The sequence below is a fragment of the Lycium barbarum genome, chromosome 9, assembly GCF_019175385.1.
Source record: "Lycium barbarum isolate Lr01 chromosome 9, ASM1917538v2, whole genome shotgun sequence".
NCBI lineage: Eukaryota > Viridiplantae > Streptophyta > Magnoliopsida > Solanales > Solanaceae > Lycium > Lycium barbarum.
This window is the reverse complement of record NC_083345.1, coordinates 31,302,912-31,363,859: the sequence shown is the minus strand read 5'-3', so window position 1 is coordinate 31,363,859 and position 60,948 is coordinate 31,302,912. Positions and strand designations below refer to the sequence as shown.

The 60,948-nt window shown below is 34.5% G+C and overlaps 3 protein-coding genes and 1 pseudogene across 6 annotated transcripts; 1 reads left to right on the top strand and 3 right to left on the bottom strand.

Moving 5' to 3' along the window:
* Positions 1-1,144: 1,144 nt before the first annotated feature.
* On the bottom strand, positions 1,145-7,013 carry LOC132611037 (transcription factor bHLH7-like). Of its 4 annotated transcripts, none has more exons than XM_060325450.1 (8): positions 6,853-7,013; positions 5,560-5,880; positions 5,313-5,381; positions 5,086-5,205; positions 3,257-3,322; positions 2,889-2,954; positions 1,694-1,753; positions 1,145-1,579 (listed from the first exon to the last, which is right to left on the bottom strand). In XM_060325450.1, exons 2-8 carry the CDS (start codon positions 5,854-5,856, stop codon positions 1,415-1,417), a joined length of 843 nt encoding a protein of 280 aa, XP_060181433.1. In that variant the 5' UTR covers positions 5,857-5,880; positions 6,853-7,013; the 3' UTR covers positions 1,145-1,414. The 4 variants fall into 4 exon arrangements, with proteins under 4 accessions (XP_060181433.1, XP_060181435.1, XP_060181434.1 ...); XM_060325452.1 differs by having other exon boundaries at positions 5,313-5,378; positions 6,853-7,012; XM_060325451.1 differs by lacking the exon at positions 6,853-7,013 and adding an exon at positions 6,806-6,828.
* Positions 7,014-21,839: 14,826 nt separating this feature from the next.
* LOC132611832 (uncharacterized) lies at positions 21,840-25,276 on the bottom strand. The gene is made up of 2 exons (XM_060326199.1): positions 25,126-25,276; positions 21,840-22,102 (listed from the first exon to the last, which is right to left on the bottom strand). The coding sequence occupies exons 1-2, from the start codon at positions 25,274-25,276 to the stop codon at positions 21,840-21,842; spliced, it is 414 nt and encodes a 137-aa protein (XP_060182182.1).
* Positions 25,277-56,906: 31,630 nt separating this feature from the next.
* LOC132611831 (protein CLAVATA 3-like) lies at positions 56,907-57,994 on the top strand (annotated as a pseudogene).
* Positions 57,995-58,062: 68 nt separating this feature from the next.
* Positions 58,063-60,029, bottom strand: LOC132611035 (pentatricopeptide repeat-containing protein At1g05750, chloroplastic). Its single transcript, XM_060325447.1, has one exon. It carries the CDS (start codon positions 59,768-59,770, stop codon positions 58,280-58,282), a length of 1,491 nt encoding a protein of 496 aa, XP_060181430.1. The 5' UTR covers positions 59,771-60,029; the 3' UTR covers positions 58,063-58,279.
* Between the last annotated feature and the right edge of the window lie 919 nt (positions 60,030-60,948).

Here is a 60,948-nt window from a genome sequence, read left to right as displayed (position 1 = left end):
TTCACTTTTTACACTTTATCCCCCAAAGTTGCCCATCTTTTTCTGGTTACAGAAGGGATGATAACATCTGTTCCTATTACTGGAAAATCATGTATATCAATCAATAAAAGCCATAATCCAAAAAAATAGTTGGATGCCAAACAAGAAATGAATTAAAAGAAAGCGTCTCCAAATAAGACGTTTTTTCTTCACTATGCGACTAGGAAACTGGAGCATCCCATTTAGTATTCCTTGGCACTTTCAGGAGGGGTTCAATAAGATCGATGGCCTAAAGCCAACTTTCACGGGAGGCCTTATTTTTTCTGCTCAATTTTTATTAAAAGAAAAATTAACCTATAAATCTCTTGTAGGTAAATATTAGGCCTCATCCTTCCTTAACTAAAGGTCTTGGGTTCGAGCCTCAGAACAAAAAAACTTCCTAGAGAGTGCTTCCCTCTTTAACCGGCCCTTGTGTGTCTCGAAATTAAATTAATCGGGAAATTCAATATAGGTACCGAACACCGGATGAAAAAAATGAGCCCCCAAAATTTTAGGGTCTAAAGCCCCCACTTTGCCCTGGCCATTTTCCACTGTGAGGGGCCCGCTAATACCTACCACACGTTAAGGACAGGAGGAAGATACATGGAGGGAGCCTGAAGCACCCCAACCGTGCCGCTTCCCTATGGTTAAACAAGTTCACAAGTCGTTTTGCTTTGTAGGTTTCAACAATGATCCTTATCAACATGTCACTCGTTGTAGACAGCATTCATAGACAGTATTGTCTTACGTTGTATAAACTAATCTCAATTTAATACACTAAGCTCTAAAGTCTAACACAAATCAAGTTGGCATCTGGAGTTGTTTCATGTCCACGGGTGCCTGTGGGCAGGAGGTGCAGCCTCCGGGAGAGTAGCAAAGAGTTGACAGGAGTGGGGTACGTCAGTGGAATGCCAAAGCTAAGAGAGGAAGGAGAAGAAGTGATAGTAAAGAAAGCCTATATCAGCCATCTCTTTTCTTGGCTCTCGAAATAAAACAATTTCACTATATCCTAATTCAGAGGGTTAAAATTGCTCACTTTGGATGAGAAAGGTCAAGGAGTACAACTACAAGGGCTGAAAAGAGAGGGGGTGGCGATTTACGGAGTAATGTACCAAAGGCAAAGGGATAGAGGTTTAACAAATTTAATTGAACCTTTTCCAAATTCAATTATTCTTTACGTTTGATAACTGAAACAAATAAAGCAGATAATGAGCACCTATTTGATAGTGAAAGTTGGAGCTAGAGTCCAGCCAGAGAGCAGAACTGTACAAAGACAAATCTTCTTGAGCTTTGCTTGTACAAAATTATACTATAGTTTTCTTGCCTGATTACCACTTCAGAATTCTCCGCCATAAGATTGCGTGAAAAGTTGTAAGTAGACCTGTTATTTCCGTTTCTACTCATGATGATGCAGTCCTTCTGCCAGAGCCATGGGCATCACAAATAGGCCTTTACTCTCCAGCAATTGGGTTGCCATTGAGGGATTCACTTCCAGCAACTTGCCCATTGTCTCTTCCAGAGGTTCAATCTGTTGTTCATCAAGAATGTAATGGCCACACCCCTGCAAATCAGTCAGAACCTATTACGTTCTCCAATAATTATTTTTTTGTATAAACAGAGTCTAAGAGTTTGATTAGTAATGTAATTGTTATATTGGAATCATGGACGGTGGTACCTCAAGGAATACAAATGGTATAGAAGTAGGTTCACCACCCAATCTGCTCCTACTGAGATCCTGCACAACCAGGATTAAGTTACCATAAGTCTCCAGTAGGATTAGTTAATTACAGGATGCTGTTAAGACAAAGTAAAACATGATGCAAAGACAACCACAATAAGGAAATACGAAACTAAATTGAATAATGACCTGAAAGATGATACAAGGTAAAGAGCAATAGAAGCAAAAAGGCAGTTATTCAACTGTGTTGCCTCAAGATTTAATAGCACCAACATTAACATGACAATTAATCACCTCGAGGCACTGAATAGGTAACCAGTTAAACCATTTATCCAAATAATTGAACTACTGGGTTCAAGAACTATACTGAAACAGTAAGCAACCATAAACTCCTGAAGAAAAACAGAACTGTCACAACTTACAAAAAATACTAAAACTAATTTAGAGAATGTACAACTATACAAGAAACACACTCAACATAGGCTTATACATTTAGGAGCAACAAGTATAGCATCAAGTGAATGATTATTTATGTTTGCTTAAGAAACAAAGCATTTTAGGAGCCTAACATGTTCAAAGTTGAATGACAATGATGATAATGGCAGTGGAGTTAAGTTCTATTGAATGCTTAGGAACGATCTGGTGAAGAAGAGGTTATCCACATTTAGCTGCAAGACAAATAGAATATACACAACAGTTTCCAATCGAAGGAAAGTTATGGGCTAGCACAGGCACAATTTTTTTTTCTTTTCGAGTAAGAATTGCCTGCTTTCCTCTAGACCGCCTGGCTTGATGGTTACCAGAGACAATGCAATCCATAGATGGTATTGGGCAATCCATAGATGGTATTGGGCAATCCTCCCCTCATGAGCTAGCTTTTGGGGTTGAGTTAGGCCCAAGATTCTTTCTTTACAAACATATAGAAGAGTGGCATAAAAATTACATGGTATGGCTATTTGCCGCTTAATTTGCAATTTCGCCTATGGCTCGTTAAAGTCCTTGTCATGCAGACAGGCACCATCAACCTCAAACACATGACAAAATTGTTGTTGCATTAATATGTTTTATTAGCCAAATTCAAAATGCTCAGGCATTCAGATGTTAGATCATTTGAAGAACAGAAAACTTCTGTATCCATAGCGTATGCAGGCTTATTTTACACCAAGGACATTATATAAGAAAGCATATGTACCTTCATCTGAAACTGTAGATATTTGACGTTGTCAATGATTTCATCCATTAGAGATGCTGTTCCAACCTGCAAAACACCACTTCTCTATTCTTTTAATTCATTGCAACAATCATGACATTCTTTTTCTGTTTTCTTATTTATAAGCATGGAGCAAATTAGCATGAAATCAGAACATAAAACCACTGCTTCACCTATTCTTTAGGAAACAAAAAACCCTATAATGCATAGATGATGCCAATAACTAGTTCTTTGTATTCTCCTACTTTTTGTGTTCCACCTTCGCGTGCACAACTTCTACAACATCTGAATATGCATTTTGAATAGCTAAGCAATACACATAGAGGTTAAATGCTAATAGGATGTATTACCTGTTTAGAGCATGAAAATAATTCTCCCAATGCATCTATTCTTTCAGCGATTCTCATCCTGCGACGCTGAATCCAGAACCAGCTATAATTAGGTATCAGCTAAATGATATTACCATGTGAGGACTGTAAAGTTTAAGCTTCCAAAATTATGAGAATCTCATAAACGCAGAGGGGGAAAGCAGAATATTATCTTGGGGGGGCCAGATCTGAAGAAGTATCAACCTTACAAACTTAGGTAGTCGTATTACACTCTCTGATCCTATATTCTGTATACTAAGGATTGTATAGATCGGAAACAGCCTCTCTACCCCACAAAGGTCTGTGTACACCCAGTCTCCCCGGACCCCACTTGTGGGAATATACTGGGTATGTTGTTGCTGTTGTTGTTGTATTAAAGATTGTATAGAACATACTAAAAATAAAAGACACTTAACACTCATAATGTAGGCCTCTCCTCTAGTATTGCTACTAAGTGGACTTTCCTTCTTGTTTGAAAAATACCTAGGACCTCTTCTCGACTTTGGTGTTTCATTACCACCTTGCTTGCAATAAACATCCAACAGTAAGACCGTTAAGTAGCTGTGATATCAGCACAAAAATCGTATCTGTTATAATTTTACCGTCAACATAGTGTAGGCAAAGATTTGCTTCACACCATTCTCACAACCACCAAGCTCCACCATCACAACTCCTTCCCTCCCCTCCCCTGCCTAGCTGGGCCAGCCCTTCGCCCCTACCGCCCTCTCCACACCCTCCTCTCCCCTATCCAGTCCCACCGCTCTATCCCCATCATCATAGCCCTCCCTTCCAGTGCTGTCCCCTATCCAGCTTCTAGACCTTCCTGTTTTTTACATATCCCACCCCACAATTTCCTCTTTTTCCTACCCCAACCCCTTGTCACTCCCATTGTTCGACCCTCTTTTGCCCAATCACTAATTATCCCCAACACGCCCGAACCCTATATTAACCCCCACCCACTCACTACCATGGTCATCTCATCAATCTATTCAAGCATTGCTTCTTTCTTCTGGGTTACTTTTGGGAATAGTTTAAGCTTTACAAACCCACAACACATAACTATATATACACATGAATACATTCATACATATACATATCGCACTGCACATAATTACTCTGTTGTGTTACGCATATGTAACATAGCAGGATGTTAGCAACAAAATTGCCTCTTAGGCTGTTTCTCAGGGGAGGTTAAACTAATTCACCCAAAGTAACAAGAAAATCCGGAAAATTCATAATCAAAGACAGAGCATCTAAACTTCCAAGTAAAGACTCCAAAATGCAAAATGGGATACAAGACTAATATTTTGACAAATAAATACTCCATAAGCAAAAGGGCTGAAGCTCTTTATTGACTTACCCCCGCCATACAAAGTAGAAAATGTTAATTACAACTCCTGATGACGAACATCTGCAGTTTACTAATTGTAAAATCTTTATAAAATTTGCACTAACTACTACAAAACCCTACAGAACACATCTTAATAAAATTTTCTCGAAGACCTCATAATCATGAATATGTACAAATAAAAAGGATTTAAATATCCGTTTACCCTGAACTGAAGAGAAAAGAACAAGTAACGACTGTACTAGACTAGTCATCGAACGGCGGCGGATAGAGCCGTCAGTATATACAAGCTGCGATAAAATAATCAATTCCCTTATGTTTGCATACAGCAAGAGACAAAGGAGGACTGGGGCATGGTCCTTGTCAACCCCCCAATTCTGTTCATGTGTAAATAGATAGCCATAGAAAGGTGGGGTTGACCCTAGGTACTACTTAAATGTGTATTTGAAGGATTAAGGCTTACCTTATCAGACAATGCAGCTCTTGAATTTCTAGAACTTTTGGAAGGATTAGATGATCCAGCAGCTGATGCTTCAGAGCAAGGTCCAGAAGCATGCCTGACATCTCCTCTTGGCTTCCGTGTCTGCCACCGACAGACGCAAGGTTATTTGCATGAAATAGTCACAAATCCGTTTTTCCAAAGTTGGAAGTACAGAGGAAATAATCTAAAAATTACCACAAAGCACCTACTTGATGTTTTGAGCCAATTGAACAGTTGAGTGGCAGCCCTTCATAATAAGGCCTTGAATATCTTATCTGCTGAAAACAGGTGTTAGAATTCCAACTCTCTCATTAGAGATGAATTTAAACAGTTACCATAGTGATACAAGAATCTTGCTTGATAACAAAATATAGCTCCCGAAAACTTTAATCTCATATCTGGTAAACCACTTGATTGTCAGTTTTATTGGTAAAGCTTGCAGATAAAAGATCATACCTCCTGGGAAATCATGTCAGCTGAGCCATCAACTAATCTGAAACCAGAAGCTTCTGCTGAAGCATCCACTTGAACCTCAGAGACGACATTCTCTGCAAGATATTCTACATAATTTTGTGGTGTTTGCTTGTCATGGATCCACTGAGGTGAAGGCACAGGAACATAATGGATCCCATCAATTCCAACTCCAGCCGTGTACTGCTTGTTAAGTTCATGGCCCTGTAGATAACAAGAATCACTTGTACTTCCAAGAAATGCCCATTGTGCTAGGGCATTTGGCTGATTCTCCTCTCCCATGATACCAGAGAATGGACCACTAAGCTGAAAGCAAAACAGAAACTGTTATTTTGGTAAAAAAACATAATCTTCCTAATAAAGATGGAAGTCAAATTTGCATGGTTAAGAGGGGAATAAGCTAGCGGTTGGCCATAGATTTTGGATCAGATTTTTGAAAAATTATTTTCCAAGTATTTTCAAGTTCAATTACAAAACTTCAAATTTTTTCCAAGTAAAATGCATGTCCAAACACAACTTCAAAAACTCAAAATCTATGGCCATACGGGATATGAGAAAGGTACATACTACTTCAGCTGGAATAGACATTCATTTTCAAATGAAGAGCCACATTTAAAAAAAGGTCCAACTCTATCAACAAGTATATAAGGACTTCAAAAGAATGAGCTTAAACTTTTGCATTTCCTTTTCCTCTATCAAGTTTAAGGAATGGGCAACAGAGCAAATGCTTAGCATTAAAAAACCTAAGAACATCAATTAATAACAAGCTGACATGATCATTCCAAATACAACACAATAGCACTTGGATGGTTAAATTTAGCTATCCAAACTGTTAATCCTTCTTTTTTCCCTTTTTAATTGGGTAAACCCCAACCCCAACTTCCCCACTTGGGCACCTCGACTAATTCCTGCCACCTCCCAACAGCAACAGGTATCAGCTAACTCTGTCCACCACCAAGGTTAGGGTGAAGAAATCACCAAGTGTTTTGTCTCTGCCGAGAATTCAACTCACCAGGCCATACCCAACCCCTTGGTCGCGTGTTTTTGTTCCTCCTATTCAAATTTTCTTTTGTTACATTTCCAATGTTCATTTGTCAGTTCAAAATTCTTACACAAAGTAAATGGCGTAAGAGGCTTCGGAAACACAAATAGTATATTTCATTTTCTTTATGAACACTGACAATAAAAGCACCAAATAAATCAAAAATGCATACGCGTGAAAGAAACTCACCAACTAATTTAATCAAAGAATATGAAAAAAAAAAAAAAAAGTTGTACCTGAATTTTATGTAAAGAAATGCTAAATGTTGGAAAGATGATGGAATATTAGGGTTCTCTAGGCTGGTAGCTAAAATGCGCTCTATGGAATTGGTACGTACATATCCACAGTATGCAAAATTACCATTTTTTTCAATTAATTTTAAAATTAAAAGAGAAAGAAGGGAAAATCCTTCTAACTGTTATAAAATATATATATGAATGTCCATAGAGTCTAGATTTTCCACATGTCCTAAAAGAAATAGGTACATGTACATTTGATGGCATGTATGAAATGAAGAAATGAAGCAACACAAGTTTGATTTTAACTCTTGGTGTTGTCATTGATGACTTCATCAAGAGATTTACCATCTCTATAAATAGATGGTTAAGTTCTCAATTTGTAAGGGATATCAACAAGAAGTGAAATACAATCTCTCCCTCCTTTCTACAAAGTTATTAGTTTGCTTCTCTTGTTTATTTCAATTATGTAGTTTTATAACACGTTATCAGCACGAGACTCTACCACTATTAATTGGATTCCAATAGATTGACGAGTTGCTCTTTTGATTGGGGTATGATACTGATCCGAACACTCTGTCTACGAAAACCTTTTGATGAGGAAGTTTTGCACTTTGAATTCGTAGCTTTATTACTCAACCTCAAAGGAAAGTAATTGAGATGTAAGTATTTTTCTGTCACGTAAAATTATGGCTACATATACCTCAAATAAGTCTGGTAGATTTATTGATTATGTTATTATAGATGTCAATGACTTCAATATTTTCTTATTACAATAAGTTGCACAAATGCTTTTTGAATATAGCTACTATCTGTATCTATTCTTGTTAATCATGGAATTTTAACTACTGGACAACACGGAAGTTTAGTTTGTAATGATCCAGATATGTAATATTTAAATTATCTTAATCATGTTTTTTATGATAATTTTTAATTTATGCCTATGTCACATAAAGTGATAATATTATCATAAGCATGTTGTGATTACAATTGAAGATATGTTAGAGAAAAATACTCTACGTTATGTGGATACCTTGATTTGCTCCTGAAGTAGCAACATCTTAAAAGAGGTATTAAGCTATCATAATTTGATATGCTCAGAACACGTAGAGATGATTTTGTTCTATTCCTGAAGAATGAGAACTTTTGATAAATGTTACAAATACATATCCATTCCCTGAAGTGAATGTGATAATATGTAGCAAAGCTTATAAATATAAACGTGCATTTGATTATTATGTGTTTGAGCTTAGATACAAAATACTCAGTTAATGATGAATCTCCCTGAAAGAGATGTTTGAAATATTGAAGTTTAGAATTCAATGTTTATTTCGTGACACAAGTAGTGTTAAAATTTGCTTTCATGGTACCAGAAGTATTTAAGAAATATTTGGTAATAGAAATTAATGATCAAAGGCTCCACAAGAGCTAATTATTTATTTACAAGTATCATGACACTAGCAATGTCCAAATAATATCTGATTATGATAAATAAATTGAAGTCTCTTGAAGATGTTATATATGATAATACCATTCATCGTAGACCGTAATTGGTACGATCGGAACACTGTAGTAGACCTGAAGTTTACTAACAATAAAAATGGTTATCATATTGAGACTACAAATGATCGGAATATTAAATATCTTCAAGTTACTATGGTTAAGAAATACACAAGTGAAATGTTACCCGAGCATGATGAGATCACATACCACAATAAACCAGAAGTTTATTGATATACAATTTCATGCAATAGTAAACCAGAAGTTTATCAAAAGAAATAGCACTCGTCATGGTAAACTTGAAGTTTACGGGTACAGATAATTTTATCAGTTGACAAGACCATTTTGATCGTCCTGATTTAAATCTGATGTGCTAATTGAGTATTAAAAACATATTGAAGAACTAGAAGATTCTTCAAGAATTTGTTTGTGTTGCTTGTTCTCATGATAAGTTGATTACACCAGCTAATATTGGGACTGAATCCCCAAAATTCTGAAAAATATAAAAGGTGAATGTGGGCCCCTTCACCTGTAATGTGATGTCTTAAATAGATGCATCTATGAGACGGTCACATGTATGTTTATTGTCAACTGGCAGTTTGACATTTATGAAGTTGCTTGCTCAAAATGATTGAGTTGGAAGCACAATTTTCAGAATATGTAATCAAGACAATCATCTTGATAATGCTGGTTTATATCTAAGTTGGTTTGGCATTAGATGCCTCCATAATACAGCTAAACCATTGCTTATGAGAACAGAGTTTCAGATGTTAGTCTGAGATATGATATATTGCATACAACAGCACTTGTATGCTTCAGATCAATAAATTTTGATAAATTCTCCCCTCATATTTGGTTCAGGGTCAGGAACTAGATATTTTCATCTTTTAGCATTTGATGTGTGGTACATGATTAATGGATATACCATGATACACACAGATGAATTTTCCCAAAGAAAATGGGGACATATGTCACTAAAATAAGGGGGAGAGAATAAGCAGCTAAGAAATATGTTGTGAATTATCATCAGTATGATCCTCAGATAATTCAAGTCAAATGCTGGAAGCATTTGCTGACCCAACTATTTCATATTTCATCTGCAAAATGCTCCTAATGTCCCTGAAGGACAGAGTCTACAACATGCATGGAGCATGGTAGACCAATCGATTCCAAATATAATAATCCTTGAAAAAAAAGGAGGAGCAAATGATCATAATAAGGAGGCAAAGTGCTCTTGAAGAGCCGACGACATAACACTTCATGAAACCTTATGCGAGGTTCAGGTACCTGAAAATAATGAAGTGATGAGATCTCAGTAAGTTATGTCGAATTGCGAACCGATACAACATGATATCTTGTCGACAATATTTTGATACAATATAGCGCAATATTGTAGAAGATTGTGAGGATCTAAATTCTACGTCTATTAAAGCATGCTGACTTAGAAATTATTATCAAGTGAAATGACGCATCTTGGTAAGCATAAAGCTTATTTGACCTGTTGTCCAGACACCAGAAGATGTCATATCATTTAAATAGAAATAGATGTTTTCACATCCTATATGAATTACTTGACAAAATTTATATGAAAATTTCTGAAGGATTCAAAATGCCTGAAGCATATACAAATTCTTGGGAAACTTGTTTATAAATCCTTAAATGGATTAAATGAATCAAGGCTGATGTACTGAAATCGCCTTAATGAATATTTATTGACGAAGGGTACCAATAAGATCATGTTTACCCTTGTCTCTATATGATAATCATAACCTTTCATATTATTATGCAAGTTGATGACTTGAATATTATTGGAGCTCTTGAAGAGTTTCCAAAAGCACTTGATTATATCTGCTGAAATGAGAAAATTGAAATGATCCTGAAGTACCATATATTTATGCAGTTGATGCATTTATATATCTTGCTATAACTACAGGCATGATATAATTTACTCCAACATGGAGTTATTGAAATAGATCAACTGCATATTGCAAATGAAAGCCCTAACATGAATGTATTTGTCCTAACCAATACTGTCAAGTGTTTTAGACATACAGGGCATTCATCTTATCGACATAAGAATTCAATCCAGATGTGTTATCTATTTCCATAAAGGATTATTGTCATGACAGTTAAATTATAGAAAGACAACAACAGATTATGAAGCAAGTCATGGTGTACTTGTCCTGATTGCAACAATATTATACGGCGATGATGCAATTCTATCTGAGAAAGGAAGATGCAGATCATCAACCAGTTCGTCAAATGATCATTTGACAGCTCTGATAAAAGCTCTGTCAATCTCAAGATATGATAAGTTGGTATACAAGATTTGTCACATCATTGTCAAGAATTATGTGATGCTTTAATCAGGGGGAGCAAATACGCATTGTACTCTTTTTCCCTTGACCAGGGTTTTGTCCCATTTGGGTTTTCCTGGCAAGGTTTTTAATGAGGCAGCTCTCAAAGAGTATTACTAGATATATGTACTCTTTTTCCTTCATTAGGACTTTTTTCCACGAGGTTTTTTCCTAATAAGGTTTTAACGAGGCACGTCATCTATTAATGGTTTGAAGCAATCCGGGCGCATGTGGTATAACCGCCTTAGTGAATATTTGTTAAAGGAAGGCTATACAAATGATGCAATTTGCCCATGTGTTTTTATAAAGAAAGTAAGATCGGAGTTTGTTGTACTTGCTGTATATGTTGACGACATAAACCTTATTGGAACTCCTGCAGGGTTAAAAAAGGCAATTGATTGTTTAAAGAAGGAATTTGAGATGAAAGATCTTGGAAAGACAAAATTATACCTTGGTTTGCAAATTGAACATTTGACAAATGACATTTTTGTCCATCAATCTGCCTATACAGAGAAAGTGTTGAAACGATTTTATATGGATGAAGCACATCCATTAAGTACTCTGATGGTTGTTCGATCACTTGATGCGAATAAAGATCCGTTCCGACCTCAAGAAAAGAATGAGGAAATTCTTGGTCCAGAAGAACCATATCTTAGTGCAATTGGTGCACTAATGTATCTTGCCAATACCACAAGGCCTGACATAGCATTTTCAGTTAATGTGTTAGCGAGACATAGTTGTGCTCCTACAAAGAGACACTGGAACGGAATTAAACACATATTGAGGTATCTAAAGAGAACTATCGATTTGGGCTTATTTTATTCTAGCAATTGCAGTCCCGATCTTGTTGGTTATGCCGATGCAGGGTATTTATCTGACCCACACAAAGCTAAATCTCAAACAGGCTATGTATTTATTTGTGGGGGCGCTGCCATATCTTGGCGATCTACAAAGCAGTCTATTGTGGATACCTCATCAAATTATACTGAGATAATAGCTATTCATGAAGCGAGTCGTGAAGTTGTGTGGCTGAGGTCAATGATACATCTCATTCGAGAAATGTGTGGTTTGAAATGTGATAAAATACCCATAATCTTATATGAAGATAATACAGCATGCATTGCCCAATTGAAAGGAGGATTCATAAAATAAGATAGGACAAAACACATTTCACCAAAGTTGTTCTTCACACACGAGCTCCAAAAGAATAGTGATATCAACGTGCAACAGATTCGTTCAAGTGATAATATGGCTGATTTGTTCACCAAGTCTCTACCAACCGCAACTTTCGAGAAGATGGTGCACAAGATTGAAATGCGAAAACTCAAATATTTGGCCTGAAGTTCTCATCAGGGGGAGTTAATACATGTTGTACTCTTTTTTCCATACAAGGTTTTGTCCCACTGGGTTTTCCTTGTAAGGTTTTTAATGAGGCAACCAAAACGTATACTATTAGAAATATGTACTCTTTTTCCTTCACTAGAATTTTTCCCACTGGGTTTTCCTTGTAAGGTTTTTAATGAGGCAACCAAAACGTATACTATTAGAAATATGTACTCTTTTTCCTTCACTAGAATTTTTCGCACTGGGTTTTTTGTAGTAAGGTTTTAACGAGGCATATTATCTATCAATGGACATCCAAAGGGGAGTGTTATAAAATATATATATGAATGTCCATAGAGTCTAGATTTTCCACATGTCCTAAAAGGAATAGGTACATGTATATTGGTGGCATGTATGAAATGAAGAAATGAAGCAACACAAGTTTGATTTTAACTCTTGGTGTTGTCATTGATGACTTCATCAAGAGATTTACCATCTCTATAAATAGATGGTTAAGTTCTCAATTTGTAAGGGATATCAACAAGAAGTGAAATACAATCTCTCCCTCCTTTCTACAAAGTTATTAGTTTGCTTCTCTTGTTTATTTCAATTATGTAGTTTTATAACACTAACACAATAGTTTTACACTAATCCTCTGTTTTGCTTTGTTTGACTGTTTTTAGTTTGTTTAAAAATATTGAGTTTTTTTATATATTTGAAATTCTTAAACTTTTGACTCTACATTTTACCGTAATGACATGCTTTTATAGTTGTAGAAATATGAGGATATTTAATCGATCTTAAGTCTTGAATTAAAACTCGTGCAAATTTGCTCGGCAGATTTGCAAAATTTTGCCTTGCGATTTTTTTTTTTAACTGAGCTGATGTTCGAACTCACAACCTTGGGGTGTTAGGCGAGGGGTAAAATTTAAAGACCACCAATTTGAAGGGCAAAAATTAAAGACCACCCCAAATAAAGGCCAATCCGCGCCAAAAAAAAAAAAACACTAATTTAATCAATTAAATGTCTAACACTTAAGCCTAATTCCCCAAAGTTTCCAAAATTATCTATTCTAGGTGATTCGATGTTCAATCGCCTTAAATTATCCTAACAATGGCGTTACTACACTTCTTTGAGTTATTAAACTTTATTCCTTCCGGATAAAAAAAGTGTTTATTTAGCTATTTGCATACCCCTTAAGCAAATATTAACTCCTACACAAAAATAGGTGATTTGACTAAAATATCTCTAATTAAATAGGTATTGGGATTTGATCACATAACACTTAATAGAAGCAAATCTGAAAAAATAAGGTTAATTCTTTCTTGATTTGATAAGTGCACACTTTTTTTCGCCTAAAAAAAAAACTAAGTGGACTTTTTTTTTTTTTTATCAGGAGGAAGTACCATTAAAGACCTATTACTATTCATCATCTTCGTCACGTGCCCAGCAAACTTCTTTAATTACAATTCTAGATTTTGCATTTATAGCCTCCAATCACCAACTACTTACTTCTATCAAACATTTATTCTATCATAAAAACTCATAAACAATCTATGATAATCATTGGTATGAATTTAAAAGTACATCTTCAAAGAAATCCTAAACTTTCCCTCTTCTATTATTTTTGAATGATTTCTTGAAATAAGTCAATGTTGAAGACCAATGATAGTGCTTAATGTAAAATATATACTCATATTATTAATATCTCAAATAAGAATAAGAATCGTCTTTGAAATTTTTATAATATCTACTATTAATTTGATCCAAAGCAAATTTAATTATATGTTTTGTGAGCCTTGATGGTAGCCTTCATAATGAAGGAAACCGTTTTTGAATTGTTTTTATGGCCTTCATTTAGATTGTCTTTGTGGCTACAGTTACTCTTGAAGTTTCAAAAAAAATTGCGGACAAAAGCTAAATATTTTGCTATATATATGACCGTATGGGATCATATTTGCGCAGAGCAAAAAAAGACAAAGCCTAATTCTTTCTTCTTCTCCTTCTCCTCTTTTTGGGTAATTGTACTTGTGCAAATTTCAAACTTTCAACTAGGGGTGTATATGGACCGGGTTGGTTTGAAATTTTTAAATACCAAACCAAATCAATTGCTTCGGGTTTTTAAATTTATAAACCAAACCAAATCAATAAAATTCGGGTTTTTCAACTTCGGATTTTTTCGGGTTATTTGATTTTTTTCGGGTTTTTTCCCGAAAAAGTCTTCATACAAAACATATGACTTTTACTTCAAATATTTCTTTAGTCCTAATAAGATACAACTATTTAACTAAGGTGTTTCTTAAGAAAATAACACAAAATGTGAGATGGGTGATGACATCGTATTAAAATGTTCAACAAAAAAGATAATAAAATCGGTTAAAATAAGTATTGCTAATTAATAAGCCATAAAGAAAATGACTTTAATCTAAATAATAAGTTATGCTAAAATAAGTACGGCTAATAAGTATTAATTACATGACAAAGAAAAAAATTAAGTTATATATTTTTACGCTTTAAACCAATTATGCAAAACTAAAGAATAGATATCCAACATTACTGTCAATCTTAGTATTAGAATTGAATATCTTTTGTTAGCATTAGTGTTGAGTTGGTTTTGATTTGGACTTTGTTTGAGTTACTAACATCCATGAGATATAAAACTTATTGGCATTCAAAATTCTAAGTTTAAGGATATAATCAAAAGACAAAAAACTATGAAAAAATTTAAGAAATATTTACAAATTACATTACAAATAAATATTTTTATGTATAAAATATTTTTAAAATCGAATACACGTAATGTCGGGTCGTTTTGGTTCGGTTTGACTTTTTTTAGCTAAAACCAAACCAAATCAATTATAGCCGGGTTTTATTTCAACACCAAACCAAGTCAAACCAAACCACTAGTCGGGTTTTTTTCTCAATTTGACTCGGTTTGTCGGTTTGCCTTGTACACCCCTACTTCCAACCACTAGTGCAAGTGTTTGGAAGTGTTGTAGAACCTTGGGGAGCGACCGGACTAAATGCTTGCATCACAGTCACTCCGAGATCACTTTCAAGGTAGTGGCTTGTCACGACGCAGCGTTCATCCGATAAGTTGATTCTATCATTTTGTTCATTTTTACTAATTCAACATTGTTAATATTTCCAACAATTTGAAAGCAATCTATTTTATACAATATTGATTAGCAGGATATGAAGAGGTAAAATAATTCTCTATATATTATGGTGATGAAACGTAAAATACTTTTATTTCCTCTCTAAGAATGTGGTCTTGAAAAAAAAAAGATGAGAAATCTTTTTTGTCTAAAAAAGTGAGAAATTTGGCATGAATAAATTTGGGTAATCGGCTGATATAATTATTGTGGTTATTTCTCAAGTGAATCTTGTGGCTAATGCAATAGATTGAGGGTTAGACTCTTGTATTACTAAGCAGATTTGTGCTAACAAAGTTAATTTTGTGTCACCCAAGTTAAAGAAGAAGAATGATTTATTTATGTTGGTGATTCAAAAACTACTCAAATTCTTGAAAACAGAAAGTTCTTTTTAAACTTGTATTTGAAAAAAAAAAAAAAGAGAATTTTGGCAATTGTTCTAATATTTATTTCAAAACGTTTGTTGTTTATCATGATAATGAAAGTTGATTGGATGTGTGTTATATATTTTTAAAGGAACTCATGTATATGATGGAGCATGATATTTTAATATTAAATTATAATATTAAACTAATGTACATTATTTTAGTGGGTATGAATTGGCAAGAAAGAGGTTAATTATTCCCGATTTATCAAAGTTGTGAGCTTTTGATTGAAGGAAAATATTGGCTTTGTTCATACACTGCTCTTGTTCATGAAGTAATTTTATTATTGAGATGTTTACTTGGAGATCGTTGTTTAATTTCATATGCAATTATCTTCGTCAGATAATTACTACATTTTTGGAGACATGCTAAATATAATAATAACTGACACGATGGGCAGTGAGGCTATGGGACAAAGAAAGATTTGAACAGACACGAACCCGAGACAATAATTTTTTTTTTTTTTGGGAATGGAAATAGTCATATTTAATGGGAAGACAAAGACAATCTCAAACTGCAAGGAAAAAAAATCGGGTTCTATTTTCTTACAACTCCACTCTAATTTATATGAATCTACCCTTTCGTTTCTTATAAAATACTAGTGATATAAGTGATTAGGGTAGATATCAATTTTTATGATTATCTTAAAATGCATCTAAGTGTTGGACCATCACATATCATATGCTTGTGATGATTTGCGATCTTAACATATTATTCTTTTAACGTAAATATGTTGGGTATACGATCATGTGGAGTTTAATTTCAAGTTGTGGAATTATGTGAATTATTTAAATTGGGAGGATCATATCTACACTTGAAAGTTATTGTACAATTTTTTGACCGTGTGAATAAATGGTATTTACATTTAAATATTACTTTAAGATTGATGAACCTTATGATAATTTTAAAGTATGTTTGATAACGTAAATTGAGAATTTCTATAGACTTTCAGAGATCATTAATCATGAAAGTACTCTCAATTCTGCTTATATTACCGAGTCTATTGATTTGTGGCAGGGTAGGCTATTGTTAATATTGCTTCTATTAAAAGATTTAGAAAATAAATTTAATTCTTGCAATGAATTTTGGTGAGTTTTCTAAGTGCTCAGTTTATGTAGAAGCAAAACATAACAAAAAACCTTTTAAGAATGTCACTAGTAGAAAAACATAATTGGTTGAACTGCTGCATTCAAACTTAGCTTATTTCAAGAACATAGTTAGTAGAGGTGGAAAGATATATAACACTTCTTTCATGGCTGTCATGGTGATAATTAATAAAAAGTTGAAAAATCATCGGATATCAAAGTAGAAATTCTCTACTAGTCCTGTCGTGAGTTGAAAAGGTGTAGTACTTTTCTACCTAAAACTCAAGAGAGAAAAAGTAAAATTATCTTTTACCTAAAACTTCTTCATTAATGTATGATATATTTTCATGAGTATAAAGTTTTATTCTAAAAATAGTGAAGACTAATAAAATGAGAAAAATGTGATTTGCATCTTGAGAATGCTTTAAATATCAAACAATTTTGCAATAAAATATGTGCAACTCCCTACCAAACAACAAGACCATACCCCCGGGGCAATTAAGCTACAAAGAAATTCATTAAAGAATTTGTGCATGAACTCTGAATTTAAAAGCAACAAATTTAAAAGTCTCACAAGCTTCGCAAACCATGCCTTGTAGTGCCATCGCAAGCTATGACTTGTAGTAAACTTTTGCTTGCGAAATAAAAATATACCATTTATTTAGGAGGTTCGTTGCTTTTTGAGTTGTTGGATCGAATAGCACATAATTTTCCAAGTCCGAAACTCTCATCTTTCATTTTTTAAAGAATTTCACTGTCATTTTTAGCAAATCCCCCTTTACATTGCATAGATAACATTAACTTATATATCTAGTAAATAAAATAAACATTTTTTTATGGAAGTTTATGTAATTTTAACTTACCTCTCATTTGTAACTATTATCTCTCTTCTCCTGCTTTGTTCTTCTCCAATAAGCAGATTCAATATAACTAACATGCAAGCTACACATGAAAAATATGAATATTAAAATTAATACTCCATCTGTTTCAATTTATGTGAACCTATTTCCTTATTAGTCTATGCCACAAAGAATGACACCTTTCTATATTTGGAAACAATTTACCTTTATGCAATGATTTATAACCACACAAAGTGTATATGAGTCATTTAACACCACAAATTTAAAAGTCTTCTCTTCTTTCTTAAACTCCGTGCCCAGTCAAATGGGTTCACATAAATTAAAACGGATGGAGTATTAATAACTAATAAGTATCAAGCAATAATTACAGAACTAATTCATAAGTTCCTATAAAGAATTAGTAAAACAGTGTTGTCGCTAAAAATTTCTACCACTTGGCGTTGGCTTTTAAGGATACAAAATCATTATAATATATTTGTATTATATTTGGAGTATCAAGGAAACTGCTCCAAACAACTCGAACTCCAAACAAGTTATTTGCATTTAACTTTGGATAAGGATACCTTCATTGATTTGAATTAGAATTGAGCTCAAGGTGACAATCAAATTCTGAAATGGATCTTCTTTATATACACCTATTCTAACAAGGAAAAAACAATGATGCAATCACAAGTATGAATCAATCTTGTTCAAGCATTAATTCTAATTAGTGTATATATATATTAATTAGCGTGGCCAAGCAATTCGACTTGCTAGAAGAGTACAAAATGAATTTACATTGAATGCAATATTAATTTATAGAAAAAGAGAAACAATTTTCAAATGAAAGTTTTTTTCAAACAAACAACAACTGCTGAAAGTTTGTTCCAAACAATACCAAACTTTGTAAACAGAAACTTAAGTCAAATAGAAACTCCATTACTGAGTAAATATATCTAACATGCATGACGTTGACGAAGGTGCTAAATTTCTCTAAAAGAAGCCATGTCAAACATTTCAAGTCAAAACGATCCATCGCCCATATAGTTGCACTAAATAATAAATATTTTAAGAAAGAGTAATTTTCTTTAATATTTTTTCTCTCAATCTTAATATGAGTCAATAACACTTTATAAGCATAACTAGTACTCCTTTTTCACCACAAAGATTTGACATTCTAAATAATTTGCAGATAATTAATGTGTAACAAACGTGACATGCATACGTTAGCATGAACAAAAACAGCTATGATAGGAATATTTACCGTCTTTAAGTAAGTGTTAATATGGATCACCAAACAACTCAAATAAGTATTATTTTTCTCATCACAAGAGATATCAAATGTACGTCTCCAAGATCTCTGAATGACGTAATTACATTCAGGTATTAATCTCGCTTCCAAATCAATGTATACCAATTAATTTGCATTTTGCAAAAGAATAACAAATATATAACTTTCAAACATATATATACTTTTTCTAATTATACTTATAACACGCACACAAAATACAATCTATATTATGAGATCATCGAAAAAAAAAAAAAGAACTCTATGCTAGCATTTTTAGAAATCTAATTCACGAAAATCATAGAAAGTGAAAAATGAACAAATAAAAGAGAATGCTTAAGAATGTCGAACTCGTTCTTTGTTGTCGTTCTTTCGCCATCCAAGTCAGAAACTGTTGCCTCATTAAACAAATATAGCCAGCATGAAACGCCAGAAATTGTGCCTTTCTATATGTGTGTTGTTTACTACGTACATAACATCTACACCTAGAGGTGAATTAAAAAAAATTAAAAATTATGAGTTTTAAATCACAAATTAACAATTATTTTGCTTACTGAATTATAGATAAATTAAATAAATATAAAACGATTTCTTAAAACAAATATAAAATTTGAGTCAAAACTACTAATACTGCAGAACCCGTAACTATAAGGGTGGCTCCGTCCCTACACCTGCACTTACTTGCTCTATATAGTTTCCTATGAGATAAAATTCAAACACATGATTCGACCCTGTGATATCACATTGAATTATGTGTACCATTTCATTATAAACTGAATTAGCGGAATTAAGCACAATTCTTCTATCCTACACTTAAGTTACTCGTCTTAGATCAGTAGCAACGTAACAAACCTCTCATGTACCTTTCTTCTCTCTCAACTGAAGCGGCAGAAAACAGTTCACAACCAAAAAAAAAAAAAAATCGCCAATAGGATCAAGGACCAGTTAATTTCGGATCGGCAGAAGCAAGTAATCGGAAAGATGACAGGGTTTATTTCTCCCAAGGAACACATCTGATCGTCTCCAAGCGTGGCTTTGGGGCTATTTTTGCGGACGGTTTTATTACCAATACAGTAAGTACGTTGGGTAATCAGATTATTTTGAAGAAGGGTATTTCAGTGATTTAACATTTAAGTTTAGGAGTTCATGCTTTTAATATAACTAGTCTCTATAAAGGTGCAATTGAACGTTATTCTCAGACAATCTCAATCATAGTAAAAAGTTTAGATAATGTTATTTTTAATTGTATATTTATTTTAGGATGAAGATACAAATATATCCCTCAACTTTGTGATTTATAGAAGATATACCTCTCATTAAAAAAAGTGGTGCGTATATACATTGTCGTTACACATATTGTACAAATATACCCTTTTCGCTGATGAAATTTGTTTTAAAAATCATTTGGTTAGTTTTTTAATTAAAAATGTCATGTAGCTTTTAAAAAATAAGTCTACCCATTTTTAGTAGACTTATTTTTTAAAAGACACGTGACAATTTTTTTCTAGTAAGTTGTCTGGTTCGTTTAAAAAGATATCTTTGTGACTTTAAAAAAATAAGTCTATCCATTTTTCTAAATGAACCAGACTCGACCCATCATAAAATAAATTAGAAAAATAAGTCTACTAAAAAAGAGATAGACTTATTTTTTACGTCATGTGGCATTTTTTGTATTTCTTAATTCACGTAGTGTCCGAATCCACTTCAAATTAAAACTTTAGTCAAATAACGTCTTAGGTAGTAACTTCTAGGATTTCTTTAGTCTTCTATCTCTATCTTTAGCAACTTCCCAAAAGGTCTTCTTTAGGAACGTTTGGCCATGAGAATTATTTACTTTTTTTGGATTTTTTTTGTCATTTTTTTCACTTTATGGTGTTTGACCATAAAATTTTTAAATAATTTGAAAAACAACCAAAACCTTGTTTTCCACTTTTTCCATTTTTTGTTTTGGACCTTTATTTTTGTTTTTTTGTTTTAAATTTATACCCCAAAAGTTTTTATGTTGCTCAATTTTTACCCTAAATGTTCATACAACTTTTTTGACTAGTCAGAGGCTACTTATGTTGCTAAGTTGCTCTCCACTCCAACAAACATTGAACATCATGTGCTAAGAAGTCTTTAAAAGAAAAGAAGCAAGTGAGAATTTTGCAACAAAGCCATACTTAGATATGATATATTTTCTGTGTACACCAGTAAGCTTTTCAGTTGCAGCCTTTTGATGGAAAGAAACCATCAGTCTTGAGCACTCCATAAGCTGATCTCGAGTATAGTTGTTAAATTTCTCGCACTGGTTATGTTTATTAATTGCTTTCGGTGATTTTGCTAGTTTTTTAAAAAATTGGGGTACAAATTATATTTCATGTTTTTTAGAAAAAGTACATTTCAACACCTAAATATTAGTTGCAAAAATTATGGTCAAACACAACTCCAACTCCAACTTCAGAAATTCCAAAAAAAGTGATTTTTTTTGGGTGTCTATGACTAAACACCTACTTAATCTTTTATGTCTTTCTTTACCTAAATCTTCTACCATTAAACTAAATATTTCTCTCAAGACAACAGTTTTTAACCTTAGAGAAACAACAAATTTAAAGAATCAATTTAAGAACTAAAAATACAAAAAAAAAAAAAAAAAAAACCAATGTAATCCCACAAAGTGGGGTCTGGGGAGGGTAAGATGTACGCAGACCTTACCTCAACCTTTTTGGGGTAGAGAGGCTGTTTCCGATAGACCCTCGGCTAAAAACATAGTCAATATAGACATCAAAATATCAAGGTAGAAAATAAATGGAGCAACATATAGTAATACACACATATGGATAATACTCTATGCGATACCTAGATACCACCACTTTTTTTTAAAAAAAAAAAAAGGAGATGGAAATGGCTAGCCCTCTCCCCCCCCCCCCCCCCCTCCCGTCTCCCCGACCCTATAGAACCTACCTTTTAGCCTGGGCGACACCTTCTTATCGCAAAACACCCCGGAGGCGAGCCTCCATTTCATCCACCCTGCTTTAATAGTGTGAGATGTCATCATCAATCTCTCCGTCCCCTTGTATTACGAACCCAAGATACTTGAAGCTTCCTCTTTTAGGTATAACTTGTGCCTCGATCTTCACTTCCACATTTTTCTCTTGCGTCACATCATTGAACTTGCGCTCTATGTATTCAGTCTTAATCCTGTTTAACCTGAAACCTTTAGACTCTAAGGTTGTTTTACAAACTTCCAGCCTATCGTTAACTCCACTACGTGTCTCATTAATCAAAACTATGTCATCTGTAAATAACACACACCACGTGTTACACCTCCCGTTTTCGTCACAAGGAAGTCTTTGGCTTGTTGGTGGTTTATGCCCTTAGCATGGAAATCCATACCCGAGTTTTTGGGAGATATAGTGTTTTTTTTTCACGAGTACCCAAGTATAAGTATACGTTCTTTACCATACGATAGGATTAGAAGCTAAACGCATCAAACCGTCGCAAATAGAATGGACTCAGGGAACTGGCAGAGAACCAGTCCCCTTTGACGAGCTGTCGACGTGTCGACGGTGGCGTCAACCCACGTTGTCGACACGCCTCCGTATCTAAATCTCCAGTGGTTGATTGATGGTGCAAGTCGACGGGCGGTCGACGTGTCGACGGGCCGTCGACCCGCTCATCAAACTACGCCACTGGAACTTTCTTGCACCATCTATATAAATGTAACCCCGCGACTTTATTCTTTATTTTTCCAATTCCAAACCAGAGAAATCCCTAATATATTTTCTCTCAATATTTTCCATCAAATTGGAGAAGTTTTAGTAAGATCCGAACCCGTAAAACCCGAGCTAGTGAAGAAGAAGGTTGTTTCTAGGGTTTTGTTGAAGTTGTTGAGATTTGGAATTGAAGTTGAAGTTTGAATCTTGGAATCCTAGACCTCTCAAGGTATGTACATGGTTCTTACCTTTATGGTTGAGTTAATTACCAAGAGTTTTGGTGGTTTAAGTAAAGAAAATATAGTTATGAAAGTTGTAAAATTGAATAAGGGCAAAGTTGGACTTGAAGGCTATTTTGGGGAATGAATTGGAGTAGAATTGATTATATTGTGATATGTAGGAATCGATATTGTCAGGGATTGTGTTGTAATTGATATTTGAGTTGAAGTGGAAATTAAGGGATTATTGAGTTACGAAGGGGATGTTGCCCGAGATTTGTTAAGTTCCCTTTTCACTTAAATTAGATAGCAAGTGATGTAAATAGTCTAATTGTGGCCCATGTTACCTTGATTGTAGACTTACGAGTCCGAGAAGTAGAAGTTGAACGATTAGATACGCTTTAAGGTATGTAAGGCTATCCTTTCTTTCATTTTTGGCATGATCCTATGATATGAGCGAACAAACGTCTGAACGAGCTTCCATATTACTCTACCCTTAAGAGCAGTAGGAGTACCTCATTCTTTGATGATCCCATGCTCCTTGTTATGATTGTTCCTTCTGTTCTTGGGTCATGAGATTCCATATATAGACGATGTTAGCCCAAAAGATGTTTATCGGAGGTAGTACGACCTTATGTCACTCCCAGAGCTCTAGTTACTCATTATACATATGCATATTGACCCTTGACCAGAAGGTGTTATATACGCATATATTATATGTATATTGGGTGTGGGGAACGGATAGGCGTTATATACGCATTACCACCTGATCAGCTGGTACACAGAGATGATGATGATGATATATGGATCGGTCCGTACATTCCTCGGCACTATTATATGATATATGGATCGGGTCGTACGTTCCTCAGCACTATTATATGATATATGGATTGGGTCGTATGTTCCTCGGCACTATTATATATTATGACCTATGCATATCATGCGCCCTCAGAGGCACTATCCTGTTCTACAGATGTTCCCATATGTTTATCTACATATGCATTCAGATATTGAGATTTGCTTTCATGATTCTTATGTACTTATGTTCCTATGCCTTATATACTCGGTACATTTTCCGTGCTGACTCCCCTATTGCTCGGGGGGCTGCGTTTATGCCCGCAGGTTCAGGTAGACAGAGAGACGATCCAGCTCAGTAGGATTTCCCCTCAGCTGTATTCAGTGCGCTCCACTCGATTCGGAGCTGCGGTCTATTTTGGTATGCTATTTTGAGATGTACATGCGTATATGGGTATGACAGGGCCCTGTCCCATCCTTTTTACAGTTTTCTATCCCATTAGAGGTTTGTAGACAGTTGTATGTAGTTGGTACGTCATGTTGCCTTGTCGGCTCCCATTCTTTTGTGTACAGCATGTGTCGCAGCCTGGTCGGCTTTCATCGTTCCTTTTGGTGTACATATATATATATATATATATATATATATATATATATATATATATATATATATATATATATATATATATATATACGCAGTTGGTTGATAGTTCCTGATGCATATCTTTTGATGATATTGTGGTATAAGTTATTGTAGTTCAGATTGAGTTATTTATTGGCCCTTGTTACTCAATGTTACCCAGGTATAAGTATAGGGGTGTTTGGTCACTAGAGATCAGACACTCATCGCGGCTCATCGGTTTGGGTCGTGACACCACGTGATATGATCCTACTTGGCACACTTCACTTCAAGACATCCACCCAAGGCCAAGTCATGGAACTTCAAACTCTACAAGCGGCGTGGATGACAAGGATGGCATGGAAGGCCTTTGGAGGCTCTTACAAGCCACACAAGATGGCTTATGGTGTGTAAAAGGTGGCTTGGTAGTGGAAGACTACAATACGAAGACTAGCCAAACAAGACCCTTACTTCATTAAGGGTAGCATTGTAATTGCCTATTAGTCTTCTTTATTTAGCTTGTATATATAGCTTGTTTTTCATTTCATTACTTAGCTTTTGATGAATTATGAATATTTTGAGTGTTTTAGGGTTATCTCTAGAGAGAGAAACTTGTGAGAGGCCTTTGGTAGGCTCTTGTTGATTCTTGAGTTGTTGAGAGGTTGGTTGCTAGGGAATTCAATTCCCTTGATGTCAACTTAAGAATTTGGTGTTTCTTTTGATGATAATTTAGAGGTCTTAGTTTTATATAACTTTGGTTGCTAAATTGAATCTTAAGTTGTGTCAAATTATCTATCTTTCTTTTCCTTTTGTTTATCTTCTTACTTTCTCGTTTCCGCGTATCCGTTCTTGTATCACCACGGCACCTCCTCTTGAATATGTCGCGTCAATTCGCCCATCACTAAGGCAAATAGAAACGGGCTAAGGGTTGATCCCTAGTGCAACCCCATCAGGACCAGACAGTGTTCTGAATCACCTCCCACTGTCCCAACCCGGGTCTTGGCACCATTGTACATGTCCTTAATCGCCCTGATGTAGGCCACAGGCACACCTCTAGACTCCAGGCATCTCCAAAGGACCTCCCGAGGGACTTTATCATATGGCTTCTCCAGGTCAATGAACACCATGTGTAAGTCTCTCTTTTTATCCCTATAATGCTCAACCAATCTCCCGACGAAGAGAGAGAGAGAGAGAGAGAGAGAGAGAGAGAGAGATTATAATGGCCATACCTTCTTGGGCAACTTACATAAATAACTACCTTTTAATGCTTGCTTTCAATCCGTGGCTACTTTTTGCTATTTACAATTCGTAGCTACATTTAGGCATTTTCGCTGTATTTGACTGTATTGCAGTGTATTTGAATACACTGTTCAATTGTATTCAACCTTTTATGATGTCACATGTATTTGGGTACATGCAACCTTAATTTCTCTGAATACATGTGTATTCAAAATGATGTATTTAAGTGCATTTAAATACACGATGGGGCTGTGTATTTTAGTGTATTTATATATTGATGTATTCTATTGTTTTGGGTGTAGTTGAATGTATTCGACTGTATTTGAATGTATTTCGACAAAATTTCAAACACAAAAATTCAAATACACTGTATTTACTCAAAAAATTGTATACAAATATATATATATATATAGATTGTTGTCAAATTGAAATACATCAAATGTGTAAATTTCTGTTGTATAATAATACAGTCAAATACACATGTACCTGACTGTATTAACAAAATTGGCTGCACCACATTCACGTCAAATAGCTGGATTGGAGATGGATTTACTATAAATTATCACAGCATTAGAAAAAAGAACAAAAATTTGAAATGCAATTAAGCTTTCATTACAAACAGGTAGTACGAGTTCGGTGCGTGGAATTATATGCCAAAACTAGCTACGCATTATAATTAGGACTAAAATATAGCTACGGGCTGTAATTTTTCCGAACTCTAGCTATTTAGGATAAATAAGAGCATATGTTTGCTCTATAATTTAAAATTTCCTACCTTGAACCCATCTTCTAATTAACCCAAGAAGTCGGACATCTCACAATAATTGATACTCTCCAAGTTAAACACTCTTTAGATTTTTAGAATTGAATTTTATAACCTTGTGCGTCTTCCGAAAGACAAACTATACTACTTAACCAATAAACAATAGGAGTTTTCCTAAACCATGATGCTAACAACACTTTAAGCGTAGATATTGTATGAGTCCTAGTAGAAAAAAGCTTAATTGAATAATATGAATCCTAGCAATACAAATTTAAATATTACAATTTTATCCAACATAGGGTTGTCTCCTTAAAAAGTATTTCAACTTTTAAAGGGCATTAAAGTCGTTTATTATTTGAAGGATATTTTTGTCAACCAACATTTATATTCATGCTTTTATAATATATATATATATATATATATATATATATATACACGTGTGTTGCATGAGTGTCCCTCGACATTATTATTAAAATTATGTTAAAATGCTAAATTGTACTTGCATGTTGTCACCTAATTCTAAGGTTAACATAGTAGGTTCTTGTCTGAACATGAAAACTTTTTTCGCGCTATACAACTACAAATCACTCTTTCAAGTCACCCTTAAAAGTTCTTACATAAAGATCATTGTATAAGTGAATTCCTTGCACGTTATCTTTGGTCCACTCGTGTTCAAAAGCCAGAAAGCCTTTCACAAATAGATTTTCTTAATTTTTAACTTGCTTGCCTTGTCAGATAATGAGTCAGTAATAAGAGTCTGTGACTTGCATGAAAAATAATTAGGTTTCCTCATATATAACTCTTAAAATTCTTAATGGGCATAATTTGAAGAGGAATAAAGTCACGTATAAATTTGCTAAAAGTTAGATTATTACCATACTAATGGGTGATCTCACCAAAACGGTACCAACTTATTTCATTGTTGTCTTGTTAAAATAGGCTTCATAAGTTCCTAGTTACGACACTGTCACAAGAAGCTCCATAGTGTCATTATTGCCTTGTCAAAATAGGCTCCGCAATTATAGGGGAAATTTAGGTGAATAGATGAATAAATTAATGCAATGTTACACCCCGTATCTTAGAACTAAGGTTAGACTCGTATCGTTAGAGTTTTAGTGAAAATTTGAAAGGTTGTACGTATTACGAAAGTGGTTGACAAGCCTACTTCGACCACCCATAACCCCTTGATTCGTTGAGAGTTTGAAAAAGTTCCTCAACGAAAGTTGTAGTACGTAGAAATACCTTTTCAGGCATATAAGGATCAGGCTAATTGGAGTTCGGAGCAAAGAGATATGATCGTCTCAAAATGGCTAAGAGAGAGGTGCTTAAGATTCGGTAGAATCGACTAAGTTTTCGATACGTCTGCCTTCCATCCCAATTACAGGAAAATTCGTTGATAATTTGAGAAAACTTAAAACATGAAAATTGTATCCCTTTAGAATAGCTTTCCAATGGTATATTGTGAAGCCCGAACGAAGCTATGTGCTAGGAGTTATGCCTATTTTACTGAACGCTGTCGACGAAGTGTAAAAGTGTCAGGGGAGCTAGCTGAGCTTGCCCCAAAGTGAGCCAAGGGCTCGCCTTGGGCCGCGCTCAACGAGGTAGGGGCCCAAAAGTGGGAAAAATTCAAGAAAATCGTCTAAGTGTAAAATGGACAAGGGAGCTCATTAAGCTCGCTCCAAAGCGAGGCAGGGGCAAGCCATAGACTGCGCTTGGCGAGCTTAGGGGTCCAAAATGGCCCATGCTATAAATTCAACACTTAACTTGAAATTTCATTTATCAGACATTCCAACTTCGTTCTAAAGCCCTAAGCAGCCGTTTTCCTCCTTTCCTCATCCTCCCACGTCATGGTAAGATCGCTCTAACGATTCCTAAGTAATTCTTACATTAATTTATGAATTATAACATGATTGGTCACTACCCAGTGTAATCCCACAATAGTGGGGTCTGGGGAGGGTAAGATGTACGCAGCCTTACCCCTACCTGGGTAGGGAGGCTGTTTCCGATTGACCCTCGGCAACCCTCCTCCTTTATCCGGGCTTGGGACCGGCAATGTGAGCGAGCTCACACAGGCGGAGTTATGAATTATAACATGATTCTTAAACAAAAACATAGGATTTCCAAGGTAAATCCTTCCCAAGCGATTCAAAGCTAGAGTTTTAGTGTTCTTCGTCAAAGAAGCAGTTTAATTCGTTGGATTGGAGCGTTTACAGGTATATAGAGTTTCTATCTACATGTGGGAACATCATTGTTCTTCCTCAAGTCATGTTCTTCCATGATTATGCAAGAGTTCACTAAACTAGGGTTTTTAGCCAAGTCCATGATAACCCTAAGTTCATGTACCATGATTTACCATGTTTGAAATATATATTCGTTGTTGTATTCCTAATCTTCTATTTTGGTTATTGGGAATCCGTCCGTAATCCATAAAAACCCATAGATTGCGTTCCATGGGTTCATACATGCAAGTTATAAAATATTATGTTTATTTTTATGAAAATCCTACATGTTCCCATGTGATATGATTCTAATTGGCTCTAGTGCATTTATAGAACCTATGATTAGTGGTGGAGCTCAACTTAGAGTCTATGATTTTAATAGCGAAGGACGAATCGTATATAATTCTTCTAAGTTAAGAAGTTCAAGGACAGTTCATGATTATTTCCTGTTCTTAGGTACACACAAACAAGCAGTACAGTTATTCTAAGCCATGCACAAATCAATTTTTTCGTTAAACCACTACAAATCGTGGGGTTGGGCAGAGTTTATTAGTACCAAATTATTTTTATAACCTATATATTTCATAGAAAGTGGAGGTAATTCGATATAAAATGATAAGAGAAATAAAAGAAAAGAAGAAAAGATTCGGTGGGGTTACTGCCGTTTGTGATGATCTATGCATGTAGTCGTGTACCATAGTCTTCTTTGGTATTATTATTAAAAAGAAGTGAGCAGTAAAAAGATTCATAAAATTATAACGTGTACCGTGTACCGTGTACTCACATAGCCACACATATGAGGTAGCTTTTCAATTTGTTACATCAAAAGGAATAAGATTCATTGCATCTTAATTAGTTGGATGGAATTGCTAGTATTCAAAAACCAAAACAAAATATCTCTTCTTTTTTGTTATTGGACATCACAAAATAATATTAGTTGCAGAGATTTTGTTACACAATATAAGTGTAGGTTTCACTATCACTATGATCGTATGATGAACTCTTCTGCACTAATGTGCAAACAAGCATGGCCAAAGTTGCTAAACTTGCGAAATTTGCCTTAGAAGGACAAGGTTGTGGTGGTCATGGGAGTACTGGTGCCGGAAAATCAAGACTCTCCATCGATTAGCCACTCAATTCAGAGGAGAAACAATAAATTCCGACAAAATACAAGTGTACAAAGGCCTCAATATTGCTACGAACAAAATCACTCATGAGGAACGTTGCGGTGTACCTCATCATCTCCTAGGTGGCGGGTTGCCATCCCCATTTTAGGGAAGTTCAGTGACAAATATAGGTTTTCAAATGCGTTCTCGAATGTATTTACTAGGCATTCGGGATTGTTTTATGTGTCATTGAAGGGTGGGATTAAAACTGCAATGCTTAGAGAAGCATACAAGGATGGTGAGTTGATAGATCGAGACCCACTTCTTGAGATTAAATACAAATTTATTAAGTTACTTGATGAGGGCCACAGACAGAGAGCTGAGCAATTGAAGTTGCAGAGAGAGATGGTTCGGGAGGACATGAAAATGATGGCAGTTAGCAATGCTGGACTAGACGATCAAAAATGCGAAGAGGAGTTACTGGGAGAGGAGGAAGATGCCAAGCTTTCAACTCTAGCTTCATCTTGAAAAGTATAATTGTTAGTGATGTCAGAACGAGGAGTCCTGTTGTGTAACTTCGCAAGCCAAAGCCCAATAATATCCTGGGTTCAGTGTGTGTGGGATTTTCATTTTAAAGATGCTACATTTCAGAGAGGATTTTTCTTTCGGAAAAGGGCCAAAATTACTCTTGAACTTTGGAAAATAGTTTATCCATACCCTTCGTTATACTTTAGGGTCAATTATACCCTTACCGTTATACTATGGGGTCAATTATACCCTTATGTCACACAGTTGCCACGTGGCATCATCCTAGCCCTTCAAAATTATTTTCCCCTCAAATAATTTTTTACCCACTAAAATAACCCAACCCGACCAGAGCCGAATTTTTTTTTCAACCAAAGTGATACGGACCCAACCCATTACCCCTTGGCTGGAAAAAAAAAATTCGAGTCGGGTTGGGTTATTTTAATGGGTAAAAAATTATTTGAGGGGAAATAATTTTGAAGGGCTGAGATGATGCCATGTGGCAGCTATTAGACATAAGGGTATAATTGACCTCATAGTATAATGGTAAGGGTATAATTGACCCTAAAGTATAACGAAGGATATAAATGAACTATTTCCCAAAGTTCAGGGATAATTTTGGCCCTTTTCCGTTTTTCTTTTGATAAAAGAAGATGAAGATGCCTTGCATACGATTTTGTTGTTCGTATCAAGTCATTCTTTTTTCTGCAAACCTATGCTTGCCTCGGGGCAAGGGTTCATCGCGCTGGATTTCACCCCATGCTTTTGCGGATTCTTGTTATAATAGTGATTACAGACTAGCATAGCAGAGAGTTCCGGGAATTGTGCCACTGCTCATTTTCAGTTGAAATTAGCAGAACGCTTATGATCTACTAGACACTGATGTTGCAAAGCAACTGCATCTTTCAACTTTTTGGGACAAGAAGTTATTGTTGAACAGTTTCACAAATTTGTATGGACATTCTTAGCTTCTCTAAGCATTGCAGTTTTAATCCCACCCTTCAACGACACATAAAACAACCCCGAATGCCTAATAAATACATTCGAGAACGCATTTCAAAACCTATACTCCTCACTGAACTTCCCTAAAATGGGGATGGCAACCCGCCACCTAGGAGATGATGAGGTACACCGCAACGTTCTTCATGTGTGATTTTGTTCGTAGAAATATTGAGGCCTTTGTACACTTGTATTTTGTCGGAATTTATTATTTCTCCTCTGAATTTAGTGGCTAAGTCGATGGAGAGTCTTGATTTTCCGGCACCAGTACTCCCATGACCACCACAACCTTGTCCTTCTGAGGCAAATTTCGCAAGTTTAGCAAATTTGGCCATGCTTGTTTGCACATTAGTGCAAAAGAGTTCATCATACCGATCACGATAAGATAATAATTGTAATAACTATGCTTCAATCTCAATTAAGTAGGGATGCCAGTAAAATTTTGTGGCTATGGCAAAATGGGTACGGAGGAAAGTACCTTATGAATTGAAATGCCGCAAATTGACAATGTGTTGTTTTGGAGAAAGAAATGTTCTTCTATGAGGCTTTGGCTGGTAATGGTTTGCGAGCTTTATATAATGGCCCTCAGGTCGTGAAAAGCTAAAGGGAATATAGCAATGATAGAGCAAATGATTGATTTGACGAAAAGAAGTGTCACATTGTAGGTCCCAATGGTTGAAAATGGGTTTAAAGTACTGTTTTTTTGAATTAAAGAACCAATGCCTTTTGGCTTGAGAAGCAAATTTTAATTTCTGAAAGTCAGGTCAACATGTTTTTCCCAACAAAGAAAGAAGAATAATCAAAATAAACCTTTTTTTTCAAAAAATATTTTTGTAAAAGTTGAACCAAAACCAAAGTCAAGACCACCCCTAGTGTTAATTTCTTCTTTTTGGTTTTCTTCTCTTTTTTTCTTCATACTTTGAGTTTTTCTTTTAAAAAATCTTTTTGGGATACAGTGGCGGTGATAAAGTAGGTACCTCTATTTTATACTAGCAAATAAGAATTATGAAATCATATGTAAGCTATTTCAGCCATTACTCGTGAAAGGTGATATAAAAGTTTAATAAATACATTAATTTGTTATTTGTCAACTTGGAATAAGTAATTTGGGAGTTAATTAGAACGCTTTCTACCAAAGCGATTTCATTTCCATATTTCGAACTCTAAACTTTTGGTTAACTATGGAGGTTTGTGGTCCATAATCAGTGGTGGAACCAGGATTTTCAGTAAGAGGCCGTTCAAATATGAAAAAGTAAACACACGAAGAAATCAAAGGGAGTTCAACGTCTACTATGTATACATACATGTAATTTTCCACCTTCCTCCCTCCACCCCTGTCCATAATTACTTACTGACTAATTGAAAAGTCATTTTATGGACTCTAAGTATGGTTACTCTAAATAGTCACAAAGACATCATAAGTAAGGAGGTAACAATGCATAATAACGCACAAGAAATGATCTTTTTCCCACATCCACTCTTTTCCAGATTCTCTCCTTATGGTCAATTGGTTTACTGATTTAGATATTGAAGTATAAATTCTGACACGATGTAGTATAAATTCTAGCACGATGTAGTAGCTGATTTAGTTGTTCAGGTGACTGACATTTCTTATACTTTTAATGCAGTATGTAGATGAAATTATGCTCCTAATGCGTGTGAGGCAAAGCACTTTCACTGAGCACTATGCTTCCACAGATATAATCTTGGATCTCGACTTCTACAATATCATGCTCAAGCGGTACACAGAGTTGTCGGATGAAAGCACACAGCCGGAAGTTATTCCATTCAAGCGAACGCTTGATGATTTTATATGGGATGATGTTGTTTTCACTTATTCTAGGGGTACTATACCAGCCACAGGTGGTCGCGAGTGAGTTGGTGCCAAAAGGGTGCTTACTATCATGAACATAAATGTCAGACAGTTTGTCACCCTCAAATTCATAATTGAAGAGAGGGTGATAAATGTTTATGAGTGCAACCTCCCAAAAATCCAAGATGATGAGTTCATCATCCACATCCTACCAGTCATTGAATTATGGCCGAAGCTACTGAAGCAGAGTGGCATGTTTGAACACTTGCCTGAAAAGCTGCTCAACGAAGCTTGGGAATTTGTGCGGAAGGAGAATCTCCCCCGCAATGAAACTGCAATGGCATGCGGATCGTATTCACTTGCTTTTATTGAGCACTTGCTTACCGGCACTAACATGATGAAGCCTGAGACTCTATTGTGCGACAACTCAGTGGCGAAGATGCAGTGGCGGTGGGCAGTGGGTGTGATGGATAAAGTTTTGGAGCCCTGAGCTGGCTGTTTAACAAATTACTACCTGAACAATTTTTTTTTTTGTCCTTGTTATTATTTATGAATGATGTTGCAACAAATGCAACAGATAATACAGTTGTTGAAAATGTTGCAAAAAATTACTAATCTACTAATCTGTTTAGACAAGTTGCCTAAATGATTGGAACAGATCATACAGTTGTTGAAGAAGTTGCAACAAATTACTAATCTGTTTCAACAAGTTACTACTCCATTCCAACAAGTAACTAATTGGTTTAAATAAGTTACTAATCTGTTGTATTAGATCACACAGTTATGGAAGAAGTTGCAACAAATTGATAATCTGTTTCAACAAGTTACTAATCCGTTCCAACAAGTAACTAATCTTTTAAAACAAGTTATTAATCTATTGCAACAAATCATACAGTTGTGGAAGAAGTTGCAACAAATTACTAATCTGTTTCAACAAGTTACTAATCCGTTCCAACAAGTAATTAATCTGTTTAAACAAGTTACTAATCTGTTGCAACAGATCTTACAGTTGTGGAAGAAGTTGCAATAAATTACTAATGATTTTAGTAGATATATATATATATATATATATATATATATATATATATATTGATCAATAAATATGGTTGATTTCCATTTTTATCACTAAATATGGGTGAATCAAGCAGTTCACATCAATTCACTCCAATGATCACTCCATTTAGTGCGTATTAGACTTAGTTGATCATCTATCCTGACCCAAAATACCATCAAATTTCTTAAGTATATATATTGATCAATAAATATGATTGATTTCCATTGTTTATCACTAAATATGGGTGAATCAAGAAGTTCACATTAATGCACTCCAATGATCACTCCATTTAGTGTGTATTGGACTTAGTTAATCATCTATCCTGACCCAAAACACCATCAAATTGCTTAAGTATATATATTGATCAATAAATATGATTGATTTTCATTGTTTATCACTAAATATGGATGAATCAAGAAGTTCACATCAATTCACTCCAATGATCACTCCATTTAGTGCATATTGGACTTAGTTGATCATCTATCCTGACCCAAAACACCATCAAATTGCCTAAGTATATATAATGATCAATAAATATAATTGATTTTCATTGTTTATCACTAAATGTGGTTGATATCCATTGTTTATCACTAAATATGGATGATTCCCTTTATTGATCACTAAATATGGGTGAACCAAGTAGTATTTGTTGCAACAGCTGTAGTATCTGTTGCAGCAAGTGCAGTACCTGTTGCAGCAAGTGCAGTATTTTTTGCAACAAGTGTAGTATCTGTTGCAGCAAACTGAGTAAGTTGTTGATCAAGTCCTTACTCTTATTGGATAAAACACAACAAGTTACCCATTTTCTGTAACAAATCACTCCACTTGTTTGATTTCCATTGTTTATCACTAAATATAGTTGATTTTCATTGTTTATCACTAAATGTGGCTGATTCCCTCTACTCAATAATTAAAACTTGAGTCACTCCACTTGTTGGAAAAAAACCAAACATATAACTTAGTTGCTGCAACAGGTTTGATTTTGCTTAAAAACTCCAATTTTTTGTAATATGTTCAACGACTTACTAGTTGTTGCAACAAGTCCTGTTACTTGTTAGATAAAACCCAACAAGTTACAGAGCTGTTGTAACAAATTCATTACTTGTTGGAAACTGTACAATAATTTATTAACAAGAATATACACATTAGTGATTTGAACACGAACAACATATCATATAAACCAAGTTCACAATCACCAAGAATATAAATTACCATGTTAAGAAAGAATAACATTAAAATGTCATAAAGATCCAACAGATAACTATTATTACAACACAATGCAATTTACAACTATGGAGCATTTCAGCTTAGACATGTTGTTTTTTTGTGGCCAATTGTTTTGCATAAGGAGCATTTGTTTTTCCGCATAGCCCTCTTTGTCCATCTTCTTCTGTGTTTGCTAGAACTTAAAAGTTGCACATCCCTCGGTCACCACTTGCACTTCGGATGTTCACATCAAAAGCAATACACACTTCGCAAATTGAATGACATTCCTTTATAAAAACATGTTTCATCATCTTGAACATGGCTGGACTGTGACAATTGTGCAGCACATGGTGTATTACTCACAAGTTTGGGTATAGGGATCGGCTCACCCCTACTTCCATGGGGATTCTCACTTCCATTATCTGGAACATCCATATTCACCCCATCCAATTTATCATTTAACACATCTTGTTAGTCTTGAGCTAAATTATGATTCTCGATCGGGCTTCCAACCACGTATACCCTTAAAATGGGCCTAGCTACATCTTTTAATTAAGTACGCAAACGACCCAGATCGGTTATCTTAAAAGGCAAGACCCTCTGGTTTTCAAAAGAGCTATGCATGTAAGTGATGACAAGGTCTTTCAGTTAACAATTTAATTCACAATAGTTAATGATTAAGTTCACAAAATCATCAAACTCAACATCTCTTGGGACAGTCGTCACTATCGTCTCTAACATGTGACTACCCTTCCATCGCCAAATATATCGATTGTTCACCTCGATCCATTCACCATGACAAACAACACCTATTATTATTGAGTCCCCCATTAATGGTGCCTGAAGATATTTTGTTTTAAGAAAATTAGTCATGACCAGTGCAAGTCAAAGGCCACTTAATTTATGATTAAGTTAATTATTGAGTGGTTTTTTCTGTAATTTCGGACCCAAATTAGTTAACTTAATCACAATTTTGAGCGGCCTTTGAGCTTGGATGTTCAAAGTTGTCACATCTAGTAATTACAACGCTTGAATGTCAAGTGTTGAAATTACTCTAGGTGGCAACTTTGACCACTCAAAGCACCTAAATTTATGATTAAGTTCATAATTAAGTGACTTTTTCTGTAATTTTGTACCCAAATTAGTTAATTTAATCACAATTTTGAGTGACCTTTGAGCTTGGATGTCCAAAGCTGTCACATCTAGTAATTACAACACTTGAATGTCAAGTGTTGAAATTACTTTAGGTCACAGCTTTGACCACCCCAAGCCCAGAGGCCACTTAAATTTATGATTAAGTTCATAATTGAGTGGCTTTTTCCTGTAATTTTGGACCCAAATTAGTTAACTTCATCACAACATTAAAAGACTTGTTGGAACAAATAACTGACTTGTTGCAACAAGTAGGTTACTAGTTGCAACAGCTCGCTTATTTGTTGGAGACAACTTCAGTTTTTGTCTCTATCTTATATCAAAATGGAACAATCTCATATCAAAATGGAACAACTATCTGACTTGTTGGAACAACTAACATACTTGTTGCAACAAGTATGTAACTTGTTCCAACTACTTGGTAACTTGTTGGAGACAGCTTCAGTTGTCTGTTTCATAACAAAATGCAACAACTAAGTGACTTGTTGGAATAAATAACTGACTTGTTGCAACAAGTAGGTTACTAGTTGCAACAGCTCGCTTATTTGTTTTTGTCCCTGTCTCATATCAAAATGGAATGACTATCTGACTTGTCAGAACAACAAGTATGTAACTTGTTCCAATTACTTGATTACTTGTTGGAGACCACTTTAGTTTGTCTACTTCATAACAAAATGTAACAACTAAGTGACTTGTTGGAACAAATAACTGACTTGTTGCAACAAGTAGGTTACTAGTTGCAACAATTCACTTATTTGTTGGAGACAGCTTCAGTCTCTGTCTCTGTTTCATAACAAAATGGAATAATTATATGAATTGTTGGAACAGCTAACGTACTTGTTGCAACAAGTATGTAACTTGTTCCAACTACTTAATTACTTATTGGAGACAGCTTCAGTTTTTGTCTGTTTCATAACAAAATGCAACAACTAAGTGACTTGTTGAAATAAATAACAGACTTGTTGCAACAACTCACTTATTTTTTGGAGACAACTTCAGTCTCTGTTTCATCCAACAACTGTAAAATATGTCCAACAGCTACTGTACTTGATGCAGCAAGCATCATACTTTTTGCAACAAGTAACTCAGTTGTTGGAAAGAGTAGGAGCTCTCCAACAGATTTCACAGTTGCATAAAGTACAATAGCTGTTATAAATTATTTATTCACATTTTTAGTAATTGTTGCAACAGATTGGTAAATCTGTTGCAACAACTAATTTGTTGCAACAATTTCATAATTATGAACAACTCTTGCAGAAACTAGGACTGCAACAGCTGATGCAAAAAGTTTAGAAGCTCTTATACAGCAACTTTAGAACTTGTTGCAACAACTAAAACTGCTACTGTAACTACGAATCTGGGAAAATCAGCAACTAGGGAAACTATACCCAGATGAACAATTGAAACAAAACAGTATTGTTTAACTTACCAATGGACCGAAAAACACTTATGAAGTAATGCCAGTGCTACACCAATGACATTCAATCAAAAAATTGTAAAATCGGATGATTTTTTTTTCTTGAGCAATGGCGGATGAAGAAGAAGAATATGAAGAAGAAGAAAACAACAATAATGGTAGACCAAGAAGAAGAAGAAGAAGATAAGATGAAGAGATGCGAAGAACAAAAATGGAGAAAACGACGATGAAGAGGATTCCCCCCCCCCCCCCCCCCCCCAATTTTGGTATTTTAGGGTTTATAATGGTTGGGTCAAAGAGTTAAAAATAAAACTTTGGGGCAAAGTGTTAAAAGTAAAGTTTAGGATCAAAGTGTTAAAACTAAAACTTGAGGGCAAAGTATTAAAAATAAATCTGAGGGCCAAAGTGTCAAAAATAAAACTATTGGGCAAGCTCAAAGCCCCTTAATTACTAATTAAATTTTGACCTCTACTCAATAATTAAAACTTGAATCACCTCTCTTCAATTTTAAAACTAAAACATCACCTATAATTAAATGCCCCAAGACTCTTCTAGAGTTTATGTGTTACACATGGTTTGCTTTACAATACACGCGTGTCCCTGAAAAGACTTAGAATTCCAATTCACCCTTTAAATATTTTTACAATCACAAAACACCTCTTTTCGTACAGCCCTTTAGCGTACGGGTATAACTTTTATAGCATGTGTTCGTCCCAACAATTGCCATTTCTAATATAGTAGAATATATCTATATATATATTCATGACCAGGTTTCAGTTTCAGCTCTTATCATGTTATTTCATGTGTCATGTTTATTTTATTCGGTTGCTTTATATACCTGTACATTCAATGTGCTGACGTCCCCTTTCTATTGCCCAGGGGCCTGCATTTCACGATGCAGGTACGGATTTACAGGACGATACATCTGCTCAGTAGGACTTTACACGTATCAGCTTGTTGATGAGCCCCATCTTCTTCGGAGTTTAGTCATTATTTACTTTAGGCTAAAGTCATCGATAGACCCCTGAACTTGTCCTGATTTTCCATTTAGATCCCCCAACTGAAACGTTGACCATCTGGACCCTCGAACACAAGCTAAACTGTGCCATTTGAACTCAGTCCAGATCAAGTGTGGTGCGTGAGCTACACTTGCTGTGACATGGAAAAATATCCAATAAAAATAAGCCATGTCAACAAAAAAATTAATTTTAAAATCTATTTAAATAATTAAAAAAAATCTAAAAAACTCAACCCATCCTCTCCGATAGCCCACCTTCGCCGCCACTGTCGTCGCCGCCGCTTCAAAATCTATTTAAATAATTAAAAAAATGGTGTCGTTTTTCGTCGGAGATTTGTTTAAATAGATTTTAAAGTGGAGCGGCGGCAGTGGCGGCGGCCAAGTGGACTATCGGAGAGGATAGGTTGGGTTTTTCAGTTTTTTTTAATTATTTAAATAGATTTTAAAATAGAGTTTTTCTTAAAATTAATTTTTAATGATTAAAAAATTTAAAAAAGAAAAAATTTGGTCTCTCACACTCTGTTGAAAGTAGTGTACTGCACGCATGTGCCAGGCTGGCACGATGTGTTCAAACGGCACAGTTTAGCTTGTGTTCGAGGGTTCAAATTGTCAACGTTTCAGTTGGGGGGTCTAAATGAAAAATCAGGACAAGTTCAGGGGTCCATCGATGACTTTAGCCTTTACTTTATGTTAGTTATGCATATAAGGTATGCTGGGGGCCTTGTCCCAGCAGTTATGTTTAGCAGTTCAGACTCATGTTAGAGGTTTCATAGACTAGTCAGTCGGTCATGTTATGTCAGATAATTAGAGTCATTTAGCCATCTTTCGCTCAGCATTTATGACAATCCGCATTCATGTTTTAAACAAGTATTTTTACTTGATATTTTTATATCTCATGTTTATTAAGGCTCATCATGTTTTATGTCATAATCCGCTCATGTTATGCCTCATGATGATTCAGCAAGCCGTGTGGTTCACGCGGTCACATGCAGTAAAGCACCGAGTGCCGTGTTATGCCCAGGTCATGGTTCGGGGCGTGACATGAAATTCCAAAAAGAAGAGAAAATTAATATTTACTCTAAATCAACATTGACCGAGAACAATGTTTTTTTCCTTCTTTTAGGTTTGACCAACACAACTTATTGAACTTATAATCAAATTTGAATTTAAACAAAATAATTACCTATAATTTAATTTTGCATAAACATATCTTAAATTAACTTATCGTTGCAGCAAAGATAATGAATGAGAAGTCTCTGACATTGCTGAGGAACATTAATAGCATAAGAACTGATGCACTATCACTTAATCATCCCTACAATTGCTGCATGATATGTACATTGCAACATAAAGATGAAAAGATATAAAACATTTTTACTAAAATATGACTCAATAGTTATGTCTCATAAAAAAGTTAGAGAAACTTTCGCGATTGCAATTTTAAACATAAATATATTTAGAAAATAATAATAATAAAAATAGCAAAAATAATTCGGCCAATTTTGGTCTTAGCAGTTATCAATTATGTTTCCTTTGTTATGAATGTGAAGTGCAATTAGGGTTAATCGATTTTGGGGAATTAGATGAATTGGGGATTTAGTCTATTTGCAAGTAGAGGACACGTGTCGCGAGATTACTCGTTCACTTATCCACGTGGGCGAGATGATTCACTCATTTAGAAGGCCAGGATTCGAAATCAATCAACGGTGGAGATTAATTCAATTGAGTAGTTAGGTGGCTGATTAAATAACAGAAAATGTGAAGAGCTGAGGCAGTCATCAATTCTGGTATTAACTTCTTCTTCCTCATTTCATCTCCTTCTTCATCTTCTAACCCTAATCTCCATTGCAGGTTACTTGGAACTTGAAGAATTAATTGGACCCGTCAATTTCCATTTTAGTTCTTAATTCTCCAATTCCATTCTACTTGTATTGTATCGATTGAATCTGTTATCAATAAAATTCCATTGCCTCAAATTCTACTTTTCTAACTCAATTTCGTATTTATAATTCCCCAGTCCATAACACCCTTCAGTATCTACATCAACGTCCCCATCAATTCTTAATTTTTGCGTAATCTGCTAAAGAGACAAAAAAATATAACAATTCAATAAAAGCATAACCAAGAACAACAACTCATGTTAAAATATATTGGATCCAACTCAAGGGTAACCCTTGAATCTCGAATCCACCATTTGATATATAGAAAATGAACATAGAACAAGCTTTATTCCACAGTAATAGTCGAGAGATCTCCTCCTACATGGAATGTCAAATATTTCATCAATAAATCCCTACATCGAGAGAAGAATGAATCTCCTATAATCACATGCATCAATATAAATAGAAGAAAGAAGCATAACCCTAATAATAGAATAAAAGAAATATAATGTTTGAGAAAAAGGTATGCCCTGCAAATCAAACCCTAGTTCTAACTCCACTTATGTAGAGTATATGTCTCCCTATGGCACAAACACCGAGCAGCCAATACGCGCTACTTATTCAAAGTTATAAATTTTAGGCTTAATGCATATGCGGCCCCCTAAACTTGTCCCCTTTTTCTATCTTGGCACCTCACCTAAGTGTTGTTCCTATTGAACCCCTGAACTCAGCCTCAAGTGTGTCTATCAAACGCTCTAAATCTGATTTTTATTAGAAGCAAAAATTAAATTGTGGTAATGAAAGTTAAGTAATATTTTAGACGTGTGGTAAGCTATTATTTATGTAACACCTCGTATCTTAGAACTCATGTTAGACTCGTAACGTTAGAGTTTTAGAGAAAAATTTGAAAGTTTGTACGTATTACGAAAGTGGTTGACCAGCCTACTTCGGGCAGCGATAACTCCTTGATTAGTTGGGAATTTGGGAAAGTACCCTCAATTAAAGTTGTAGTACGTATAAATACCTTTCTAACGATATAAGGACCAAGTCAATTAGAGATCGGAGCAAGGATATATGATCATCTAAATATGGCTAATAGTAAGGCACTTAAAATTCTATATAATCGGCTAAGTTTTCGATACGTCTTCCTTCCAGTCAAATTTCGTGAAAATCCATTGGGAATTTGAGGAAACTTAAAACATGAAAGTTGTATCCCTTTGAAATAGCTTTCCAACGGTATATTGTGGAGACCAAACAGATCTCTGTACAAGAGGTTATGACCATTTTATCGAACACTGCGTAGAACCGACACACGAGGCCCGTGAGGGCGCGTGAGAGCGCGTGCGATGGCCCCGCATCGCGGGCCGATCGCGCAACTCTGAGTAGTGACCTGCATACTGTCGCGCGATGCACCCGCATCGCGGACCCATCGCGAAACAGGTCGATGTCGGGTTAAAAGTTGGGATTTCGCGTTTTAAGTTATATTTAAGCTTGGGGTTTATTTACCTAACACCCCTAGTCACGAAAAATTACCCTAAAGTCAGGAAGAACAAGTCTCAAGCCCCAAGAACCTTCCAAGGTAAGTTTTATCATGATTCTAGGTTGAATTCAAGTTCCTAATCCCTTTCTAACTTGAGTAAACCTTTCCAACTCAATTCTAATATACACTCTAATAATCTAAGCAAGAAATCATTGTTCCTAAACTAGGGTTTTCAAGAAAACCTATCCCAAGGTTCAAGAATTCAAGACTTTGGAATTCTTCTTCAAAGATTCAGATTTTTCTTCAAGTTTTGGAGCGATTAAGGTATGTAGAGTTACTATCTACGTGTGGGAACATCATTGTTCTTCCCCACGCCTCCTAATCCATAAAGTATGAAACTTTACAAAACTAGGGTTTCTATTCTATACTATGCTCATGATAACCCTAGGTCCATGTCTATGACTATATTATGTTTGAATTGTTATTATTATATTATTGTGTTCTTGATACTCATTATGATTATTGAGAATCTGTCCGTAATCCATGAAAACCCATATTTTGTATTCCATGGGTCCTTGCATGCATGTTTTTGATTAAGAATGATTATTTGATGAATATCCTATATGTCTACAAGTTTTCATGCAACCATATTATATAATTACTTTCATGCTATGATACAAGATACATACATACTAAATATAAGTTATTTCATGAAACCATATTTACAAGTTATTTCATGAAACCGTGTTTACAAGTTATTTCGTGAAATCGTGATTTCAAGACAAGTACAAGTTAATTCACGAAAATCATGAGCTTCTTAGCCAACTATATTATGTTTATGTTTTTGGGAGTTGCACAAATTACCGAGAAGACTCAGATAGCCTGAAACTATGTAGCCACCATAGGACAAGGATCGCTCCGCCCAGATAAGACGATATCTTAATTTTACACTGAATGGATCCATCAGGCACGATATCACTTTATACCCTGGCAAGGTATGAGGGCTCTGCTGGTCCGGCGAGGTACCAGACTCCACGTACCCACGTGGTGATATCACATGTCGGTTTATGAAATGCTCTCCCTACTTATCATGTTTTACTTATGTTATATATATATATATATATATATATATATATATATATATATATATATATGTACTCATGCTCAAGTCCAGGTTTTCAGTTTCAGTTCTTATCATGTTATTTCATGTCCCGTGTTGTTTCATTCAGTTGCTTTATATACCAGTACATTCAATGTGCTGACGTCCCCTTTTATTGCCCGGGGGCTTGCATTTCACGATGCAGGTACGTATTTACAGGACACCGCATCTGCTCAGTAGGATTTGCTCGTATCAGCTCATTGGTGAGCCCCATCTCATTCGGGGTTTAGTGAGCTATATTTATTTTACTAGTCATGCATTTAAAGGTATGCTGGGGGGCCTTGTCCCAGCAAGTACGTTTTCCAATCAAGATTCACGATTAGAGGTTTCATAGACTAGCCAGTTTAGTTATGTTAGACATGCAAGGTGTTTAGCCATCTTTAGCTCAACTCATGTTATTTTCGCATTTATGATTTAAACAAGTATTTCATTAAATTATTATGTCATGTTTTATAAAAGCTCATCACGTTCATGCTATATTTTCGCTCATGTATGCCTCATGATGATTCAGCAAGCCATGTGGTTCGCTCGGTCACATGCAGTATGGCACCGAGTGCCGTGTTACGCCCAGGCCATGGTTCGGGGCGTGACAATTTAGGTCATGGAGGTGTCGGTTTCTACCGATTCTGCTTCTCCACTGCCAGCTTAATTAAGAGCTTACTATTTTTTTCCCTCTCAATTGCTGCTAATTTTAGCTAAAAGATGACATAATTAAATTAGAATATATATTATCATGTTGCTACATTGAAGATAGAATACTATGTAAGTCAGATTGTGTTTTTTAGATACACATGAGGACGAGTTCAGGGGTTCAATAGGAACAACACTTAGTTAAGGTGCCAAAATGGAAAAAAAAAAAGGGACAAATTCAAGGGGTTGCATATGCATTAAGCCTAAATTTTACATAAATTTGTTCTTCCAGTTACTCCTCAACCAATGGCTATTGAGCATAGACCACAATAAGAGCATATAATCCAATACTTTGTACCATTATATATAAACAATTAGTTGATAAGATCCTAATTGGAAACTCTAGGAATCTAACCTAAACGCGAAAATTGAAAGATAAAGAAGAATTCGAGATGAGAAGAGAAGGATAGGAGCAAGACCCACTTGATAATGAATTCTATGGGCAAACTTGAGTATATTAAACCCAAACTCTAGCTCAGTTAAACAAAAAAAAAATCGCAAAGGCAGAGGTTTGGATTTGCAAGGCAGAATTTTGCTTCAAAACTTTGTAAAATTTTGCAAACTCTGCCTTGCGAATCTAAATTCTATCTTGCGATTTTTTTAAAATTTTTGACTGAGCGGGAGTTCAAATCCGAAACCAAAATTTTTTTAGCGAAGGGTAAAAGTTAAAGACCGCCAATTTGAGGGACAAAAATTAAAGACCACCCCCAGCTTAGGATAATCCTGCAAATTGTCCAACAAATGCAACCCAACGGCCAACATCAATAACGCATCAACTGAATAAGGGCATAAAAGTCTATCAATATTTTGGTCTTCCAACATTTAGCGAAAATTATTCGTGTTTTTAATATATGTAGATAGATAGATGTATAGATATAGATATTATGGAAATAAAGTACTATAAATACAAGTGATACAACTCTCGTGAGATAGGCACTAGAAGAGATTGAAATTAACTCACCAAAAGAGATTGAAATTAACTTTAACTACACTACATAAGAGTCCTGCCCATTTCCTTTTCTAGTTGGCAATCCTAGAGATACATGAATTAGAGATTTAGTAGGAGAAGTATCGTTATCCTTAACAGAAAATTCCTATCTTTTTGGTAGTGCGTATATTAATGTTTCCCAAGCTTTAAAAATCATCAAATTTCTTTAGCTTGTGCCCTTGTTATATTACTTTGTGACATTGTTATACGAGCTAATGTTAATATTTTTTTTATCTATTACTTAATTTAGTACATGCTAATTAACTAGACAGATCAAAAAGAATCTCTCTACCTTCACAATATTTCTCAGACTCCACTTGTGAGATTACACATATGCTGTTATTGTTGCTAATTAACTTGACTTAGTGTGTTAATCATTGAAAGCTTATTATTGTAACAAAATTAGAGATTAGAAATTAAAAATATAAGAGCCAAAAATAGAGCAAATAACATCTCTTTTTCTTTTTATTTGCATCTAAAAAATTATTAAAATGTGGGTTAGAGGGAGACGGAGGTTTTGTGAGCAAAAATGTAAATCTCATTTGAGAGTGCGTTTTATACTGAATCAGCAAGGTACCAATTTTTATTCTTTCAGTGTTTATTCATAGCTAATATATGCCTCTATTTGTCGATTCCCTATTTAAAATTAGAAGTCTGCCTTCTTTGTTGATGGTGAATTGACCCCAAAATAGCAAATTTTTTTACATTGCTACTCCCTCCCTCTCAAATTATCTGTCGTGGTTATTAAAAATAGTTTTATCAAATTATTTGTCATTTTTAAAGTTTAACGCATAATTAATTATTGTTACCCTTATTAGAACTATGTCATTGATGGAGATGACACATAATAGAGTAAACTGTTAATGGATATAAATAAGGGTAAATTTAATCAAATATTACTCCTGATTAATATTTTTTAAGGGGCATGTAAAAAAAAAAAGACAGATAATTTGACACAGTACGTTGCTCTGACTTCTGGGTTATCTTCTTTTTTCCCCTCATTTTTACTATCTCAGATACACGTGTTTAATTAAAAAATGAGTCACGAAAAAAAAATTAAAATTATATTCATCACCCCAGTGGTTGTGATGGAATGATAAATACTCCTCTTTTTTAATCAAATGTCTCGCGTTCAACCCTTAACTATGAAATTGTTTTTGATACAGAGTATTTTTGCCTTAATGTGAGAAATTCCGACAACGGTTGGAAAATTAAACAAGATGTTATATATTCATCACAAAAAACATTTGCATAAAATAGTTGTGTGCATATATGCCTATACTTACTCTAATATCTTCTTTTAAAAGTAGATACTTCTCTTATTTTGGTTTCTCGACAATAAAAATTGATCATAACTTAGAAGTTACTCCAAGCATAACAACTATATTTTCATTTTACGCCAAAGAATGTGATATAATGGACGAAATTGCTTTTCACTTAATTAGAAATCTCGAGTTTAAATTCTGAATATAAGTATATTTTCAATGATTTAAATAGAATGTATATTCTTATTTCTTGCATAGAAGTAAAAAAGAGATAGCTAAGTTAGGAGATGTGTCAGTGCATTACATTTGATGGACAAAGGACATGTATTTGCCGCCAGTCTGCAGCACCAAAAAGGGCATCAATCCCAGAAAAGTTGACACCCAAAATAAAGCATCACAAGGATATATGTACTTATGTGTGAATCTAAAGTTTATTATGACAGAGAGATACTGCAAGGTCTATTTTAACTTAAATTCCTAGTATTTCTAGATCCTCTCTTGTTACCTTACCCTTTTTGGACTTCTCTTTCGTCGTGACTCGTGACATCGTCTTTGTATTTCCAAATTAATGATATTCTAAAACTACGTTCTTATGAGTTTGGTCCAAATAGAATGAGACATATTTATATTTGAAAATAATTGAACCTTAAGTTTTTTATTTTACGCTTAATGACATATTTTTATAACCAACCTGACAATAATATCTTTTTATATTTAAAAGTAATTGAACTTTAAATTTTTCATTTTATAGTTAATGACATACTTTTATAGTAATAAAAATATCATGGCAGGTTGAAGATTACAAGTTTCAAAGGTCTATTGTCATTTTGAATTAATTGTCGACGGTTGAGTCAAACCCTGCTACATAAATTGGAACCGAGGAGTAACATGATTCCTTGTAAACTGTTATGCAAAACAAATTCCCTTGTGTATACTCACTCTGTTCCATTTTATATGGCGCTGTTTTTAATTAACCCATTACAAAAGTGACACTTTTTTGTGTTTGGAATAGTTAATTTTAAACTTTCTATTTTATCCTTAACGTCATACTTATACTACAGATATATTACCATAAGTTTAAGTCTATAAGCTCCAAAAATCTTTCTTTCTTAAGTGATAAACCTAGAAAAACATTTGATATGTAAAAAGATTGCTTGTGAAATTAGGATTATCAAAGAAATTTGCGTACAAGCTGAAAGCTAGGACTGAATATATATTATGTCTACACATAATATGCAGCCTCCTGTTGGATGATGATGCAGTGCAAGAAGTAGTGTAGTTAGACTTTTATGAAAAACTACTTTCAGTGTATGCGCAAAGTGTAAATCTCATTTGACAATAAATATTATAAAAAAAAGGTTAGATTTAGCTACAAACTTCATCTCTAATTCGTGACTAAATTACTCGTAGATAAGATTTTTTTTTTTTTTGATAATCCATTACCAATCTTAAATAGAATATGAAGAATTAAAGAGTGAAAGTGACACTGTGACAGTACAGCCGTCTAATATAGCTGGCTAGTTTTTGCAAAAGGTCAATTAATCCAGGGGGAGTGTCAAGCACCAACTAAAGGTCTGTACTCTGTATTCTTTACAAATGTCCTTCTGGTTAATCATGCGTGTCCAATTTTCCATATGTCTTTTCTGCACGCACTCATCATTAATTAGTTTCTTTACGATAAAAAATTACGGTGAATATTAGCGTATGTAAAATTTTCTGTAAATGATATCAATATTTAGGCCCCGTTTGTTCATAAATATCAAAAAAAAAAAAAAAAAAAAAATTAGAATTTTGGAATTGAAGTTGGAGTTGTGTTTGGCCATAGTTTTTGAAATTGTAGTTTTTGGTGAAATGTAGTTGTAAAAAAGTGAAAAAATTTTGAAAAATAAATTTTTTGAGTTTTTGGTATTTCGAAATACAACTTCAAGTTGTATTCGAAATTCTCATGACCAAACGCTGATTCCTGAAAAAAGTGAAAAAAAAATCCAGAATAAAGTGAATAATTCTTATGGCCAAACGGGTGCTTAAAGAAGTGAGGGATCGAATATATTTCTATAGTGTAGTGATATACATTTAGTAACAAAATTTGACGAAGCGGTGTTTGATGACGCCACTTGGTGCAATATATATCCATGTTCGTCCCTGATGGTAGGCTAATAACTATTTTTCCAGCCTTAAAAAGAGGTCAAGGGTGCGAGCCTGAAAATAGAATCGCTTTTATTAAGAAGCAATTTACCTAAAAAAGAACTTCTCAAACATATCCAGTTGTATCAGATATCATACATGACCCCAATGTAAATGATAATTAAATTAAACTCTATTTGGACTCAAAATCTAGTAATACAACTTAAATGGTAGTTAGGAGTGAATTGCAACTGTTAATTTGTTATCCAATCGAGCAACAATTTTTCCTTCTTGACTTTATTGATGTGATGTTCACATCAGAACAGCCAGCATCAATAAATATTGCACTGCAACTAGCTGCAAAAGGGTAATATATACATATCATCAATCAACCCTTGATCTTGATCTGATGCTAAAAGCCCTCCATAATACTTACCTATATACTTCATTCACCAATTTCAGTTTATATAATTCTCTTTTATTCTTGACGAGGTGTTTTTATATTCACATAAATGCTATAATATGTTTAATGTCATAAATTTAAAAAATCTTCATCTCTTTCTTAAATTCGTGTCAATTCAAATTATAAAATAGAAATGCACTATTCTCGATTTTGGTTGGATGAATATATATAATCCTTTCACACTTAACTAGAGGCGAGCTTGACTTCTGCATATGGCAAGAATTATTATAGAAAGTACTTCCATTTTAATGTTTGGAATAGATAGAATCTCTTCACTCTAAACTAAAAGTCTTGAATTCAATTACTGAGAATGAATTTTCTTTTTACGTAGGGAGCGTTTATGAGTACCTAAACACCGAATTTGAAAAAGCACCATAAGCTGGAAAGAGAAAATACTTACATAAAAGAGTAATCATATCTAAATAGTGATTACACTTTTTTATAAGATTTCGTCAGCAATATATATACTTCAAATGTCAAAAATCCCAGCTGTGTTATCCTCAAAATTTCCTATTGGGTTGCGCAGGTGTCCTTTTGCCTGAAAAATTGTTACTAATATATTCTTTAAGATATATATTTTGAGACAAGAAGCCGTCGCACTGTCTTGTTAATACCTTAAGGGGTCGTTTGGTGCATGATATAAGTTGAGATATTTCAGTATTAATTTTTTATATTATGTTTGATAGAGTATAAATTTATCCTGAGATAAATTTATACCTTGTATCAAACAAGGTATAAAATGCATCCCAACTTAAAAGATGGGATATCTCTTCTTATCCCACTTATCCTGAGATTATTTTATACCATTTAAAAGATGGTATAAAATAATCTCAAGAGATGGAATAAATTAGTTTCGGAATTATAATCCTGGGATAATTTTGTCTACCTAAGGGGTCGTTTGTAGCCAAAATTATCCCGGAATTATAATTCCGGGACTAATTTATTCCATCTCTTGGGATTATTTTATACCATCTTTTAGATGGTATAAAATAATCCCAGGATAAGTGGGATAAGAAGGGATATTTCATCTTTTAAGTTGGGATGCATTTTATACCTTATTTGGTACAAGATATAAATTTATCATGGGATAAATTTACACCTTCTACAAAAAATTAGTGTTGGGATATCCCAGCTTATACCATGCACCAAACGACAAGGGAACGTTTGGTATGAAGTATAAGCAAAAATAGTCCTGAGATAAAAGTTTAGTATCACCTTATTACTTGTTTGGTTGCTTATCTTGGGATAAGTTATCCCAACATTAAAAATAGTACCGGAATAACTTATACCCATCAGAGAGTGGAATAATAATTTTGGAATAACTTATCCCAGGATAAAACAAAGAAATTGACTAAAATAACCCTGAGGAGAAATTTTAGGCATTTTAGGCTAAATAGGGTGGAGGGTATTTTTGTAAACAAACAACTTCTTCTTAAAAAGTAGGCAATGCATGTTATTTCTAAAACAGCATACCAAACAATAGATAGAAAATAGGGAAAGGGTCAAATATACCTTCTACTTTCCTTTATTGGCTAAATATACCCTCTGTTAGTCAAAGTAATCTAATATACCCCTCTGCCAAAGTTCACATCCATACCCCTCAATGGATGGGAAAATCTCAAATCACACTAAATTATCTATTTATCAAAATTTACCCATGACCCATCAATTGAACCGACCCGAACCATCTGTTTATTTCCCCATCCCAAATAACTCTTTATGGATTTTTTAAACTCTTATGGATTTAAATCTATACACAGAAACACACAATTAGAGAGCTTTAGCACTCGCTAATGTTATTAAACTGAACTTCAGGACAATGTTTTGAAGTTAAAATGGAGAAACTGATTTTCAAGATATTAAAATTGAACTTCAGGACAATGTTTTAAAGCTAAAATTGGAAAAAATTGATTTTCAAGATATTAAATTGAACTTCGGGATGCAATTTGAAATGTGGAATTTGAATTTAAGGACAGAGGAGAAAAAGCACCAAAGAAGTAGAGTCGGTCCGATATTTTGTTCTTAAAGTATTGCTATATTTTAATTACATTATTTTAAATATCATTCATAGAAGTGACTTCCTCTGTAATTCATAATAGAATCAGCCTTTATTTAGTGCGGGGTATTTATCTAAGGACTGAATCCATAGCTGTTATTTGGGTCAACTAGCACATATTTGGAGCCAATAAGGGTAAAACAATCGTTAGCAATAACGGATTTTTGCTTTTGTCACCCCCCAAAATTCACCCTAGACGTGATCGGCATCCGACATCATGAATAATATCGGAAGAACCTAAACGACATAATAATAACACTTGAACCCGCTAGGTTCAATATTTGCCTCCAACAGTATAAAATAAATGTAACATCAAGTTCCTTTTTAATAATCTTTCCTTATTAAATTAAACAAAGTTATAAGTAACTGCATATATCAGGATCACAATTATGAAATAAGATCAACGGAAGTCTAATGTAAGTAAACAGTCATAAACGTGGCAAAGACCCATTAAGTCGTGCGAGACTTTGACAATCTACTCACAATTCTGACAACTATCTATGGAGCTTCTAAGAGGCACAACAATCATCTAACTTCGGGACGCAGCCCGAAAATCTAGAATAATAAATGAAACAGGAAGTGTCCCACGAACAAAGATGTGGGCTCAGCAAATCAACAGCAGCAGTAAGTTCTCCTAAGCGTCGAGAGTATCACGAACCTGCTCTTTTCCGTTACCTAACATACCATCAAAAACAACAATGGTATGCCTGAGTACTTTCGTACTCAGTGAGTGCCTTCGGGACAACAAGTAATACAAAAATAAAATATAATAATACATAAAGAAATCTGTTCTGAAAAGATAGTATAAAAACGGCCATTCCACTTTATTATTCTTGATATCATTTGTTAAACAGTTTACAAAGCCGTTAATCAATATAAAAACAGGTGTTCAGCTTGTGTATCTCAATAAGAATTGTCAAAACCGATTATAAAGCCTTTTGGCAAGTTACAACTTTCAATTATGCCTTTCAAATTGATCAAGATTGTCAACAATAGTTCCATGAGAGAATAAGAATATCACATATGCCAATACAGGCCCAAGAATCAATCACATCGAAGGGTTGACCGTAGAGGTTCCCTTGTCACAGCACACCACACCGGAATATGGAATTCTCGGTGGCTATCATTCCTCCCGAATAGCTAGGCATTAACCGCACTCCGGGTAGCGAACCCGATAGTGGCTACTCTTCCTCCCGAATGGCTAGGCGATTACCACACTAGGATCCATAGTGGATACCTTTCCTCCCGATTACCTAAGCCAAACACAACAACAAAGTTCATAGCATAGAAGCTGATTCACAATTTGTCTCAAAGTATGCCACATCATCAATTAACATTAAAGTTCATTATGCCATTATGAAAATCCATAATTTCATAGATAATCTTGAAAACGTTTCCACCTCTTTAAACAAGATTTCTTTGTCATAGTTCCTTTGTAAAATCATCAATACCAATAATTAACCATCATCACTGATCATCTCTTATAGAAGAAAACGATTATGATTTCATATACGCATACAGAGGATAATACAATCAAGGTTTAATGTGGGCTTGTCCCCTCACGCACATTAACCGTTAATCAAAACATGTAATAGATTTCAAGAGTGTAAAACCAATTCATCATATCATTCAAATCATGTTTTCATAAAGAATCAATCTTTCAAGAAAGTTTGCAAAAGAGACATATAAATTACCTTTATATTCGAAAAGGATTTTATTTTTAAAGAGACATATCTTAAATCCCGTTAAAATATTCCAAACGTAAGCTCCATGCTTCAAAGAATCATTCTACATCTAATTGAGGTTTTGTATGACCAATAAACTATAGATATTCACCAAATTCGCAGCTACTGTTCATAGCTTGAAATGCACGGCCTCGAAATCCGATCTTCACCGTTCACATTTAAGACCTATATGTTGGGACAACTCAGTTAAAATTTGGGCTCGATCCAACGGTTATATTAGCGGGAAACATCAATTTAATATGGCTGGTTGGAGGAAATTCTACAGCAAAATATTAGGGTTTGTTACAAACTAGGTTTAATGTGGGTTTGTCCCCTCACACACATTAATTACTATTTAGACATGAATTAGAGTTCAAGAAACATGAAAAGATTACTTTTCCTTTCATTCATTAAAGAATCTTGAATAAAATTTATACTTCCAACAATAGGTTCAAAAGTGATTTTCATTCAAAATAAGTTTTCAAAAAGAGAGACATACAAATCATCCTTATAGTCAAAAATGATTTTTAAAAGAGACATACCTTATATCCGTTAAATAAAGTTTAACAATTCACTTTTGTAATGAAGAACACCCAAACCCTAGCTTGAATCACTTTAGGAAGAATTATGCTGCAAACCCTAGGTTTTGATCACAAGAATCATGGGTTCGATGTTAGAATAGATTAGTAATGTTAAGGATGTTCTTACCTTTGATTTGAAGACTTGGAGGGATGTCGTCCTTAGGGTTCGGAAGGATGAAAAAAAATAGGAACAAAATAAGACTGTACCCATTTTAAACCCAATGTTCTGCCAGAAACGGAGGAAGTACGTCCTTAAAGGACGTTCCGTACTTTCCGGCCGTACTTTGGGCGAAATCTCCAGCTTTTGCGCCTTTCAGTAAAACAGACATAACTTTTTGAACATAACTTTTCTCGGGCTGGGCGACCTACCATTGGAAACCTATTTCAAAGCTCTAGAACTTTCATCAAGGAAGTTTTTTCAAATTCGCAACACATTCTCATGAAAATCGCCCAGAAGACAGATCTACCAAAACTTAGGCGAATTTAAGAGTCCTTAAGAACTTCAATTGTTGGTTTGACTTCAAAACGACCATCTTCCACCCGAATTCATCAAGAATAGATTCATATAGATATGATATCATCTTAACACTAGATTTTTACATATTCACACCTAACCCCAATTTACGGAGTGTTACAGTTTTCCTGTATGCACCAAAGGGGCTTCGATTTGTGCTTGAGAATCCGGGGTTGTTTTTAAGTTATACTTTATTGGAGAAGGGGAACTTTATTATTTGATTCTAAATACCCCACACAAAACCAAGGCTAATTCTATTATTTGGGTTGGGGAAATAAACAGATGGGTCGGGTCGGTTTAATTAATGGGCATGGGTAAATTTTGGTAAATGAGTAATTTAGTGTGATTTGGGATTTTCCATCCATTGAGAAGTATGGACGTGAACTTTGGCTAACAGAAGGGTATATTTGATTCCTTTGACTAACGGAGAGTATATTTAACCAATAAAGTAAAGTAGAGGGGTATATTTGACCCTTTGCCGTCCTAAAAAATAATATCAGAATAACTAATCTTAGCATAACTAATCTCAACATTATTTGTCTTCAAACCAAACGAGCCCTAAAAGCTTATTATTAGAGTATTAAAAAGGCAAATATAATTTTCAAGAAAAGTGATAGTGAAAGAGATCCCATTGTGCAGTACTGCTGCGAATCTAATTTGCATAACTGAAACTGGGAGTTGTATGGGTCTAATGTGCAGCTTTCTAGCAATAGTACTACTATGATCACTACGTCACAATATCTTTAGATATTATAGTGATTTATCTTTTCATATTATAGTGATTTATCTTTTCAATTATCATTGGTCTATAGGAGTACTTCAAAAGGATGAACTAGAGTTTGCTGCCAAATAATCTTTTTCAACTTTAATTTTATTACTCCATGGTACTCTTTTTTCCGGAACTTTTATCAAATATTGTCCGAACGCGAAAGATAGCGTCCAACCAATATCCATATTGCATAAGGTCATCTGAGTTTAAAGAAATATTTTTTAACATATTCAGCATTCGGTATCCACTTATTTTACTAATTTGAATTGAGCCACATTTTACTAATTTGAATTGAGCCACATAGGGCTAAGTAGAGCGGAATTTCTTTACTCGCAGGGTTTGAAGTAGGGACATGTGGTTAAGATTTGAAGGAATTTCTTTCATTCCATCGCATTCTTTGTTGGTTGAATTCCATCCATATATCAAATGACAATTGTAGTATGAATAATCTTGGAATCGCTAATCTCGAAATCAAAGATTGCATCAAATACCGGATAAAATAATCCCTATATTTTATCCCCTAATTGTAATCCCTTATCCTCCAACTGCGTAGGTGTTTGGACATGGATTTGATTGCAACTTAGGGCCTGTTTGGAAAGCCACTCAGGTAATTGGAATTGGGTGTAATTACACAGTTTGACCTATTTGTTTGATCAGGTAATTACACAGTTAGGTGGGAATTGAGTGTAATTGAGAGGGTGTAATTACACTCTCCAATTCTCGGGGGGGGGGGGGGGGGGGGGGGGGGTGGGGCTGAGAATTGGGTGTAATTACACCCTGTAATTACAGGGTTACTTTTTAATTTTATTTTAATTTATTTTCTTTTTTAATTTATTTTTTATTTCTATTATTTAATTTTTTTATTTTTTTATTTTAATTTGTTTTCTTTTATAATTTATTTTTTATTTCTATTATTTGATTTCTTTTTAATTTTTAATTTTTTAATCATTTGTATTTTTTAAAATATATTTTTCTTTTTATAGAATTTATATTTCATTTCCTTTCTTCTCATTCCCAACCTTTACTTCTTGTGGTTCTATGTAATTGCTCGTATTTTTTTAAAATTTTAAATTTTATTCATTTAGCATAATCGTGTTAATATTTTAATTTTTGAAACTACATCTCTTAATATTAGAAAGAATGAGTCATTAGCAAACTTGGCATATAAAAAGTGACGTTATTAAAGTAGAATTTCATTGTGAATAAGGTTATTGACTTATATTTTTCCTTTCCTTTGAATTATAGGAGTATTTACTTATGTTACGTTGAAACTTACTTATGTAACGTTAGAATTTGACATAAGAGTAGTATGTTAAAAATATTCTTTCGGATTTTGAATTTAAGTTATATTTTCAATTTTAAAAATATTTGCTTTAATACTATTGACTTGTTATTTCGCATTGCATGTTGTTTATTTTTCACTTACAGTTGATAGAATTATTGTCAAACATTTGACTAGTGTTATGACATTATACTTATAAATATTCTTTTTTTGTCAAACATCCAATCCCATGATGTTCTCACAAAAAAGGTATGCTTTTAATTTTTATAATCAATTAAAATTAAAATATTATTAATTTATATATCAATTATCTTTTACAATATTAGTTACAAATATATGATTATTAGTTAACATATTTTCAAGAAACAGTGTATTATTAAATAACTAATTATATCATTTATAAAGGCACATATTTTTTAACTATTAATTTTAAATTTTTTATAATTAAATTTTAGTTTAAATTAAATTAACTGTCCAATTACCAGGTGACTTTCCAAACAGGCTCTTAGAGTTTTTGAAGTTAACGTTGAAAAATGATATTTGGAAGTTGAAGTTGTTTTTGGACAATTTCATTTGAAAACAAGTGTATGGTTTGTGAGTTGAAAATGATTTTTCACTCGAAAAACTAGTCAAAACCAATTTTTCCAACTTAATATCTCATCTTCAAAAACTAATCAAAAAATCAGTCCAACGTATAACCAAATACTAATATTTTTTTAAAAAGGAATGTCTATGTCTAAACTTAAAATTGAAAGAGGCATATAATTAATGAGATGAGCTCACCGGATGAGGATCCTATCTATAGATTGCCACAGCATGTAGGGGGATTTCAAAACTGCACTGTCATGTCATAAAAAGTGTATTTTCTCTGTTTCAATTTGTTCGAATCCATATCTTTTTTAGTTCATGTTAAAATAAATGACTTTTTTTTTTAATTTGAAAATAAATTCATTTTATGAATAATTTACAGCCACACAAATTTTTAAGGCTTATTTTAAATCACAAGTTTTAAAAGTCTTTCCTCTTTCTTAAATATGGTACTCAGTCAAATGGGTTTATATAAATTGAAACAGAGAGAGTATTACCTATGATATACAAAAATGGCTGCATGGCTCATCATTTTCTTTTGCTCTATAAATTAGCTTTTAACTCACCTACTCTGTATTCCATATCTTGAAAATTTTGTTTGTGTGTTCCATATCTTGAAAAATTTGTTTCTTACTTAGCTCAAGAACTAGCATTTGCCCATTTCTTTTCATTTGCTTCTCAATATGTCTTTGATCACTGCCAAGCATTTTCACACCCTTGGTCTTGCTCTGCTTTTTAGTTATTCAAGAGTCTCATGGTATTCCTCTCTCCCTAAGGATTTCTTTTTGTGTATGTATACAACTGTGTTGTTCTTGATCATTGCTTTATTTTGATGTAGGATGCACAACCAGCAGCTCAAAATGCATTTTGAAAAAGGAAGTTGCTTCTATGAGACTTCTAAACAGAAAGGTTTTTCAATTTCTCATGTAATTCTCATACACTATCTTTTACTCATTAAAGCTTACCTGATTAAAATAATTAAGAATATTATTTAAAAAAATGGTTAAGGGGCTATTTCGCGAGCCTTCACACTGCCCCATTCCGTAACTTCCCTTCTTTCATCCGTCACCAGCTGTAAAAGGAAAGGGGAGGCTACCTAGTGAGGGTTGTTGCATACATTCGGTTGTAAGCAACGAGGTCCCAATGGACAAGGGGACGAGTGCACTATCGCTTTGATTTCCATGACTGAGTACTACAGTAATTCTTAAACTAATATGTATGTGCATGCAGGTTTTTGGAAGCCAGCGGGCTGCATTTGGAAAGGGCTACTACAATCATGCAGAGAAGATTAATGAGAAGTTTGCTGATTGGGAGCTAATAGGAGTTCCAGCTGGTCCTGATCCATTACATCACAATGGTGCTAGTCCTAAGAAACCTAGGACTCCATCATCATGCAGCATTAATTTTGTTGTATTAGCTATTTCTAATTTTTTGGTCAAGAGCAGTGTATGGTTTCATGTTTATGTTTTCTATTGTTTTTGGCCCAACAGAGGGAAAAAAAAAGAAAGAAAGAAACAAAAATGTGACATGGGATTAGGCTTTTCATGTCTTACTTGACATTACATAGTTTGATGCTACTTGTCCTTTTTATTAGTACTAAAATAACTCAAGAATGAACATAGTTTTTCTTGTACTCTCAATGACATCAATGCAAAGAATGTTTATGGAGCTAAAGGGGTTTGCTGGAAATTTGTTCTTTGATAAAAGAAACAACAGCAACTATGCCTTAGTCCCAAAGAAGTTAGGGATGAATGCTCATGTCTTCATTTAAGCTCATTTTATGCATCAAAGCTGATAAAAGAAAGTGAAAAAAAGAAGGAAATAAGAAACAAAATCAGCTGTGGAATAGAGCCAAAATCCTAATCCAAGACACCGATAATAGGACCTATTGTAAGTCCAGTTTAGTATACATAGAAAAGCTTAAATTTTTCAGCCTTATGAGTTATGCCTTTTCAAATGAATAGATACTAGTTCAACTACACAACATGATCAGTCAAGTTCAAAGCAAAAACTCACTCTTCTTTATAATGATGTGTTTGACACAAAATGAAAGCAATCAACCACATTCATATAATTCATTTACACCATCTTCAACATAGCCAGACACTCTAAGCTCACCTGAAAAATGCTCAAGCATTGCATAAATTTGTTCTGCATGGTTATGTGATCTATCTGCAGACACAAATTCGTGAACGGCACCACCGATCTCAATGGAACTAATTCCCGGTTTCTTTTGAATCCCGAGCGCCTTCATTTTCTTCCTCACAGTACTAGCTCCACGCCAACTTCCTACCGCAGCATATATATTAGAAAGCAACACGTGATTTGAATCTCCATCCGGATCCAATTCGTAGATATAACGCATTAGCCTTTCAGCTAGTCTTACGTCGCTAAGATTTCGACAAGCTGCTAATATAGACCCCAATATAACTTCATTTGGCTTCACGGGCATATTCTTAATAAAGCCTAATGCATCTTCCAATCTTCCCGCACGACTATAAAGGTCGACTATACACCCGTAGTGTTCAATCCTAGGAGTAATCCTATGAATTCCTTTCATTGCTTTGAAATATTTCAACCCCTTTTCGACTAAACCAGCGTGGCTACATGCTGTTAAAACTCCAGTAAAGGTCACTGCATCCGGTTGAAAACCTTCGTTTTGCATCGAATCGAAATACTGTAGAGTATCTAATGCATGACCATTGATTGCTAACCCTACAATGATTGAATTCCACGAAATCAAACTTCTCTCTGGCATTTCATCGAACACCTGGCACGCTAACTCTACGCACCCACACCTACAATACATGTCGATTAACGAGTTATTAACACGAACGCTGTCCTTAAATTCACTTCGTCGCGATATAAACCGGTGTAACCATAGGCCTATACCAAGAGTACCCAAATTAGCACAAGCCGAAAGAACCGCGATCATTGTTACATAATCAGGCTCCACATTAGACAACTGCATTTCACGAAACCACACTAAAGCTTCTTCAAAAAGCCCATTCTTTACAAACCCATTAATCAAAGCCGTCCAAGAAATAACATCTCTCTCAGGAATTTCATCGAACACCTTAACTGCATTCTTGAAATCCCCATTTCTCATGTAACCATCAACCATGGTGTTCCAAGTTACCTTATTCTTAACACCCATATGATGAAAACTCAATTTAGCGAACCCCACAAGTCCAAACTTTGAATACATATCGACAACAGCAGTACCCACTTTCACATTCCCAGTATCCAACCCGAGTTTTCGAGCATACGCGTGAAGAGCAAATCCAAGAGACTGAGCTTTCGCAGGAAAATGGGCACAACCGGAGAATAGTGTAACGAAGGTAACGTGGTTGGGCTCAATGCAGGAAATCCTCATTTTGGTGAACTCGGAAACCGCCTCGATTAAACGGCCATTTTTGCAATGATTGGCTATTAACGAGGTCCATGATGATGTAGAGTCCAGGTTATTGCTGGCAGTTTTATAAAGGAATTGAGGCGGGGATGGCAAAGAGTTGGTGGCAGTTACTGTAACGGCGGGAAGGGCCATTGCATATATTTCAAATTACAGTTGGAGATATCTTATACTATAAAAGTTGCTATTTGTGAAATTAGCCACAGTCACTATTTTAAATTGTATAAGTAATTATTGTTATAAAACTTTACCTATGGAATTTGAAACCTATGACATTAGTTATAAAGATATTTATTGGATATTGATTAGTGGATGCTATTTCAGTATGGGATTTTTCAATTTATATAGTAATTAAAAAGTAATGAATATTGTTATAAAGTTTCAAATTGCATGGGTGAAGCTTTATCATGGTGAGATTTTAGAATATTGCTATAGAGTATCAGATGGGGAATTGAAAACCTATGCCAGTGGTTTCAGGGGCGGAGGCACCTTAAGCTAAGGGGTGTCATCTGACACTGCTTCGCTAGAAAATTTTGATAAATATATGTACGTATATAATCTGAAAAACAGAATACACGGTAGATATAATATAAATGACATTGCTTTGCACAAAGGATGATGTGGCTCACTGGCGAGGTAGTTCGGTCACTATTGCGGGTTCGAACCTCTGCAACGTGTTTGTGCTAGTTTTTTTTTTTTTCAAAATAATTTGTAAGCACTCATTCCTTTGTCCATCTGCTGAAAAAGAGCACCTTGAATGAGGTTCGAACCCAACAGCCTAACACTTCTCATTGTAAGGAAGGATGGTACAAAACAAGTCAACCTACATTCATTTTCAAATAAGACTTATACATTAAGTTACTTAAATGCAATCAGGAACTGAACTATAACTCTAGGGGTGAAAAAATTATTCATTCTTCTCTCCAATTTGTTCATATGTTTCACTCTTTAAATGTCGACACTGCTTACGAAAAATCCTGCGTACGCCACTGAGTGGTTTCAAAGACATCACTAAAAAGTGGTTAGTGGATGCTACTTTAAGATTTACAAATAGTGATACAAAAAATAGTCATTGTCACAAGGACAAGCTATACATTTGGTTGGTCAGCTAAAAATAGTTATGTCCGCTAACCAAATATACAAAAATTATACATTAGTGTGTGTGTTTTATTCAAATATATATATATATATATATATATATATATATATATATATATATATATATATGGTTAGCGGTATTAATTAGCTATCGATTACTCAAGAGTATTCAGCCTTGCAAGATGGTCCCTGCTGATTCACACGGAATTCCATGT

Bases quoted from the DNA above. Each gene is read 5' to 3' on its own strand.
- LOC132611037 (XM_060325450.1), bottom strand. From the start codon at position 5,856: ATGGGAGAGGAGAATCAGCCAAATGCCCTAGCACAATGGGCATTTCTT. The intron at 5,382-5,559 runs GTATGATCTTTT...ACCTGTTTTCAG, and splicing joins CTGACATGATTTCCCAGGAG to CAGATAAGATATTCAAGGCC. The intron at 5,206-5,312 runs GTAGGTGCTTTG...TGTCGGTGGCAG, and splicing joins CAATTGGCTCAAAACATCAA to ACACGGAAGCCAAGAGGAGA.
- LOC132611832 (XM_060326199.1), bottom strand. From the start codon at position 25,276: ATGGTGTTCATTGACCTGGAGAAGCCATATGATAAAGTCCCTCGGGAG. The intron at 22,103-25,125 runs GTGATTCAGAAC...TGTTATTTACAG, and splicing joins CCGGGTTGGGACAGTGGGAG to ATGACATAGTTTTGATTAAT.
- LOC132611035 (XM_060325447.1), bottom strand. From the start codon at position 59,770: ATGGCCCTTCCCGCCGTTACAGTAACTGCCACCAACTCTTTGCCATCC.